We start from the raw sequence: 72,089 nt of genomic DNA on the forward strand, positions 1-72,089 counted from the left end.
AGCTAACACTTGCTTCTGCTTCTGTAAAAGCCCAAGGTTCTGTAAAAGCCCGAGCCCGCTTCTCCATTTTGATTCAAACTAACCAATGAAAAAGGTACCTATAGGCCGGAACTTTTTGACTGGAGATAAAAAGGAGAAGAATGAACCAGTCAGGGAGCTAGGCCATTTTTAGACTCTTGTCTGCCACTCCGCTAGCTGGAATAAACCCCATCCTCTTTTAAACATGGTGTTTGGGTGTTCTTTCTCTCCTTTGGGCCTGGTGTTCCTGTTACAACAGCTTCCAGCAATTCGAAATTCCCAGGTCCAAGCAGTTCTTCTTTCTTAGTCTCCTAAATATCTGGGATTACAGGTGTTCTCCATGATCTCCCACTAATTTTTCTATTTTTTTTTAAATAGAGATAGAGTCTCACTTTGTTGCCCTCAATAGAGTGCAGTGGCATTACAGATCACAGCAACCTCCATCTCTTGGGCTTAGGCAATTCTCTTGCCTCAGTCTCCCGAGTAGCTGGGATTACAGGAGCCCCGCCACAACACCCAACTATTTTCTTTTTTTTTTTTTTGAGAAAGAGCCTCAAGCTGTCACCCTGAGTAGAGTGCGGTGGCTTCACAGCTCACAGCAACCTCTAACTCCTGGGCTCATGCAATTCTCCTGCCTCAGCCTCCCAAGTAGCTGGGACTACAGGCACCTGCCACAACACCTGGCTATTTTTTAGTTGCAGCTGTCATTGTTGTTTGGCGGGCCCAGGCTGGATTTGAACCTGCCAGCTCAGGTGTATGTGGGGCTGGCACCTTAGCTGCTTGAGCCCAACTATTTGTTTGTTGCAGTTTGGCCAGGCCGGGTTTGAAAAACACTGAGCCACCAGCACCGACTTAATTTTTCTATTTTTAACTAGAGATGGATCTGGCTTTTGCTTAGGATGATCTCCAACTCCTGAGCTCAAGCAATCTACCTACCTCAGCCTCCCAGAGTGCTAGGATTGTAGGCATTGTGGTAGAGAAGACACCCCACTATCTTTTAAAGCTATTTTTGAAGTTAGAATGCACTTTAAAATGTATAAATGAATTGTTAATAACTGGTCAGGACTTTCAGGAATGCCTAAACAACACAACTTTAATCCTCACTGGTGCTATTGGGTATCAAAGTAAAAAGATCAAAGGTGAATGCAGAAAGTTAAATTTCTTGGTTTTCAGCTAAAGCCTGTGAAAGCAGCCTTTAAAAAAATAAAAAAAAATTAGTATTATATATTTGAACCCCTACAACAGCTTCAGGGAATTCTAGATATGGCAAGTTTCTCCCAAGTTTTTCTAACTATGGCTTAATTGTTAAACTCTTGTATGAGGCCTTGAAAATACAGAAAAATGCACTAAACTAAGGAGTGCGACAAAGCCCTGCAGAAACGTAAACATAGTCTCTCTAAGCCCTTTGGTCTTGGACTAATTTATTTCTATATGTGCACTAAAGAGAGGGGACAAGGGTCTGGCCTTGGAGTACTGATAACAAAAAATAAGTACCATTCCTAGACCAGATGCATATTTGTCTAAACAATTAAACTTTACAGCTACAAGATGATCTGCCTGTCTTCAAAATCTGGCTGTGACTTGTGATCTTTCAAAAGAAACTGAAAAATTCACCTTGGGACAACCAACTATGGTTAATGTTCCTCATCAAGTCTTGTTCCTACTTCAGCAAAAAAGAAACTTCTAGTTAACTGCAGGTAGGATAAGACATCAAGTTATATTACTCACTAACCCCAAAATACTGTTAGAAGTGATAGCTGGATTGAATGCTGCCATTCTACTTCTTAATCTTAATCAAGAACCAAAAGAACAGCAATGTCTAGAGGTAATTGAACAAAGTCTTTTCTAGCTAAGGAGACCCGTCAGACAATCCTTCCGAAGAGGTAAACTGGACTCCGTGTATAGATGTAAGCAATTGTATTGAAAAAGGAACACGAAGGGCAAGTTATACAGTAGTGACTGCAGAAAGGCTAGTAGAAATGAAGCCCTTCCACCAGGGACTTGGACACAAAAGCTGAACTAATTGCTCTTAACCAGGACATTAGAACTGTCAAAAAGAAAAAACAGTAAACATTTATATGGACTCCAAATTTTCTTATCTAATTCTTCATACTCACTATTCTATATTAAAAAAAAAAGTGATTACTAGCAGCTGAAAAAAAAAGATACAGAAAACAGTTCAGAGCTTTACAACTATTAGAAGTCGTCTTGCTTCTCCACAAGGGGGCGGTCATGCACTGTCCAGGACAACAGAAAAAGCTTAATTCTGTGCCAACAGAAAACCAATGGGAGAGGCTGGGTCTGGTGGCTCATGCCTGTAATTACAGCTGTATCTCACTCCAGAAGCAGCTGAGGCCCACAAAAATTAGACTGCCTCTCCTGGAGGAAACATCATGTTAAGATTGAAGAAATACAATCCCCAATCATCTTCCTTTTGAGATATACATGGCTGTGCACTCACCCCAGAACCTTTTTCCATTTTGATGAAATAAAAACATATAGACTTATTTAGCCCCAAATGTCATAAATACGTCTGATTTCTGTCTTACTAGAAGTACTTATGCAGAACAGCTATTTTCTTCATGCCTAATGGAGATGTGCACCCACTAGAATTTACCAGAAATGTCATACTTTTCCCATATATCAACAAGATTATCACATCATCAGATATTTATAGTTAAAAAACAACTGGCAGTGCCTGGCTCAAAGGAGCAGGGCTATGGCCCCATATGCCAGAGATGGTGGATTCAAACCCAGCCTGGGTCAGCTAAACAACAATAACAACAACAACAACAAAATAGCCCCATATTGTGGTGGGCACCTGTAGTCCCAGCTACTCGGGAGGCTGAGGCAAGAGAATCGCTTAAGCCCAAGAGTTTGAGGTTGCTGTGAGGTGTGACACTACCACACTCTACCAGGGTGACATAGTGAGACACTGTCTCAAACAAACAAAAAACCACAGGAACAATAAGTCAGTCAAACTGGCCTAATCAGAAATAGGAAATATAGGTAATAACCCCCCCCAAAGAATTAATGAAGTACTATAGAAAAGTTACCATCTTAGGTGGTAATTTTTTACTAGTTTTTTGTTATGTGTATTTAACTCACCTGCATGTTGTTAATCACTTTAGTATATTTTTAGTATACTTTTGAAATTATCCTCTATACAAATTATTAAAATTAGCCCCTATTTATTACATGGCCAAAACAACAATTAAAAAATTACTCTTGCTGTTCTCCGGAATTACTACCTATAGGAGAAAAGCCTTTATACAAATTAATTCTGTGAGTGTAAGTTTTAAGTTTTTGGGACCTATGAAGGAAAAGGCCTGGATAGAACTCCATAGTGGCTAGTAACCTGATCATTTAGGGGGCAGGGCCTGCAAGCAGGTTTCTGAATATCTCAGGAATTTCCTGACTACTCCCTAAAGATGGATGACTGCCTCCATATGGTCTGTTAAAGGTCAAGCATTCAATTTGTTTTCTCCCCCAGAGTTCTGTTTTGTTGTTTTGTTTTAATTAGTGGAATAGTTATCAGTTAATCAGTAGACTTGTAAGGTGCCAGGCAGTAAGAGGCCTGGGTAATGAGGTTTGAGTCACAAGCTTATTGATTAATAGTGTGTACGTGCAGTACTGCCTATATAAGCTTTGGTAAAATAAAGAAATTTTCCTATAGGCCTAAGAGAGCGGTAGCCTTCCTTATTCTCTGACATTTCAGATGTGGACTTAACCTCTGTGACATTGCCTCATGCATCCTTCACACAACATTTTGGCATAGTTTTGGCAGGACATGCTTCGCCAGGACAGCACGGGCCTGCTTCCTCAGGATTGCTTTCTTGTTCAAGAGATTATCAGTTTAAGGTAAGTCTGGTACATTGAAACCGAAAGGGAGTCCCTGGTGCTGTAAGTACGCGAGACTTTTGGCAAAAGAATAAGGAAACATTGAAACCAAAAGGGAGTTCATCGCACTGTAAGTACGTGAGACTTTCGGCAAAAGAACAAGGGAACAATGGGGAACTCTCAATCTCTAGAAGAACAATATGTAGCTTTATTAAAAACTTTGTTAAAATCTACTGGCACTACTGTTAAAACTAAGACTTTACAAGGATTGTTTCAAGTAGTAGCTAAGCATTGTTACTGGTTTACTCTGGAAAAGAAAAATCAGTTAAATTTAAACATATGAAGAAATGTAGGAAAAGCACTTAGGAGAGCACACCAGAGAGGGAAATGCATAAGCAGGGATATTGGGCTGCTTATCAGTTACTGTGGCTTTGGAACCTTTACAATCTAGTTTTGATGCAGATCACGATGTTGTTCCACCCCTGACAGGGAAGCCAAATGTAGAGGGACCTTTAGATGAAGTTCCTCTCAAAAGTCACTCAGGAAGAAGTAAAACAGAGACAGAAGATTCTAAAACAGAGAATAGTGACTCTGATAAAACTCTTACTAATGTATCAGAAGAAGAAATATCAAAACTTAAAAAGCTTTTAGCTCATTACTGTAAAATTATTGATAATTGTTTTCCAACCCGTTTGTCTTTTGTGCTGCCACTGCCACCGCCATGGCTGTTCCTGCCCCATGGCAGCTCCCTCCCCTCCTTCTGCTCTGCCACCTCCTCCAGCTGTTTCAGTTTCACAGGAGCCTTTTCCTCTTCTTCTAGATACCAGGGTAGGAACAGTTTCTAAATTTTGAAAAAATGCTAAAATGTATACTATCTACTAAAAATATAATGTTTAACATGGGCTACAATCCAACTCAGTCCAGCCCTTCTAGAGAGCCTGAAATAACTTGAATTGGCCATGATAAACAGGACTGGGGACTTCCTTCATTATCAGAGGATTTTTTTTAGGGGCCTCTGCCCAGCACTTTGCCCTTTCCTTGCAGTGGAAAACAGAGAAACCGGTTTGGGTGGAGCAGTGGCCGCTTCCTTTGATAAAATTAGAAGCACTACATCAATTAATTGATGAATAATTACAAGCTGGACATATTAAACCTTCCACCAGTCCGTGGAATTCTCCAATTTTTGTAATTAGAAAGAAATCAGGTAAATGGAGAATGTTAACAGATTTAAGAAAAATTAATTCAGTTATTTAACCAATGGGTTCCTTACAACCTGGAATTCCTAACCCTACTTTAATACCCAAACATTATCCTATAATTATTATTGACATCAGATCTAGAACAAGCTGTTGTTATGTTGGGAGACGAGGTGGTCAGTTTGAAAAAAACAGATAAAATTAAAATGTGATTGGAATATGTCATCTTTTTGCATAAACCCTGTAATGTATAATGAAACTGAATTCCCTTGGGAAAAAGTGAAAAAACATTTGTCAAATCATGAAAATTTATCACCTGATATTGTTAATTTAAAGCATGAAGTTTATTCCACTTTTCAGCATAAATTAGAAAACATAGATGGAGATTCAATTTTAAAAGGAATTGCTGATGGAATAGAACAACTGAACCCATTGCCAAAGATTAATGGTTTAATTGGAAGTTCCGTAGGGCCATTTGCATTGTTAATTTTGTGTTTGATTTAATATATAGTGTGTAGAAGAATTAATCAAGCTAAGTAAGAAAATGAAAGACATGCAGCAATTTTTGCTTTGAGGATGAGTGATGTTAATTTTAAGAACCACAACAGAGAAAGAATGGGGGAAATATAGGTGAAGTCTTTATACAGATTAATTCTGTGAGTGTAAGTTTGAAGTCTTTGGGACCTATGAAGGAAAAGGCCTGGATAGAACTCCATAGTGGTTACGTAGGAGGCAGGGCTTGCACACAGGTTTCTGTATATCTCAGGAATTTCCTGACTACTCCCTAAAGATGGGTGACTGCCTCCATATGGTCTGTTAAAGGTCAAGCATTCAATTTGTTTTCTCCCCCAGAGTTCTGTTTTGTTGTTTTGTTTTAATTAGTGGAATAGTTATCAGTTAATCAGTAGACTTGTAAGGTGCCAGGCAGTAAGAGGCCTGGGTAATGAGGTTTGAGTCACAAGCTTATTGATTAATAGTGTGTACGTGCAGTATGGCCTATATAAGCTTTGGTAAAATAAAGAAATTTTGCTACAGGCCTTGGAGAGTGGTAGTCTTCCTTATTCTCTGACATTTCAGATGCGGACCTAACCTCTGCTATATTGCCTCACACATACTTCACATGACAAGTAGCCTTTCCAATAAGAAAGTCTTTTCAGAATCAACTCCCTGTCTCCGTGTTTAACTACAATGACAAGCAACTTAGCCACTTTCGGTTCTGCAATAATGCAAGCCACTGTGCCCACCCTAAGTTTGTTTATTTACTTATTTTTGAGACAGAGTGTCACTATGTCGCCCTCGGTAGAGTGCTGTGGCATCACAGCTCACAGCAACCTCAAACTCTTGGGCTTAAGCGATTCTCTTGCCCCAGCCTCCAGAGTAGCTGGGACTACAGGCGCCCACCAGAACACCCAGCTATTTTTTTTGTTACCATTGTTCTAGCTTTTTTTGTTACCATTGTTCCGAATTGGAACCTGCCAACCTCGGTATATGTGGCTGGCATCCTACCCACTGAGCTACGGGCACGCCCTACCCTAAGTTTATTTTTAACAGGAGAATGCAGGGATTGGAGGCTCCATGAACTACAGCCCCTCCCATGAACAAGTCCCACACACCCAGTTAGGATCCATTCCTGAGGACCATTCCATTGTCATCATAGGGGAGGGACTCTAGGCACTGCAGGCACACAGTTGCTCAAAGAGACCTTCAGGCTATGGTCCAAGTAACCACTACAGGAAAGGGCCAGAGCAACAGAATCCAAGCTACCTGCCCCACTCCACCTGTTGTCCACAGGGGTATGATGGCCAAGTGGCGCCAGTGGCAAACTTCCGCCTGAAGACTCTGAAACTGAAGTGAAATTGCCTGGTCCTGCCACAGCCAGTCTGGCTCCAAACACATCACTCCCCATCTGAGGACACCGAGTCTCCTATACTCACCATTTCCCAGCTTCTGGAATGTCCAGGTGTCACCCTACAGATGACAGAGGCTGCTGCAGAGACAACTGGATTCTGTAGGAGATACAGCAATGAAGGGGATCCCAGCTCAACATCCAGTGAAAGCGACAAATGCAGCTCCGGAACTTGCTTCCTCCTTTCTGGCTGTGCATCTGATTGGAGCATCCCTGATCGGATAGGGCCTCAGGCCACACCTCTCTGGCCTTGAGTGACAGGAATGCCTCAGACAGGAGGCTGAATGAGGTCAGAATGCTGTTTTGTCACCACAGTACTCTTTTTTTTGTTAATTAAGGGCAGGGCCAATGACTTTATTCATCCCGATATTCCAGGGCCACCATGCTTGCCATGCAGTAACTGTTTAACAAATTTCGAGTAAACTCTATTTACTGAGTGTTCAGTTATGATAGGCTTGTGGACCTATTATTTAAATAGGAGTTAGACTCTGCTCTGAAGTGGTTTTCAATATACGTCATGGTGTCTAGGTAAAAACATACACAGAAATAACAAAAAAAACTTAGTAACCTGATAGACAGATGAAGGACATTATGAGTTACAAGCAAAGGCTATGGCAGTTCAGAGAGGGTGAAATTAGGTCAGATCTCCAGTGAGGGGGTTGGCATTGCAGGAGGCTTCATGCAGAAGATGGTAATTAAACTCCCAACTCACAGGCACAATGTAGGGGTACATGGTGCACCTCCCAGGTGAAGGGCTCAGCTACAACGTGGGCTTTACCTAACAAACTCTGTAGCTCTTTTTACACATGGCTTTGTGCCTTCTCTGGGATGCAGCTCTGCTTGAGGGATATTTGTATTTAACCCTGAATATAAATTATATCCATTTATCAGTTTTAATTATATACACATATGTATGTGTTTATATATACACACACAGTAAATACATGGTTTCCACATATGGAAACAACATATTAACAATTCTAAATAAATAAATAAATAAATATATATATATATTTTGTTTGTTCATTTTTTTGAGACAGAGTCTTACTTGCTCACTCTTGCTAGAGTGCTGTTGCATCTCAGCTCACAGCAACCTCAAACTCTTGGCTACAAATGATCCTCTTGCCTCAGCCTCCCAAGTGCTGGGATTACAGGCGTGAGCTACCATGCCCAGCTTTAATTGTAAACTTTCTTACATTTAATTTATTTTGATCTTATTTTATTGAAGGACTTTAAATTTAATATAGGTATTGCCATTTGTGTGATATTTGTTGTATATATTTTTCTGAGATAGAGGCTCACTCTGTCATCCTGGCTAGTGTGCTGTGGCACCATCATAGCTCATGGCAATCTCAAAAAGTTGAGCTAGAGCAATCCTCTTGCCTCAGCCTCTTGAGTAGCTACTCAGCAGGTGCACCACCAGCATTGGGTACTTTTTCTATTTTTAGCAGAGACAGGGTCTCAATCTACCTCTGGCTGGTCTAAAACTCATGCTTCCACCTCCCAGAGTACTAGAATTACAGATGGGAGCCTCTGTGCCTGGCCACATTTGTTATATTTTCTTATACATTTTTAATTGTAATTTTAAACTGGGATCACACAGTATTTCATCATACAAATATACTTAATTTTTAATTAGGAAAAATAATAGTACTTGGCTCTTTTGTACTTTGCCAAATAATTTTCATATTACAGATCATGAGATAAATCTTAATGGTTTTGAGTATTTTAAATTTTAGATAATTGTGCATTTTATCCAATAAAATTCATTTTAACTGCATGTGTGGGTTACAGGTCTGATTTCTCTTTACTTTTTCTTCATCACCAACTTGAGCCTCCCAAACCCACAGCTCTCATTGTAGATACAAGATAGCATTTTATCATTACAGTAAATGAGAACAATTTAATCACGATAAACTAGAAATCCATTTAAAAACAGAACATGTCTTCAAATACAAGCACCTACATGTGCAATAAAATTTTTAATTTACATGTTACAGTTGTGTTCAGACATGAACTATAAAAGTAAGACTTATTGAAATACAATAGAGAGCAGGCCTGAGAATTGATGAAACAGGCCTCAGTACTGATCTCGAACTGATATAAATAGACATCAATTTACTATAGCTGGGAAAACAGTGAATAAAAGAACAATACAGAATGATATAATTTATTCTTATAAAAATGTGTGTATTTATAAATTCATAGGAAGTATCCAGAAGAATAAAAACATTAACTGTTAATAGTTTCTTCTACAAATCAAATGACATTGGAGGAAAGGGGAGATTTCCTTCTCATGAATATCTACGTAACTTGACTTTTTTATGGTATGAAGATTCTGCTACATACTTCATTCCTGAATATCACTATGGTCACATTCAAAGACTCCCTTTGGGAAGCTATATACTGATGCCAGTGCCTAACCCATACTACACAGCAATTTTGGATCTCTTTTAATGTCCATCAAAGCTGTTGTTGTATTAACCTTGACATTCTGAATGTCAGTAAAATGTCTTTTTCCCAATATTTCCTTTATCTTCAGCCAACAAAAATGTCATTGGGGGCCATATCAGGAGTGTAAGGAGGGTTTCCCAATACAGTTATTTGTTAACTGGCTGAATACTCCCTCACACACAATGTTTGTAAACTGGTGTATTGTTGTGATGCTAGATCCATGTTTTGGTAGCTAAGATTTTTAAGTTAAAATTGTTCTGTTTTGCTATGGACATTTTGATGGTTTGCTATGCTTCTTACAGTGATCTGAAGATTTTTGACTGCCCTTGAATGAATGTTTGTCATGTTTTCATTAGTTCTGCTCATTACTGGCTGCCCTGACCAATCTTCATCAGTGATGCTTTCTCTCCTCTCAGAAAAATGTTCAATAAATTTGTAAACTGCCATTTTGTTTATGGACTTATGACCATAATCTTGGACTAACTTGTCCCTGATTTCACCTATGCTCTTGCCAAGGTTAACAAGAAATTTCTGAGAAAGTTTGTTCATTGGTCTGAAAGTCTCACAAAAACATACAAACCACACAAGAATAAAAACAAAAATCACCCAGCAAGACATATTGCCGGGAGCCAAAACATATCACAAAAATGCCCCTTGCTATCTTGATTTTAGGAGCAAACTACTCTCAGGAATTCAACCGTAAACAGCAACGGTACTTTCCCCTTGCATATCTCCTCAAAAATGCATCCCCCACCTTAGGGTCCTTCTCCTAGTAATTTTCCAGAAACTAGCCCCCTCCCCGCCCTGCTAGGAACAGCCCTTAGTTACTTCCTCGTTTGAATGCTTATAAGCCCAGCTGAAAAAATAAACTCTTCGGAGCTTGATCAGACTCTTGACTTGCTCTCATTCTTTCATGAGGGGACATGAAAGAATGTCCCCTCATTCAACTGACCCCTTTGTTTCCCAGGTCCCCGTTGAATTCCCCACGGGCCGGGGCAATTGGTGCCCAAACGTGGGGCAAGGGTACGGGGTTGTCATCGAATGTTGCTGCCAGTAAGGGTACCCTTATAATTGGATTGCCGCAACACCAAGGTTGTGAGTGAAAATCCACACTGTGATCGCCGCGCCACAGGAAGGACGTGAGTGAAGATCCGCACCGCGATCGCCACAGAATTGCCCACCTGCGAGTCTGATCCGCCAAGGTAAGAGAAAGCAACGAGTTTATGGGACAAACGTTAAGTAAACATGAATTGTTTATTCAGGGACTCAAGGAGTCCCTCAAGACATGAGGAATTCGGGTAAAGAAAAAAGATCTCTATAAATTTTTTGTTTTTATTGGTGATATCTGTCCTTGGTTCCCCCAAGAAGGCACTATTGATGTTCTGAGATGGACTAGAGTCGGTGATTGTCTAAAAGATTATTATAGGACATTCGGCCCCGAAAAAATCCCCGTTCAGGCATTTTCCTACTGGAACTTGATCTATGATATTTTAAAAACTTACAACCAATGGCCTGATGTCCAAAAGGTTGTTAAAGAAGGAGAAAAGGTGCTTAAAGAACATTCCAGACCACCCTCAGCCTGCCCTTCTGTTTCTGTTCCTATACCTGAGCCCGACTCCCTCTCCCCCGAAGAAACGACCACCCAGGAAGAGGAGGCCTCTAAGTATCACAATTCTGACTGGCCTCCCTTCCCTTCCGTCCTAAATCATCCCCCTTCCTATGCTTCTGCCCCTCAATTTTGTGCTCCGATTCTAGGCGAAGACACTCCAATTGAAAATGTCAAACTCAAATTATGTCAAGAGGTCTCCTCCCTTAAGGATTTACTCCAAACAAGGAAGGAACATTTAAAACTCATTCAAGAGTTACGTGCTTTAGAATTGGAGCTAAAAATCCCCCCCCTCTCACCCCAACGTTCCATAAACATAGCTCAAAACAAAAACCTTTAAAGGTGCTGCACGCCTTTCCTGTAACTAAGATAAAAGGGAATCCCCCTCCCGAATCAGAACCAAAACCTCCCTCTGATGGGGACGAACACCCCTGCCTCGGATAATGACCACGAGGCTCCGACTCAGATGCTGAAAAAGCTGAAACTGCCGAACAGCAGTATCGTCACTTGAATTTCAAGCATGTTAAAGAATTAAAAACTGCTGTGTCCCTCTATGGCCCCACAGCCCCTTTCACTATATCTATAGTTGAATCTCTGAGCAAGCGGTGGCTCACCCCAAATGACTGGCTCTTTATAACCCACGCCACCCTGCCTGGAGGTGATTATGTCCTCTGGAGAACTGAATATGCTGATAACTACAAAGAAACAGCAGCCCGTAATCTTGAAAATAAGACCTCCAAGAAATGGACTAGGGATAAACTCATGGGACGTAGTCCCTATGATAGTAACATTACACAAGCTAAATTTTCCCCCACCCTCCTGGCCCAGATACAGAATGCTGCCCTTAAAGCATGGAGAAAGCTCCCTCCCAAGGGATCGGCAACTACCTCCTTGGCCAACATTCGACAGGGCCCTGACGAGCCTTATAGTAATTTCATGGCTGCCTTACTGATGCGGCTGAGAGGCTCGTCGGCCAACAAGAAAATGAAAGCGAGTTCATTAAGCATCTCTCATTTGAAAATGCAAACCCTGCATGTCAAGCCGCCATATGGCCTCACCGCAGCGGCAAGACCATTTCTGATTATGTTAAACTTTGTGCAGATATCGGCACCGCTCACTCTATGGGACTTGCTATTCAAGCTGCCCTTAAAGAATTCGCTCAGGGAAACAACCCCAAAACTTGTTTTAGTTGTAAACAACCAGGACACTTTTCTAGAGACTGCATGGCCCTAAGGCCGAACGACAGATACCGCCCGCTCTTTGTCCACGATGCAAGCGAGGCAAACACTGGGTGTCCGAATGCCATTCGAAAACAGATGCCCAAGGCAATCCCTTACTGCAGAAGCATGGAAACTTCCTACGGGGCCAGCCCCTGGCCCCCAAACAAGCAGAAACCCCTGGGGCTATCAGGTTTGTCCCCCAAAACCCGCCCCCTCAAGTCCAAGCCTCCTCTCCCTCTCCTGAGCAACTGCCGGCAGCGCAGGACTGGACCTCTGTTCCTCCACCGGCGCAATACTAACACCTGAAATGGGCATCCAAATCCTCCCTACTGGGTTTTATGGCCCCTTGCCCCCCAACACTTTCGGACTTCTTCTTGACCATGCCAGTACCACCCTGCAAGGCCTCATTATTCCCCCCAGCATCATTGATAACGATTATGCCTGAGAAATTAAAATACTTGCTTCTGCCTCCCTCGGCCCTATAACCATTCACCCAGGCCAAAGAATAGCTCAGCTAATATTACTTCCCCTCTTACCCTCCAACCATCCTTATTCTCTAAAAACCCGGGGTACTCATAACCTCGGTTCCTCTGATGCTTATTGGGTCAGACAAATCACACAAGAAAAACCCCTCTTTAAGCTACAATTAAACGGCAAAACTTTTGAAGGATTACTTGACACTGGGGCAGATGCCACAGTAATCGCCAGTAAATACTGGCCCCCTTCCTGGCCCCTCACTACTTCCCTAACCCATCTCCGGGGTATCGGCCAAACCTCCAACCCCCAACAGAGTGCTGAAATCCTCAAATGGACAGACGAGGAAGGCAACACTGGTACTGTCCAACCTTATGTTGTGCCTGGCCTCCCAGTCAATCTCTGGGGCAGAGACATCCTTGCCCAACTAAGACTAATTATGTGCAGTCCAAACGAAACCATCACCTACCAAATGTTAAAACAAGGGTTTCGCGCTGGTCAGGGATTAGGGAAATATTCACAAGGAATAAAAGAGCCTATTCAAATAACCTCAAATCTTAACCATGCTGGACTAGGCATAGAACATTTACCCTGATGGCTATTCACCTTCCTGTACCCCCACGCTGATAAGATTACTTGGAAATCCAATGAACCGGTGTGGGTCGATCAATGGCCGTTAACTACAGAAAAATTAACTGCAGCAGCAACGTTAGTACAGGAACAGCTTGCTGCTGGCCATATTGAACCTACTACTTCCCCTTGGAATACTCCTATTTTTGTCATAAAAAAGAAATCCGGCAAATGGAGACTACTGAAAGATTTAAGAGAAATAAATAAAACAATGCTTTCCATGGGAGCTTTACAACCAGGTCTGCCTACTCCCATGGCTATCCCTGCTGGATTTTATAAGATTATAATTGACCTCAAAGATTGCTTCTTTACCATTCCCTTACATCCCGAAGACAAGGCATGCTTTGCATTTAGCTTACCAGTAACTAATTTCAAAGGACCCATGCATCGCTTCCATTGGAAAGTTCTACCTCAAGGCATGGCTAACAGCCCAACACTGTGCCAAAAGTTTATAGCCCAAATTATTGACCCTTTTCAAACATTATGGACTACTATCTATATAATTCACTACATGGATGACATCCTTTTAGCAGGAGCAGATGCTTCCCACGTACTCCTATGTAGTCAACAACTCTTACAGAAATTAATAGACCGAGGGCTCCAAATTTCCCCAGATAAAATTCAATTAAAAGACCCCTATTTTTATTTAGGATTTGAGCTCCACCATCAGGAAATCACCACACAAAAACTCCAATTAAAAACCAGCCATTTAAAAACCCTAAATGATTTTCAAAAAATTTTTGGGCAATATTAATTGGATTAGACCCTATCTCAAACTTACCACCGGAGACCTCAAGCCCCTCTTCGACATTCTTAAAGGTGATCCTAACCCCTCCTCCCCCCTCTTCTTAACCCCTGCAGCAATAACAGTCCTAAAAACTGTCGAGGTGGCCATCCAGAACCAAGGGGTCACTTTTATCTCTTATGACAAACCCTTCTCATTCATTATCTGTGCCACACCTCATACCCCTACTGGAGTATTTTGGCAACATGGTCCTCTCTTATGGACCCACCTTCCTGCTTCCCCTTTCAAGATTCTCATCCCTTATGCTACCTTACTTGCCAACCTCATCCGTTTAGGATGTGAACAAAGTCGTCAGTTCTTTGGCAAGGATCCTGACAGGTTAATATTACCCTATACAAAAGACCAGCTAAACTGGCTCTTACAAACCACAGATGAGTGGCCAATTGTCTGTTTATCTTTTTCCGGTGCGATTGACAATCATTACCCTGCCGACAAATTACTCCAATTCAGCAAAATTCACCCTTTTATTTTTTCAAGAATAACTTCCTCTCAACCACTTCCTGAGGCATGCCTTGTGTTTACTGATGGCTCCTCTAATGGTCTTGCTGCCTACACCATAGACAGACAAACCACCACTGTCCAATCTCCTTTTAAATCATCACAACTTGTAGGACTTTATGCAGTAATTCAAGTCTTCTTAACTTTAACTAACCATCCTTTTAATCTATATACTGATAGCGCTTACATTGCTCATTCAGTTCCTCTCCTTGAGACAATTCCCTATACTAAACCCTCGACTAACGCCACCCGCCTTTTTATCCACCTCCAAAAATTAATCAGCTCCAGAAATTACCCCTTTTATCTTGAACACCTTCGCGCCCATTCTGATCTGCCCGGTCCTCTCGCCAAAGGAAACGCTTGTGCTGATGCGGCCACACGCCTCACCTTCCCTATTTCTGTAGACCCTATTGCAGAAGCCCAGCGATGCCATGCCCTACATCATTTAAACGCCCAAACCCTACGGCTTGCTTTTAAAATTACCCGGGAACAAGCATGACAAATTGTTAAACAATGCCCAGCCTGTGTCACCCTACTACCCTCCCCTCATATAGGTGTTAATCCCAGAGGTCTAATTCCTAATGATATATGGCAAATGGATATTACACACATCCCTGAATTTGGCAATCTCAAGTACTTGCATGTAACTATAGAAACCTTCAGTGGATTTATATTTGCTACCCTCCATACTGGAGAAGCCTCCAAAAACGTTATCGCCCATGTCCTTAATTGTCTTTCAATCATATGCAGACCTAAAATCATCAAAACTGACAATGGCCCCAGATACACTGGAAAAAACTTTCAGGAGTTTTGCCACCAAATGCAGATTAAACATATTACTAGCACACCTTATAATCCTCAGGGACAAGGCATCGTTGAACGTGCTCATCAAATCCTTAAAAATACCTTTCACAAATTAAAAAAGGGAGAATTATACCCCACGAAAGGATCCCCAAGAAACATTCTTCATCATGCCCTATTTGTCCTTAATTTTTTAAATATGGATGCCCAGGGCAAGTCTGCCGCTGACCGCCTTTGGCACCCAGAAACAAATAACAATTATGCTACAGTCCTATGGAAGGATCCACTCACCTCAAAATGGAACGGCCCAGACCCAGTTCTTATCTGGGGCTGAGAATCCATATGCCTATTTGATACCAAAGAAAATGCAGCCAGATGGCTGCCTGAAAGATTAGTAAAACAAATTGATAACAAATCTAAAATCCAGGGAGAAGAACCTCCTTGAGATTATCTTTCTCCTTTCCCTTCCAGAAACACAGATTTCCATCCATGATGCTGCCTTATCTCCTGATCTTCTGCCTCCCGGCACTGGGCCAACCTGTTCCAGCGGTCACCAAGCCCTTTGCTTGGCGCTTCTATTTAACCGAAAACACGACTGATGAAAAAGGTTTCGGCCACCTCCTAGCCACTGCCGACTGCCCGCCTTCTGGATGCAGTTCTACCATTTTTCTTAATTTTACTGACTTTAAAATCCAAGCATGGCATCCCCGCCCACATCTATGTTTTTTGTACGATCAAACCGATTGTAATTGTAAAGATTATTGGTACATGCAAAATGTAGGCTGTCCCTACTACTACTGCAATATTCACCCAACCCAATATCCTGATTCAAGTTATTCCCTTAGTTCACTTCCTTACCATAGTCTCCATAAGCTTTTTTACTTCCAAGATCACTACACCCTTATCATTCAAGATCCATGGGACAATAGATGGACATCCCCTGTCAAAGGCGCCATGTACCCTACCTCATACAGCTCCTGGCCTTCCAGCAAGCTGTTCATATGGCGCTCCCTCGTACAAATCCAAACCACCCTTCATACCCAGATTCAAAACCAAGAAAATGCCTTGCTTAAACAACTTGCACCCCCTTCCCCAGATAGCCCTTTTTCCTGGCTTACTCTCCTACGCGAAGGTCTCCTCATTGCCAATATGAGCGGGCTAGGCAACCTCACCTCTTGCTTCCTCTGCGCCAGTCTCGGCCGCCCACCCCTTACCGCCATCCCTTTGCCATCTCCCCTGAACACTACTGCTTTAGAAGAAACATCCTTTAAACCCTTACTCAATATTTCTCTGTTCTTAAACCCCCAAGAAGACTCCTTCATCTTTTGTTATTCTAATGCTTCTACTAGACTCTGCAACACCACTTCTCCACCTACCCAAAACATCACCACCCCCCGGCTCCTTCATTTGATGCAACGGCACTCTTTCCAAAAATCTTACCCTCCCACTTCAGCCTACAGCCTTCTGCCTCCCAGTAACTCTTATTCCTCAACTGAACATCCGTACACCTACTGAATTTATTTCCCCCTTGGACAAAATTGACTCTCGTGTTTTTTCCAGAAACAAATGTGCTGTTTTCCTTCCCCTAGTTGCGGGTATCTCTCTTGCAACATCTGTCGTGTCTGCAGGACTTGCAGGAGGGGCCCTTGGGCACTCCTACATCACTGCTGCCAAGTTAACAGAACAATTCCAACTAGCAGTCGAGGCCTCTGCAGAATCCCTCACCTCCCTACAAAGACAAATAACCTCCCTCGCCCAAGTAACCCCACAAAATAGACGAGCCTTAGACCTCCTCACCGCTGAAAAAGGAGGAACATGTCTATTTCTACAAGAGGAATGTTGTTACTTTGTTAATGAATCAGGCACAGTAGAAACACAGATTGACAAACTTCATAAACTTAGCTTAGATTTACAAAAACAAAAATTTTCTTCTGAGGCAAATGAGTGGTGGAAATCCTCCATGTACTCCTTACTCATGCCCCTTGCAGGTCCCCTTATTATCTTGCTATTAATAATCACCCTTGGACCCATTATTTTTAACAAAATCATGAATTTTATCAAATCACAGATTGACTCCCTGGCATCAAAACCTATTCAAGTCCATTATCATAGACTCAACCTTGCAGACCGGGGTCTCGCCGAATCTAACAATGAAGATATTCCTCCGGGAACCGCGTAAGCACTCAGAGCTATGCATGTTGACTCACCATCATATGTGAGTACAACCTGGGTACCTTTTTACGGGGTGCAATAAAGACACTGCAAAGGGAAGGCATAAACAGCCTCTCTGAGTCCCTTGGAAGCCAGCCTGATTTGCATAGAGGTTAGCGTCGTAAAAATTTCTCCTCTCCTCCCCAAAAGACGCTCAAACTTATCATGCGGTCATTATGCCCGCGGGAGGAATCAGGTCAATACTTACCCTCAAAAGGTTAATGCCCTCTCTTGTACGCCAACAACTGACAGACCCCAACAATTTAAAAAACTAAAAGGGAGGAGATGCCGGGAGCCAAAACATATCACAAAAATGCCCCTTGCTATCTTGATTTTAGGAGCAAACTATTCTCAGGAATTCAACCGTAAACAGCAACGGTACTTTCCCCTTGCATATCTCCTCAAAAATGCACCCCCCGCCTTAGAGTCCTTCTCCTAGTAATTTTCCAGAAACTAGCTCCCTCCCCGCCCTGCTAGGAACAGCCCTTAGTTACTTCCTCGTTTGAATGCTTATAAGCCCAGCTGAAAAAATAAACTCTTCGGAGCTTGATCAGACTCTTGACTTGCTCTCATTCTTTCGTGTCTCTTGTCCCCTCATTCGACTGACCCCTTTGTTTCCCAGGTCCCCGTTGAATTCCCCATGGGCCAGGGCAACATATCAATGAAAACACAATTGTGAGACACTGATACACCAAGATTAGAAAAGCTTCCTGAGTTGTTTGTACAGTGCTGCCACTCTTAAGTGCATTATGGCAAGTTCACTTACTGAATTGTCAGATCTTAAATAAATTTCTTTATAATGAGAAAAAGATTAAAAAGTAAGGGTTGTTACCATTTGTTATTTGGGTAATAGATTGACTTTTATCTGTATTTGTAGCATTTATTATTTCATGGTACAAATTTGTGAAAGCCAAGAGAAAAAATTAACACAAAGAAATCACTGCTGCAAAACATGAGATGAATATTAGTTCTTTACAAGCTAAGAAACATTCCTGGTGAAAACATTCCTGCTGAACCACTGCTCCATCTCACTTCATAGGCTTAGCACCTGCCGAGGTAAAACCAGAGGACAGAGAATGCTTCTTTCGTCCACCAAGCTCCTATTTGTGCAAATTTCCTATCACCAAGTAGAAAATGGACTCAAAATGAAATGTGTAACCCTGGGAATACAGGCAGAGAGACACAGAGTATAACACAAAGTAACTGTACATTAAAGATACAATAATCAGGCTTGACACCTGTAGTACAGTGGTTATGGCACCAGCCATGTGCATGGAGGCTGTTGGGTTTGAGCCCCTCCTGGGCCAGCTAAACAACAATGACAATGGTAACAAGAAAATGGCCAGGTGTTGTGGCGGGTGCCTGTAGTCCCAGCTACTTGGGAGGCAGAAATGGACACTTAAGCAGGAGAATCACTTAAGCCTAAGCAGTTTGAAGTTGCTGTAAGCTGTGATGCCACGTCACGGTACCGAAGATGACATAGTGAGACTGTCTCAGAAAAAAACAAAAAACCCCCCAAAAATCAATATAAGGGTTAGGTACCATCAGATGAGTGGCCAATACTACTTCATTTACAACCCTTAGGTGTTGAACAGTAAGTATCCATCTGTTCCAGGCTTTTCACTGAAAAGAATAGGGGTGTTATATGAAGATTGGCAGGTCCTTGAAGGCCCATATCTCATAAAGTCAATCAAAGGGACTGTTAATGATTCATGTTTCAAAGGACTTTTTGTGGTGCTTGAGCTTCTGGTTTTAAGTAGACCTCAAATGGGGTGGTCCTGAGGGTTTTCCTAGGGATACCCTTTTCCCCAATAGAGAAGTTTACCTGGATGTTGATTTCTTCTGGCCATTTGTCTTCATTCTTCAGATGCCAGAGGAACACCTATCAGGTATATTCATGCAGTATCTTCATCAGAAGGCTATTGTTTTCTGGAGAAAATGTAATCTGAGTATGTTAGTTATTATTTATTTATTTATCGACAGAGTCTCACTTTATCACCCTCGGTAGAGTGCCGCAGTGTCACAGCTTACAGTAACCTCAAACTCCGGGCTAAAGTGATCCCTTTTCCCCAGCTTCCCAAGTAGCTGGAACTGTAGGCACCCTCCACAATGCCTGGCTATTTTTAGAGGCAAGGTCTTGCTCTGGCTCAGTCTGGTCTGAAACCGTGAGCTCAGGCAATCCTCCACCTTGACCTCCCAGAGTGCTAGGATTACAGATCTGAGAGAGCATGGCCTTGAGTATGTAATTTAGACAAGTCTCTCCCTGGCAAGAGAATGAGGAAATCCGGCCTCTAAAGGAACCAATGAGTCATCTTTTTTCTCCAATCCAGCATGTAAGTTTAAGAAAGAATTTGTATTCTAGCTGTCCTATCACTCTGGCTACAGAAACAGGTTGTTTAGTCATAGGAGAGAGTGCAGTATTAAGAACTGAATATGTAGCCACAATATTTTTCAGAAAGTCTTGGCCCACAGCTTTCCATAAGTAGAGAAGAGAGGGTAGACTCTCCACTGAACAGGGCATTCCTACTGACATTGGGCCAAACAATTGTCCAGAAAAGCATCATTGTCTTGAACTGAGTAATACCTGTGGACAATGCTGTGTGCATCTTAGGTGGCCAGAGTTCTTTGGGCCCTACATTTTTCCACCCAGCATCACAAGGTGAGATTCTAGGAGCAGGATGCATCTCTTACCAAGCATGAACCCACTTTCTATCCTCAGTTCCTGGGTTTCATACTTACCTGTGGTTGGGAACCTCTTTTTAGCCTTTGCCTCACCAAGTCCTCTTTTTTTTTTTTAAAACCCAAAAGATTTAAGAACATCACCAAGTCCTCTTTCTCTTATGACCTTCCTGTCTGTCCTGATTTTTACCAGGGACCACAGTGAAAGAACTTCCCATTGATTCAGCCTCAGAATAGTCTGGAGTCTCTTCCTGGATCTTTTTCAGGGAGGCTGTGAAGAGGTTTAACACAGACCATTCGCCTCCAGTTGAGGGGTGGCTAACTAGACTTTTCTTAAAGCCAAGAGCAGAGCAAGGCCGCAGGTTTATAAAAGAGCCACCAGTGATGCAGTAGGTGCAAAATCAAGGGCAAACCCCTCCTTTGACTGAGAAGGTCACAACTCAAAAAGGGCAGAGCAAGAATGGCATGGAATGCCCAGTTTGCCCCACAACCAGAAATGGTCTATTGTGGCCAGAGTCTGCACTTGTGAAAGAAAAATGTATGTTGTTCAAGCATGGCAGGAGTTATGCATACATGTTCTGTCATCTTATCAACAAAAAGCCAAGAGGTGTGAGGAATGAATTAAAGACACAGAGGAAGAAATCAAAATGTCAGGTGGTTGAGAAAAAAGGGCTAGTGTTTTAAAGGATAAAGTTGGCTTCTTTTTTTCTTTACTTAAGTTTCAAAGGAGTAACTGATGACCTTGAGTAGTGACAACTGTTTAATAATCTTGATCTCAACACCTATACCTAATCAAAGCAGGCAGGCAGAAAAAAATACAGAGGCACTTTTATTTGAACTCTCTGTTGGCATATTGATGCAGAATATTTGATGTAATTTATCAGTTTCAACATAAACACAAGTAATCTGAAGAGGTTTTAAACAAAGTCTGATAACAAAATGAACAACTTTGTCGTTTTATTTAAAGAATCTTTTTTCAGGTAGGCCAATTCGTCACATACAAAAGGTTTAAAAATTCACCTTTGCAAATATTATGCCTCACATAGACCATTTTTTCTTTCTTTTTTTTTATGTCACCCTCCGTAGAGTGCTATGGTGTCACAGCTCAGAGCAACCTCAAACTCTTGGGCTTAAGTGATTCTCTTGCCTCAGCCTCCCAAGTAACTGGGACTGCAGGCGCCTGCCACAATGCCTGGCTATTTTTTGTTGATGTTGTCATTGCTGTTTGGCAGGCCTGGGCTGGATTTGAACCCGCCAGCCCCAGTATATGTGGCCGGCACCCTTACCCCTGAGCAACAGGCGGTGAGTTCATTTTTGACATGCTGAAGCCCTATGTTTATCACAAATTTTTCTTCATAAACCATGACTTATGTTAGGACAAACATTACATTACGTCTTGTCCTATACAAAATTCTTCTTATTTTTTTTGGAGACGGAGTCTCCCTTTTTTGCCCTCAGTAGAGTGCCATGGTGTCACATCTCACAGCAACAACCAGCTCTTGGGCTTAGGCGATTCTCTTGCCTCAGTCTCCGGAGTAGCTGGGACCACAGGCGCCCACCACAATGCCTGGCTATTTTTTTGTTGCAGTTTGGTCGGGGCAGAGTTTGAACCTGACACCCTTGGTATATGGGGCCAGCACCCTACTCATTGAGCCACAGGCGCTGCCCTACAAAGTTATTTTTTTTCAACTCAGTGCCCATAGTTCAGTGGTTAGGGTGCCAGCCACATACACCAGGGCTGGTGGGTTTGAACCCGGCCCAGGCCTGCTAAATAACAATGATAACTACAGACTCAGTGCCTGTAGCACAGTGGTTATGGCACTGGCTACATACGCCGAGGGTGGCAGTGTCGAATGGGGCCTGGGCCAGCTAAATAACAATGACAACTGCAACAAAAAATAGCCAGGCGTTGTGGAGGGCCCCTGTAGTCCCAGCAACTTGGGAGGCTGAGGCAAGAGAATCACTTAAGCCCAAGAGTTTGAGGTTGCTGTGAACTGTCAACACCACGGCATTCTACCAAGGGGCAATATAGTGAGACTGTCTCAAAAAAATTAAAAAATATTTTTTTCCTTTTAATATTCTTTACCACCCATGATTCTTCATATTCATGACTTTCTTCACATCTCTCTGATGCATATTGCTTCCTTCTTACTTTAATTTTTCTATTTTGAAAAATCCCAGTTAAGTATTTTCCTTTAGGTTTTTACTATTTAAATCAAACTGAATACATCATAATTCTATGTGCCAAATAGTTGTTTTCGACAAGATGGATAGAGTACAAAGGAAAAGATTCTGTAATTCCTCGGAGTAAAGTACTGATATAGTAAATCCATAACAGAAACTTGAACTGTGAGTATACACCTTACCATCTTACGTACAGAAATCTATCTAGCAGTCCAGAAAGAAAACATTATCAGGATTAAAAACAGTGCTATAGGAGAAAGGACAGAAAACAAATTTTGCTTATTCACTTTGCTACAAATTTTCAGTTTATTAATACAAGAGAAATTCTATTGAGAATATTGGGCTGATAACCTAGTTCACCAATCTGCCTAAGCTACCCTGTATTTTAGGTGTAGGAAGAATGGTGGAGATTTTCCCCCCATCTCTGTAGGCACTGCCATCTAGTGGCAAGTTTTCACCAGTAACTTACAAGCTATTGCCTCAGCTCTGGTAAAATAATAAGACACTCAAATAAGCAAATGTATTTCCTATAAAACACCATGTCAACACCACACCGAATGGCTTTTTATCAAAAGTTTTTAAAAAACCTTATGTGTTAGCCTAACTGTACCACACAGTGAATCTCTTTAAGTTACAAATAAAACTAACAATTATAACATTCATCTTAAATTTATTAACATAACAGAAACTAAAGATCAGGAATATATTTCCTTGAGGTACAGCTTTTAGGAAATTACTGGATGTGGCCAAAAGCTAATAGGAAAATGAAACTATTATCACTTTTAGGTTCCTATCTTTTTAAGGTATATGGGTTAAAGAACTTCCCAAACTTTTTAAAGTCAGAAAATAATGGTGTCTGCATACACATTGGTTGAAAATGGCAAACGACTGCTCTCAGCTGGACCTAAGGGCTAAAGAGATCAATATTTTGTTCACTATTGATGGAAACCTGTGAAGTAAACAGCCAAATTTATAAAAGTCACAATGGAAAAGATGTTGACAAGCACTAAAACCAAGGTAAACTCCTTAGAGAGTTCTTTAAATTCCAGTACTAATACCACATAAATTACTTTGGTCTTTTACATGCCAGTATTCAGGAAAGAATATTCTTCCTGAATATTGTTCTTACTTAACATTCTTCCAGATATGTGAGACCCTGGTCCAGGAAAACGATGATTCCTGTCTTAACACAAACCAACATGGCAGGGTCAAGTTGACCTTCCTGGCTGTCCAGGGCCAAAGCCATATAATGTGCTTTAACTCTGTAGGACAACTTTCTTATCCCTGAGCACTATTTTTAAGTTATTATTTTGGCTGCCTTTCTTCTTTACAGAAAAAAGGTAAAAAGAAGTTTTCCACAAATTTCTCTTCCCAAAGTTGGGGAAACCATGCTTTAAACTTTGTGTTAGTTCAAATCACAAATTCAGAGAGTAGAAAACATAAAGCTTCTGTTCAATCCCCTGGGAAAATTTCATTCTGATATTTATGGTTCAAAAAAGTTATAATCTTATGCTTGTAACACAGACAATCAGTTAATAAATCTATTTTTACCTTTTTAAATAACAGCTCAGCCCAGGATTCTGTGACCTCTGACAGACCAAGGAAACAAGTTATTTCTCCTCTTGTGATTATACCACATTGCAAGTCACTTTTTGCCTTTTAATAAATGTCCTTGGTTCTCTAAGTTGCCCTTTCACTAATATCAATTCACTTAATATCAACAATCTATTATATCAAAAAGAGCCAATAGAGCACTTGGGAGGCCGAGGCAGGTAGATTGCCTGAGCTCACCAGTTCAAAACCAGCCTAAGCCAGATGGAGACCTTGTCTCTAAAAATAGCCGAGAGTTGTGATGGGCACCTGTAGTCCCACCTACTTGGGAGGCTGAGGCAAGTGGATCACTTGAGCACAAGAGGTGGAGGCTGCTGTGAGCTAGACACCACAGCACTCTACTGAGGGCAACAAAGTGAGACTCTGTCTCCTAAAAAAAAAAAAAAGAGCCAATAAACAAACATTGAATTACATTCTGCTGGGTTTTTTAAACCTCCAAATTCCAGGCTATAAAAACTCTTGTGTGTCTCCCATCCTGACCACACTTCTACTTTTTCACAGGCCATCCCTAGACAGAAAGCCAGGGGGTGAGGCTAACCTAATCTACTTGGAGCCAGTAGACAGGAGAGTGATGAGTCCTGATGAAGCACTTAAGAACAAAAGGTAGTTCACTGTGGGGTTGAAGTTCTTCAGTATAAAGAAAGAAGCAACAATGACCAAGACCAGAAACAGTGTTATTATAAAAGATGGAAAATGTTGCAGCTTCATAGTTGACAACTTCATTCTTCTTCCACGAGATTCTTTCATCTTTTTCCTTCTGAGACACCTTTCTATTATCAGCTTCAGAAAGTTTTCTAGTCATTTTTTTGGAAACAATTTCCTTTCTCTTTTGTCCTACTTTATGCTTGAGAACAAATTTTACATTCTTGTATGCGAAGGCTACCAAATATGTGCTCACTAGGGTCATTGCACTATACAGAACAGCAGACTGAATAAAATCCATATGGCATATTCACTAATATAAGCAGATGGGGATGGCTGACAGGATGAATGCATTCCCAAAGAAGAGCATGGAAGACTTGGAGTAGAGGTTGCGGCTGAAATCCTGCAGCAAGCATTTGAATATCAAAGTGGGAGATGAAATGCATTGCGGAGAGGAAGAAGAAAAATGGAGAAGCAGCAGAGGTAGATAAAAAGCTGCATAACCTAGAAAGTGAAGACAGTGACAGAGCTGTGGAGGTCATCAGTAACATGCAGCAGGCAGAGTGAATTCCAAACGTCTATTGTTCCAGTAGCTTATCTTGGTGAAAACGTATATTTTCTTCTCAGACTTTGACACCAAAATGTCACATTTGGGAACCAGACGTCAGGTATGTGTTCCCTGCTTTTTGGTTCCAGGTGCCAAAGAATGGTTACTGGTACCAAGACAGTGGGACAAATGAGCAGAACAAGTAGGTACAAGTGTGCAAAATGTCAAAGTTTATTAATGGACAGCACGCTTCAGAGAAGGAATGTATCTACATTTTCAAGTGGAGAAGACCCTAGTTTACTTAGATGTTTCCCCTTAAAGCTGATTTTCCAATTCTATGTTAACTGGTGTGAGGATAAAATATTTATGATTTTTCCTGGAAAAGGGGAACACTTTCTGGAATGGAGAGTCCTCCCATTTCTATTCCTGTAATCAATGTCCATAAGTTGTCATTGTATTTGTAAGTTGTGATAGACCTGGTATAAACTGTACTATGTTTTTTTTTTTTTTGTAGAGACAGAGTCTCACTTTATGGCCCTCGGGGTAGAGTGCCGTGGCCTCACACAGCTCACAGCAACCTCCAACTCCTGGGCTTAAGCGATTCTCTTGCCTCAGCCTCCCGAGTAGCTGGGACTACAGGCGCCCGCCACAACGCCCGGCTATTTTTTGGTTGCAGTTTGGCCGGGGCCGGGTTTGAACCCGCCACCCTTGGTATATGGGGCCGGCACCTTACCGACTGAGCCACAGGCGCCGCCCTAAACTGTACTATGTTAAAGAAAATGTGTCACTTCAGCTTACTGTCCCCTTACTCGTGTACATGCTCCAAAGACCCCTTATTGTGGCCTCTCTACCTCTGAGACTCATTTTTGTAGAGCAAACATCTGTTGAGTTTTTGGAAGCCTTCTTGAAATGTCACCTTTTCTACCTTGGAAGTCCCCTCTGGTCAATATCTTCCTCTCACTATGGACAAAGGATCTTCTAGTATCACCTGACCCTGTCTCTTCTCAGCCCTACCTAACAGGATAAACACAACTTTAAGGCTTTGAGACATGATTGCCATTTGTAGAGTATTGCTTCCATATGAATTAAAAGTGGAAAGTGTGAAATATTTAAAATATTGTCACACTATTCACATATATAGAATTTCTCTATGAATTCTGTTATGTACTGAAATGTGTGAGTACTGGTTATAGGATTTGACACTTTCTTCACATTTCTAGGGGGTTTCTATTACAAATTTTTCATTTATAGAATGGTTTGAGCACAAGTTAAACATTTGTCAAGTTCTTCACATTTGTAGAGTTCCTCTTCAACTTGTATTCTATTGTGTACAGAAAACTGTGACTACTGGCACAAGGCTTTGTCACATCTTCACATTGTTATGAGTTTTCTCTGGTATGATTTCTGTTTTGGTTACTAAGGGCTGAAGACAGCCGACACCTTTGCCACATTATTCACATTTGTAAGATTACTCTCTAGTATGAATTTTCTTATGTGTAGTGAGGTTTGACCTCTGGTTCATGGCTTTATCACACTGTTCATACCTGTGGGATTTGTCTCCAGCATGAATTCAGATAGGCTTAGCAACTTACCAACACCAGGTAAAGGTACCTCCACATGCTTCATATTTGGAAGGTTTCTCTCTTGTGTGATTTACTTTAAACCTCGGTTTAAACGTCAGTTAAAGGGTTTGCCACACTGTATTTATAAGGTTTCTCTCCAGAATGAATTCTTTGATGTCTAGAAAGGTTTACATACTGATTAAAGGCTTTGCCACATTGTTGACATTTGTAGGGTTTCTCTCCAGAATGAATTCTTTGATGTCCAGAAAGGGTTGAGTATTGGTTAAAGGCTTTGCCACATTCTTGACACTTGTAGGGTTTCTCTCCAGAATGAATTCTTTGATGTACAGAAAGGGTTGAGTACCAGTTAAACGCTTTTCCACATTGTTGACATTTGTAGGGTTTCTCTCCAGAATGAATTCTTTGATGTCCAGAAAGGGATGAGTACTGGTTAAAGGCTTTGCCACATTCTTGACATTTGTAGGGTTTTTCTCCAGAATGAATTCTTTGATGTCCAAAAAGGGTGGAGTACCAGTTAAAGCCTTTGCCACATTCTTGACACTTGTAGGGTTTCTCTCCAGAATGAATTTTTTGATGTACAGAAAGGGTTGAGTACCGTTTAAAGGCTTTTCCACATTCTTGACATTTGTAGGGTTTCTCTCCAGAATGAATTATTTGATGTATAGAAAGTTGTGAGTTATGTTTAAAGGCTTTGCCACATTCTTGACATTTGTAGGGTTTCTCTCCAGAATGACTTATTTGATGTATAGAAAGTTGTGAGTTATGTTTAAAGGCTTTGCCACATTCTTGACATTTGTAGGGTTTCTCTCCAGAATGGATTCTTTGATGTCTAGAAAGGTGTGAGTTCCGGGTAAAGGCTTTGCCACATTCTTGACATTTGTAGGATTTCTCTCCAGAATGAATTCTCTGATGTAGAGTAAGGGTTGAACTACAATTAAAGGCTTTGCCACATTGTTGACATTTGTATGGTTTCTCTCCAGAATGAATTTTTTTATGTCTAGAAAGGTGTGAGTACTGGCTAAAGGCTTTGCCACATTCTTGACATTTGTAGGGTTTCTCTCCAGAATGAATTCTTTTATGTCTTGAAAGGTGTGAGACCCGGTTAAAGGCTTTGCCACATTCTTGACATTTGTGGGGTTTCTCTCCAGAATGAATTCTTTGATGTTCCGTAAGGGCTGTACTAAGGTTAAAGGCTTTGCCACATTGTTGACATTTGTATGGTTTCTCTCCAGAATGAATTCTTTGATGTCTAGAAAGGTGTGAGTACAAGCTAAAGGCTTTGCCACATTCTTGACATTTGTGGGGTTTCTCTCCAGAATGAATTCTTTGATGCCTAGAAAGGATTGAGTACTGGTTAAAGGCTTTGCCACATTGCTGACATTTATAAGGTTTCTCTCCAGAATGAATTCTTTGATGCCTAGAAAGAATTGAGTACTGGTTAAAGGCTTTGCCACATTCTTGACATTTGTAGGGTTTCTCTCCAGAATAAATTCTTTTATGTCCAGAAAGGTGTGAGTACTGGTTGGTAAGTTTTTCACAGTCTGTATCATTGTAGGGTTTTACTCCTATGTTAATACTCTTATGGTTATAATATTTTGATCTGTGGCTAAGACATTTGCCATAATTTTTACACTTGTAGAGTTTTTCTCCAGTATGAAGACTCTTAGGCTTAGACAGGCTTGAGAAAGATTTGAAGACTTTGCTACCTTCTTTACCTTTGTACTGTTTTTCTCCAATATGAATTTTCTTATGTTTAGTAATGTGTGAGTTTACGTTAGAGGCTTTCCCATACTTTTTACATTTAAAAGTTTTCTCTATTGTATATATTGTCTTATGTTTATTTAGGTTTGCCAATTGTCTGAAGACTTTCAAACATTTACTACATTGAAAGAGTTTGCCATTGGTAGCTGTCAAACATTGGTTAAGTGCACTGGAACATACTTTCTGCTGCTCACACTCAGACATACTTTCCCAGCGTTTTGTTAAGTTTAAATTCTCAGGGCCACAGCTTTGATATCTTCTCAGGATCATCTCTGGTAATAAAATATTTGTGCCCAGCTCTTGCAAATGGTCTTGGGTAGAATGATTAGATATAGCTGGAAGAAAGTAAAACAATAGCAATTTTAGCCACTGACTTTTTATCAGAATTGAGTAAATATACATTACACATGTTATCTGAAAAATCATGCCAACAACATTAGGAAGATGGCAGAATACATTACACCAGCACCAATTATCTTATATAAATGTTCCTTGAATACACTGCATTTTGGGAATTCTAAAAACCAGGTAAAAATTTGCAGTGTCCTAGGTGAGCAGAAGTTATAGAGTGAACACAGGGGCTGAGTATATCGGCTCTTGTTAGAAATCTTAGAACTCTGGAAGACTGAGGTGAATGGATCATTTGAGCACAGGTGTTTCAGATCAACTTGAGCAAGAGTAAGACCACAGGCCAGGCCCAGTGGCTCACACCTGTAATCCTAGCACTCTGGGATTACAAGTGGTTGCTTGAGCACTGGAGTTCAAGATCAGCCTGAGCAAGAGTGAGACCTCCATCGCTAAAAGTGGCCAGGCATTGTGGCAGGTACCTGTAGTCCCAGTTTCTTGGGAGGCTGAGGCAAGACAAGCACTTGAGCCCAAGAGTTTGAGGGTTTTGTGAGCTCTCACACCACAGCACTCTACCAAGGGTGAGAAAGGGAGACTCTGTCTCAAAGGAAAAAAAAAAAAAAAAGTGAGACCTCATTTCTACCCCAAATAGAAAAATTAGTCAGACATGGTGGCACATGCCTGTAGTCCAAGCAGTTCTTGAGACTGAGGCAAGAATATCTCTTCGGCCCAGAAGATGGAGGATGATGTAAGCTATGACAACACAGCACTCTACCCAGGGTGACAGAAACTCATTCCTGATAAGTAAACAAATAAATAAGTTTTTTTGTGTATATATATATTTATATAATATATGTATGGTAACAAGGAAAAAAGTGGTAAATGATAATAAAAAGTGCCAAATAGAATTGAAAGAGAAGTTTGTCATATTTACCCAACACAGACGTTACCGTATCTTAAGGCAGCATGGTGCATAACCAAATAAAATGATAAATTCCTGCTTTGTCCCCAAAAGAAAAATAGTGACACCAGTCTTATTCCTTCTTATTTCAGGGCCTTTCCAAAGAAAGGTTGGTGTCTCTCATGGACGAGGGTGCTGAAAAAAATAGTGCTATAGTTTATAAGACATATCAGAGGCACTGAAACTGAAGGTAAACTACTGTTACAGCAGAGAGACTCCAATACAACACACAAATTCAGGTCTACCAAGTGATAAGAAGCTGTTGAGAGGAAAAGTGGCAAAATGCTTCACCTAAAAAATAACTACACAATTCCACAGGCAAAACACTGTTAGAATGTAATGGTCCTGGCTTTCTTAGAACAATGTGTGTCAGAGTCTTGCAGAAAAAAGCCATATCACAAAATCTGTGAAAGGTGGCTTTTCTAATTCTTAAGTATCAGTGAAAGATTATAACATGTACAAAATATGAGGGTGATATAACACAAAGCAAAAAATAATCTGGAATCAACCACAAAAAATATAGATGTCTAAATTACCTGAAAACATTATCTGAATAATGCTAAATGGGTCAAATTGGAGTCATACAGACAACTAAGTAAAATCAGAAAAATGAAGATATCAAAAATAAATAAATAAATAAAAGGATAAATAGACAACATCTTCTGAAGTTGAAGAACACAATGAAAATGACTGAGAAATCTCAAATGTAAGAAAAAAGACATAGGGTGGTGCCTGTGGCTCAGCGGGTGGGGTGCCAGCCCCATGTACTGAGGGTGGCGGGTTCAGGCCTGGCCCCAAACAGCAACAACAACAAAAAAATGGCCCAGCGTTGTGGCGGGCGCTGTAGTCCCAGCTGCTGGGAGGCTGAGGCAAGAGAACTGCTTGGGCCCAGGAATTGGAGGTTGCTGTGAGCTTTGACGCCACGGCACTCTACCGAGGGCGATGGGATGAGATTCCGTCTCTACAAAAAAATAAAAAAGAAAAAGAAAATAGATATAAAATATCCTGAAGCTCTCCATAGTTTAGCTAGGAGAAACACAAAGGGTCCCACAAGAAGACAGATGACGATCAAGGATGTGAACATCACACATAAGAGAATCTTGAAAGCAACAAGAGAAAACAGATGTGTCAAATCTAAGCATGCTCCTATGAGATTTTTTTTTCTTTTTACTTTCTTTCTTTGTTTTTTTATTGCTAAATCATAGCTGTGTACATTAGTGCAATCGAGGGGTACAATGTGCTGGTTTCATATACAATCTGAAATATTCTCATCAAACTGTTCAATGTAGCCTTCATGGCATTTTCTTAGTTATTGTATGTAGTCATTTGTATTCTGCATTTAGTAAGTTTCACCTGTACCCATTCCAAAATGCACCATAAGTGTGGTCCCACCCATTACCCTCTCTACACCGTAACCTCCCCACTCCCTTCCCCTTCCTTGGCCCTTCCCGCATAGTCTTGTGCTATAGTTGAGTTATAGCCTTCATGTGAAAGCTATAATTTAGCTTCATAGTAGGGCTGAGTACATTGGATACTTTTTCTTCCATTCCTGAGATACTTTGCTAAGAAGAATATGTTCCAGCTCCATCCATGTAAACATGAAAGAGGTAAAGTCACCATCGTTCTTTAAGGCTGCATAATATTCCATGGTATACATGTACCACAATTTGCTAGTCCATTCGTGGGTCGATGGGCACTTGGGCTTCTTCCATGACTTAGCAATTATGAATTGGGCTGCAATAAACATTCTGGTACAGATGTCTTTGTTATATTGTGAGTTTTGGTCTTCTGGGTATAAACCTAGTAAAGGAATTATAGGATCGAATGGCAGGTCTATTTTTAGGTCTCTAAGTATTCTCCAAACGTCCTTCCAGAAGGAACGTATTAGTGTGCATTCCCACCAGCAGTGTAGAAGTATGCCCTTTTCTCCACATCCACGCCAACATCTCTGGTTTTGGGATTTTGTTATGTGGGCTACTTTTACTGGGATTAGGTGATATCTCAAAGTAGTTTTGATTTGCATTTCTCTGGATGATTAAGGATGATAAGCTTTTTTTCATGTGTTTGTAGATTGTGTGTCTGTCTTCTTTAGAGAAGTTTCTCTTCAAGTCCCTGAGATGGGATCACGTGTTCTTTTCTTGCTAATACGTTTGAGTTCTCTGTGGATTCTGGTTATTAGACCTTTATTGGAGGTATAACCTGCAAATATTTTCTTCCATTCTGAGGGCTGTCTTCTTGCTTTACTTACTATGTTCTTGGCTGTGCAGAAGCTTTTTAGTTTGATCAGGTCCCAGTAGTGCATTTTTTATACTGCTTCAATTGCCTGAGGAGCCCTCCTCATAAAATATTCACCCAGGCCGATTCCCTCAAGAGTTTTCCCTGCACTTTCTTCAAGTATTTTTATAGTTTCATGTCTGAAGTTTAAATCTTTTATCCAGTGAGAGTCTATGTTAGTTAATGGTGAAAGGTGTGGATCTAGTTTCAATCTTCTACAGGTTGCCAGCCAGTTTACCCAGCACCATTTGTTAAATAGGGAATCCTTTCCCCACTGAATGTTTTTAATTGGCTTGTCAAAGATCCAATAATGGAAAGTAGCTGGATTCATCTTTGGTTCTCTATTCTGTTCCAGACATCTACTTCTCTGTTTTTGTGCCAGTACCATGCTGTTTTGATCACCATCAATTTATAGCACAGTCTCAGGTCTGGTAGCGTGATTCTTCCTGCTTTGTTTTCATTGCTGTGTAATGTTTTGGCTATTCGAGGTTTTTTTCAAATTCCATATAAAATGAAGCATTATTTTTTCAAGATCTTTAAAATATGACAATGGAGCTTTCATAGGAATTGCGTTAAAATTATATATTGCTTTGGGTAGTATAGACATTTTAACAACGTTGATTCTTCCCAGCCATGAGCATAGTAAGTTTTTCCATTTGTTAACATCTTCAGCTATTTCTTTTCTTACAGTTTCACAGTTCTTTTTGTAGAGAGCTTTCACGTCCTTTGTTAGGTATACTCCCAAATATTTCATCTTCTTTGGCATTACTGTGAAAGGAATAGAGTCCTTGACTGGTTTTTTGGCTTAGTTATTGTTGGTATATACAAAGGTTACAGATTTATGGGTATTGATTTTGTGGCCTGAGACACTGCTGTATTCCTTGATCACTTCTAAAAGTTTTGTAGTAGAGTCCCTAGTGTTTTCCAGATATATGATCATATCATCTGTGAAGAGTGAAAGTTTGATCTCTTCTGACCCTATGTGGATACCCTTGATCACCTTTTCTTCCCTAATTGCAATGGCTAAAACTTCCATTACAATGTTAAAGAACAATGGAGACAATGGGCAACCTCGCCTGGTTCCTGACCTAAGAGGAAATGATTTCAATTTAACTCCATTCAGTACGATATTGGCTGTGGGTTTGCTGTAGATGGCCTCTATCAGTTTAAGAAATGTCCCTTCTATGCCAATTTTCTTAAGTGTTCTGATCATGAAGGGATGCTGGATATTATCAAAAGCTTTTTCTGCATCAATTGAAAGAATCATATGATCCTTATTTTTTAGTTTATTTATGTGCTGAATTACATTTATAGATTTACGTATATTGAACCAGCCTTGAGACCCTGGGATAAGTACCACTTGGTCATGGTGTATAATTTTTTTGATGTGTTGTTGGATTCTGTTTGTTAGGATCTTATTGAGTATTTTAGCATCAATATTCATTAGTGATATTGGTCTATAATTTTCTTTTCTTGTTGGGTCTTTCCCCGGTTTGGGGATCAAGGTGATGTTTGCTTCATAGAATGTGTTGGGTAATATTCCTTTTTTCCCTATATTTTGGAAGAGGTTTAGTAATGTAGGTACCAGTTCTTCTTTAAAGGTTGGGTAGAATGGTGACGTAAAGCTATCTGGTCCTGGGCTTTTCTTTTTAGGGAGATTTTGTATAGTTGATGCTATTTCAGAACTTGATATAGGCCTGTTGAACATTTCCACCTCATTCTGGCTAAGTCTTGGTAGGTGGCGTACTTCTAGGTATTGGTTGATTTCTTTCAGATTTTCATATTTCTGAGATTAGAGTTTCCTGTAGTATTTGTTAAGGATTTTTTGAATTTCTGAGGGGTATGTTGTTATTTCATCGTTATCATTTCTGATTGATGAAATTAGAGAGTTTACTCTTTTTTTCCTGGTTAGGTTGGCCAAAGGTTTATCTATTTTATTGATCTTTGCAGAAAACCAACTTTTTGATTTGTTGATCTGTTGTACAATTCTTTTGTTTTCAATTTCATTTAATTCTTCTCTATTTTTGGTTATTTCTTTTCTGCTGCTGGGTTTGGGGTTGGAGTGTTCTTCCTTCTCCAGTTGCTTAATATGTCCCATTAAGTTATTAACTTCCTCTCTTTCCATTTTCTTGAGGAAGGCTTGCAGTGCTATAAATTTCCCTCTTAGAACTGCCTTTGCAGTATCCCAGAAGTTCTGGTAATTCATGTCTTCATGTCATTTTGTTCCAAAAATTTGGTGATTTCCTTCTTAATCTCGTCTATAACCCATCTATCCTTCAGCATAAGGTTGTTTACCTTCCATGTTTTTGTATGGGTATGCAGGTTTCTGTTGTTATTGAGTTCAACTTTTATTCCATAAGAAGATACAAGGAATAATTTCTATTTTTTTAAAATTTGCTGAGGTTACATTTGTGGCCTAGGATGTGGTCGATTTTGGAATATGTTTCGTGAGCTGATGAGAAGAATGTGTATTGAGTTTTGTTGGGTGTTGAATGGTTAAGTATAAATTTAAAATTTCTTTGCTTAGCTTCTTTTTGGAGGATCTATCCAGCACTGCTAAAGGGGTCTTAAAATCTCTAACTACTATGGAACTGGAGGAAATCAAGTTGCTCATGTCTGTTAGACTTTCTCTTATAAATTGAGGTGCGTTGTGGTTGGGTGCATAAATAATAATTGAGATCTCATCATATTGAGTATTACCTTAACAAATATGAAGTGTCCATCCTTATCATTCCTTATTTCAGTTGATTTAAAGCCTATTGTGTCTGTGAATATGATTCCGACACCTCCTTTTTTCTGCTTTCCATTTGCCTGGAATATAGATGACCATCCCTTCACCTCAAGTCTATATTTATCTTTTAACGTCAGATGCAATTCTTGTAAGCAGCAGATATCTGGCTTAAGTTTTTGTAACCAGTCAGCCAACCTGTGCCTCTTTAGAGGACAATTTAAGCCATTCACATTAATTGAGAATATCGATAAGCCTTTCGAGAGTCCGGTGGACATTTTTAATCCTTTTGCGACTGTGGAAGTTGAAATTTGATCAAAATATTCTGGGTGGGTTTACTTTTGTGGTGGAGGATTACGCTGGTCTTTATGGATAGGTCTGAGAATATTGTGGAGAGCTGGTTAAGTTTATGGCAAATTTCTTCAACATGTGAATGTCCCTGAAGTATTTAATTTCTCCGTCATAAATGAAATTCAGTTTAGCTGGGTACACGATCATGGGTTGAAAGTTACCCTGTTTTCCCAAAAATAAGGCAGTGACTTATATTAATTTTTGCTCCCAAGGATGTGCTAGGTCTCATTTTCAGGGGATATCTTATTTTTCCATGAAGAAGAATATGGTACACATTTATTGTTGGCCATGACCCATCCGCTCTGTTCCTCCTGTTCTTCTACATGCATCTGCGAAAGTCTCCTCCTCTCTCCCACCCCGTGCTCACCGCTCACTCTGACTTCCGCTCCGCCTCCACACAGCAGTGACGTCAGGACTCTGTGTAACATCACTGGCTGCTAGACGCCAGTCAGGGAGGCACTAGAAACCAGTTTACAATAAATTAATTTTCATTCCGAGACAGAGCCTGGGGCGGCTTATTTTTAGGGGGATGCCTTATATTTCACCCAGAAGGAAACCTGTAAGTAGGTCTTATTTTCAGAGGACGTTTTATTTTCGGGGAAACACGGTATTTTGTTTTAGGAGATTAAAAGTCAATGACCATCTTCTAGCTTGAAAGGTTTCAGCAGAGAGATCTGCAGTTATTCTAATATTCTTCCTCTTGTAGGTTATGGTTTTCTTACGTCTGGCTGCTTTCAGAACTTTCTCCTTTATATTAACTTTAGTGAAATTGATTATGATGTGTCTGGGGGATGTTTTATTTGGGTTGAGTCATGCTGGAGTTCTGAAACTGTCTGCTATCTGAATTTCAGAATCTTCTGGCATGTCTAAAAAGTTCTCCTTCATAATCTCATGTAGAAGAGACTCTGTGCCTTGTGAAGCCACATCATCGCTTTTGGAGATACTTATAAGACGAATATTGATTTTCTTCTAATTATCCCAGAGCTCTCTGAGAGAGTGATCTGTTTTTGCCCTCCATTTCTTTTCCTCTTTGAGAGTTTGGGAGCGTTCAAAAGCTTTGTCTTCAATGTCAGAAATCCTTTCTTCTGCTTGCTCCATTCTGTTACTGAGGGATTCTACTGTGTTTCTCAGATCTTTGAGGGCTGCAACTTCTTGTCTCAATGTGTCAAAATCTTGGGTTATTTGTTCTTTGAATTTGTTGAATTCTTGAGATATCTTTTGGGTTACTGCTTGGAATTCTAATTCGATCTTATTTGCTATCCAGATTCTGAATTCGATTTCTGACATCTCAGCTATTTGTTTGTGCATGGGATCCTGTGCTGTGTCTGCCTCATTTATACTTGGGGGAGTTGATCTACTCTGATTATTCATATTTCCAGAGTTTTTCTGTTGATTTCGCCTTATGATTGTTTTTCACCATTACCTCTGGCCGTCTTAGAGCTGGGGAGGTGTCTCTCCAAGATTAGACCCCAGCAGGATCACTCTGTTGTTGCTGGATCTTTGTAGTGAGTGACCCTGTGTAGTTCCTCTGGGGTTGTCCCAGCTAGGAAGTTCTGGTTGTGGAAGCAGCTCTGGAGTGTGACACACCCGGATGCAGCAACAGGCCGGGAGGTGTTGTATACAGTTCTGGGAGTGCCTGGCGCCCAGTGACTTTGGCACAGAGAGCCCAAGGCTCCAGCAGTCTCTGACCAAGAGAAGGGCTCTGCGCAGAGGCAGGGAGGGCTCCAGACGGCATGCGGCTACCAGTGCACCTGGTCAGATGAGTGGGCCAGTGTGGAGGTAGGGAGGGTAGAGGAGGGAGGATGTGGGGTTGTACACCTCCCACAGTTCCTGGTCAGGGCATGAGGAGGCCCGGCGGGCGGGGGTCGTGGGTTGGGGGTTGTGGCACAGCTCTTATGGAGTTCTGGGCAGTGCCAAGCCCAGGAGTTTGAGGTTGCTATGAGCTGTGATGCCAGGGCACTTGGAGCCCTGGAGCACTTGGGCACTTGGAGCCCGAGGCTCCAAGTGTGCCAAAACCGGTCTCACTCTGTCCCTGAGGGTTAAGGTTGTAAGGTAGCTCAGTCCCCGCCTTTAGGCTGCTCAGTCACTAGGTTACTACTTCCCGCTCAATCCTTGCTCTGCGACCCTGAGGGTGGAGCTTGCTGGGGCAGTTCTCTTACAATGGCTCCCTGCGGCCCACAGCTGAATACTATTAGCTTTGTCTGGCTCAGCGGTTCAGTCTGGGGTCCTAGACAATGCCTAAAGTTTTCTGCACTCCTGCTCAAGCTCTCCCCAAGGCAGTTCAACTGAGTGCCAAGTTCAAAAACACCGAAACAGTTCACAGGTAAGGCCTTTCTGGTTTGCAGTCTCACTGCTGCTTGTACTTACAGTTGCTGGTGGGATTAGGCTAATTGAACACATGCAACCACTTGTCAGTTTTCCACTGTTTTTGTCCTCCTCTTTGGGTCCAGAAGTCCCTTGCTGACTCCCTGTATCCTCAAAGGGATGATTATAGGCAGATCCCACTAGCCAGAGATGCCTGGAGTCTTGTCTGCCCAGACTCACCGTGCCCAGTTGCAGGGAAGCTGTTACTCGGGCGCCATCTTGCTCTACCTCCGCTACTATGAGACTACTAGTGGATTTATCAACACAAACCTTCCACATCAAAAATGAGGTGGTGACATAATCAAAGAGCTGAAAGAATAAAATCTTCAAGGCACATGTATGATACCCAGCAAAAATGCCCTTCTAATGAAGAAAAAATAAATATCTACCAAGATAAATAGATGCTGAAAGCTGACACACAAGAAATGTGAAACTGAAAATGAAATGATGCTATATAACAATACTAAATTATGTAAAAATAAATAATTCTGGAAAAAATAACTATATATATGTGAAATTCCATATTATTATTATGGTGCACAGAACACTTTTAATCATGCTTGAGAGTTCAAAGATAGAAAGCACTAAACCTCTGCTAATGGGTCTACATGTACAATATAATAAGATGTAATTGCTAACGTCAAGAACAAAATTAAGTACAGAATTAAAAAGAACTTTTAAGAATAAAAACTAATAACTGTTGTTACCAGTTTAAAATATATTTTAAAAATGTGTAATTATGGGAGGTCCCTGTGGTTCAGTGGGTAGGGCGCTGGCCCCATATACTGAGGGTGGTGGGTTCAATCCTGGCCCCGGCCAAACTACAACAAAAAAACTACAGCAAAAAAATAGCCAGGCATTGGGCAGCGCCTGTGGCTCAGTGGGTAGAGGGCTGGCCCCACATAGCAAGGGTGATGCGTTTAAACCTAGTCCTGGCCAAACTGCAACAAAAAAATAGCCGGGCATTGTAGCAGGTTCCCGTAGTCCCAGCTATTTGGGAAGCTGAGGCAAGAGAATCACCTAAGCTGAGGAGGTTGCTGTGAGCTGTGTGATGCTATGGCACTCTACCAAGGGCAATAAAGTAAGACTCTGTCTCTACATAAAAAAAAAGGTCAGGCATTGTGGCGGGCGCCTGTAGTCCCAGCTACTTGGGAGGATGAGGCAAGAGAATCGCCTAAGCCCAGGAGTCGGAGATTGCTGTGAGCTGTGTGATGCCATGGCACTCTACCGAGGGCAACAGAGTGAGAATCTGTCTCTACAAAAAAAAAAAAAAAAAGTAATTGCCAAGGTAACAGGTAATTACAATAAAAATACCTATAATCACACACTCAAATAATAAAAGAAGCAAAGCGTGTTACTACACAAATTGATGAGACACAAATGAAGATAGAAGAGGGAAAACAGATGCAAGAATCAAAGAAAACAGCTAATAAGTTGTCAGTTGTCAACAGTAAGTCCTTTTCTTCCAAAAATTATGTAAATATTGATGGACTAAACTTCAGGATCAAATGACAGACACTAAATAAAGATAGGGATTTAAGGGTGGCGCCTGTGGCTCAGTCGGTAGGGTGCCAGCCCCATATGCCGAGGGTGGCGGGTTCAAGCCCGGCCCCAGCCAAACTGCAACCAAAAAATAGCCGGGCGTTGTGGCGGGCGCCTGTAGTCCCAGCTGCTCGGGAGGCTGAGGCAAGAGAATTGCTTAAGCCCGGGAGTTGGAGGTTGCTGTGAGCTGTGTGAGGCCACCGCACTTTACAGAGGGCATAAAGTGAGACTCTGTCTCTACAAAAAAAAAAAAAAAAAAGATAGGGATTTAAAAAATAAAAAATCAAGATCCAACTATATATTATCTAAATTATATTCATTTACACGTAATGACAAAAATGGAATAAAAAATTGCAGGACTGAAAGATATTTAATTCAAATATTAATCAAATGAGAGCAAGGAAGATTATAATAAGGAGATATGTATATGTGTATATGTGTGTGTGTGTGTGTGTGTGTGTGTGTGTGTGTAAACGTGTTGAAACAGAGTCTCACCCTGTTGCCCAGGCTAGAGTACTGTGGCATCAGGCTAGTTCACAGCAATTTGAAACTCCTGGGTTTAAGCAATCCACCAGAATCAGCCTCTGAGAGTAGCTGAGACTACAGGTGCCCGCAAATGACATTCATCTTCTATTTTTATTTTTTGTTTTAACTTTTTTTTTCTTTTTTTGAGACAGAGTCTATGTTGCCCTCAGTAGAGCGCTGTGGCATCACAGCTCATAGCAACCTCAAACTCTTGGGTTTAAGCGATTCTTTTGCCTCAGCCTCCCAAGTAGCTGGGACTACAGGTGCCCGCCACAATGCCCAGCTATTTTTTGGTTGTAGTTGTCATTGTTGTTTGGGAGGCCCGGGATGGGTTTGAACCCGCCAGCTGTGGTACATGTGGCTGGCACCCTAGCCGCTGAGCTATAGGCGCAGAGCCTATCTTCTATTTTTAGTAGAGACAGGGTGTTGCTCTTACTTGGGCTGGTCTCCAACTCCTGAACTCAAGACATCTCAGCCTCCGAGATTGCTAGCATTATAGATATATGCCCCTATCCCCAGACACGACACAATATATTTTGAGACAAAACCTGTCTTGTTCATAAAAAAAATACTTCAAGTCAAAATTGGCACAAAAGGTAAAGAATATTAAATAATAACATAAGGCTTTGTCTGTTAAAAACCTATAATTTATTTTTATTTTTTTGCATATACATTAAATACATAATGAAACGAAATGTAGGACAGATACATAACCCTCACGTACATGGTCAAATAAAGAGCTATTCACACACATATTTATTGTAGCATTACTCAAATAATTCATTAGGTGAAAGAAATCCACCTCAAAGAATGCCTCAAAGAATAAATGATGAAGTATAATTTAGGATATATAAATATGAGTGTTACTCAGCTTCTAAAAATCAGAAAATCTTCTAGTATCTCTGATAAAAATTAATTTTTTTAGAAGAAAATCTTCTAATATCTCTGATAAATGTTTAAAGATAAATCTGAGCATAATGGTAAATGAAATAATACAGATTCTCCCCAAACCAGATGCATTTGAATCCAATTATATAAAATAATGAAAGTAAGACCTGTCATGGTGGCTCACGTATGATATCCTAGCACTCTAGGAGTCTGACTTGGATGGATTGCATGAGCTCAGGAATTCAAGACCAGCCTGAGCAAGAGTGAGAGATCCTGTCTCTAAAAATTGCCAGGTGTTGAGGCAGGCACCTGTAGTCCCAGCTACTTGGAAGGCTGAGACAAGAGACTTGCTTGAGCCCAAGAAACTAAAGTTGCTGTGAGCTATGATGCTACCGCACTCTACCAAGGGCGACAAAGTGAGACTCTATCAAAAACAAACCAAAAAAAAAGCCAAGAGGTATAAGCAACACAGATGTTAAAATAGGTGGCATGTACAGACACTGTAGTATTATCCAGATTAAAACAGAACATCTTGCCTCATCCAAGGATAAGGACAAACCTTAAGACTATCCTGTTAATTCAAATAAGAACAATGTGACAGTATACATGGTTACACTACATATGGATCTTAAACAGTGAAACTCACAGAAACACAAAGAAAAACAGTTTGTCAAGGACTAGACAGAGGGTAAAATGAGCACAGGTTATGGAAAAGGTATTGAGCTTTACTTTTCCAAGACGTAAAAATTACAGCGTTCTTGTAGCATAACAACACTACAGAAACACACTTAAAGAGATTGAAGGTGGTAAATTTTGTTTTTGCCATAATCATTTTTTTTGTTTTTTTGAGCCAGAGTCTCACTATGTTGCCCTCAGTAGAGTGCCATGGAGTCACAGCTCACAGCAACCTCAAACTCTTGGGCTTAAGTGATTCTCTTGCCTCAGTCTCCCAACAAAATTAAAATTTTAATGGGATAACTAAAATAGATACAAAGTTTCTCAAATATTACCTGAAAATTATAAAAGGTTTTTCCTCTCCAAAAGAGAATATAGATACATCAATAAACACATGCCAAGCTTAAGATCATTTCCATGACTATTAACATAGACAGGACAAAACAATCACTGAAAATCATCCAGGAAAAATAATATGTAAGATAAGCTATAAACAAACTTTGGGTAATATTTATAGAAAAAACATAGCGCTGTCATTAGTAGTAGCCAGACAGCTGATTCATTTTTTATTGAGCCACATATTAAAGTATATATAACAGTTGAAATTTCATCTAAAATTGTAATATACTGGTGAAACATAATACAAAATAAACTGAAGTTTAAAAACCTACCCTGATAAGATACACACTAACATGGAATTGCAAAGCAAGAATAAAAATATTAGACATAAAATTCTGTGTACAACATTGCTATACCATTTTTAAAAATTTCTAGGTCACCTGGGGTGGCTTACACCTGTAATTCTATGAATTTCAGAGGCTGACATGGGAGGACTGCTTGAGCTCAGAAGTTTGACACCAGCCTAAGCAACAGTGAAACCCCATCTCTACTAATAGAAGAAAAGTACATCAAGGAGGTGTGGTGGGCACCTGTAGTTCCAGATATTTGGAAAGCTGAGGCAGGAGGATCACTTGAACCCAGGTGTTGTAAGTAGTCTGAAGCTAGGATGATGCTACAGCTTTCTAGCCCAGGCAAGACAGTGAGACTCCAAACCTTCTCTTTTCTAGATAACTACAACGTTCCACTGTGACTGTGCACTGATACAAAGCAGATATTTTTCTTAATATTGGTTAACATTCTATTGAATGAGCACAGGGATACTGAATATTTTATGTAGCATACAGTAATAACATTTCATGGAAAATGTATAATTAATTAATGTGAGGTACTTATCAGAAAATGTTAATGAATGAACACTTAAAAACATTAAGATATGGCTCAGCACCCGAAGCACAATTGTTAAAGTGCCAGCCACATAAACTGGTTTGAACCCAGTCCGGGCTTGCTAACCAACAATGACAACTGTAACACACACACACACACACACACAAATAGCCAGGTATTGTAGTGCCTGTAGTCCCAGCTTTTTGGGAGGCTGAGGCAAGAGAATCACTTAATGGCTCAGCGGCTCAAGTGGCTAAGGCACCAGCCACATACACCTGAGCTGGCAGGTTTGAATACACCCTGGGCCCGCCAAACAAAGATAATGGCTGTAACCAAAAAATAGCCCGGTGCTATGGTGGGCGCCTGTAGTCCCAGCTACTTTGGAGGCAGAGGCAGGAGAATTGCTTGAGCCCAGGAGTTGGAGGTTGCTGTGAGCTGTGACACCACAGCACTCTACTGAGGGTGACAAAGCGAGACTCTGTCTCAATTAAAAAAAAAAGATAATTTTTATTGGCATTAAACAAATTGCTATTTTAACAAAAACTGAAGTTTTTTTTTTTTTTGAGACAGAGTCCCACTGTGTCGTACTCAGTAGAGTGATGTGGTGTCACAGCTCACAGGAACCTCAAACGCTTGGGCTTAAGCAATTCTCTTGCCTCAGCCTCCCAAGTAGCTAGGACTGCAGGTGCACGCCACAACGCCAGGCTATTTTATTGGTGAAGTTGTTTAGCTGGCCCAGGCCGGGTTTGAACCTACCACCCTTGGTGTATGTGGCTGGAGCCGTAACCACTGTGCTACAGGCACTGAGCCAAAACTGACATTTAATTCACCATTTCCAAGCAATCAAAAGCCTTACATTTATGAATAAAATAAAAATATGAACTCTGTAAAATACAGTAAGTCATGATATGTAAAATAAGCATTTAGGAAAAATTAAAATATAATTTCCATATAGGGTGAGGAAACTGATGGTAATTCTGCTGATCTCTTTTTGCCCAAAGTAAACTAGAATTTTCAAGTGAACCTTTCAATAAATATGGAACGCTTACTCATTATCCAAATTACTTGCTACATAAGTTCAAATTCTTTTTTTTTTTTTTTGTAGAGACAGAGTCTTGCTTTATCGCCCTTGGTAGAGTGCCGTGGCATCACACTGCTCACAGCAACCTCCAACTCCTGGGCTTAGGCAATTCTCTTGCCTCAGCCTCCAGAGTAGCTGGGACTACAGGTGCCTGCCACAACACCTGGCTATTTTTTTTGTTGCAGTTTGGCCGGGGCTGGACTTGAACCCGCCACCCTCGATATATGGGGCTGGTGCTCTACCCACTGAGCCATAGGTGCTGCCCATAAGTTGAAATTCTGATAGATAGTTCTGAATATTTATATCTGAAATTACAGAAAATTTAATACAGAATAAAATGGAATGCAAAAACATATATATAGAGAGAGAGTAAAATCAGCAAGATGGCAGAATAGAAGACCCATGTTCATGAATTCCTCCTGTAGTAACAAAAATTTGGGAGCCGTCTATGGGGAAAAATGCTTTAATGACATCCCAGCACAGTGACTTACACATGTCATCTCTACTTAAGAGGCTGAGGTGAGAGGATCACTTCAGTCCAGCAGTCTGACACCAGCCTAGGCAATATAGTGAGATGTAATCTCACAAAAAGTGATTTCATGAGAGCTTTAGGATCCAGGAAGGAGGTTGTGAAATCCTCCTACTTCCCTCAAGGAGGATCCTTTAGAAAAGGCAGACCCTCATTTACTTGGTAAACTAGAAGACCCCTGGTCTTAGTTCCTGAATGGAAAACGGCCTGCTCAACTTTGTCCCATGAGAGTTCTGAAGTGACCATGTGGGCCTCTTCAACTTCTCCCAGCCATGATCTGGGAGTGGTCCTAACCATCCAGAGATCTGGAGGAAGATGCACACTCATGACCATGGAGACAGGCCTGTAGATCTTTGTACTTTGTGTGTGTATGTGTTTATATAACTATTTGTGCAAATATATACATATATACACACAGTAGAACCTCCATAGTTGGCCATCTCCCTACATTGACCACCTCAAGTTGACGTGATACTCATAGACCAGACATGCACCACATGTGTGTATTGGTACAGCAGGCCTAGTTCCTTATGCTAATCACCTCTGTATGTTGACGAGTTTTTTATAGACCCTTGAGTGGTTAACTTACAGAGGTTCTGCTGCATATGTGTGTGTTATGTATGAGTAACTCAGCCTTGATAAGCATACTGTAAACCAGAAAGAATTATAAAATAAGAGTTATTTTGTAACAACAGAGACATTAATATATCCTCAGGAATATTCTAACTTCATCAATGATATATAGTCCATTTAAGAAATGTAGCTGCTGGGTGTAGGGGCTCACACCTCTAATTCTATTACTCAGGAAGGCCAAGGCAGGTAAACTGCTTGAACTCTGGAGTTCAAGACCAGTCTGAGCAAGGGGGAGACACCAACTCTACTAAAAATTTCAAAACTAGTCAATTGTAGTGGAAGGTGCCTATATTCACAGTTACTTGGGAGGCTGAGGCAAGAGGATCTCTTGAGCCCAAGAGTTTAAGGTTCTAGTGAGCTATAATGCGACAGCACATGACTCTGTCTCAAAAAAGCAAAACAAAACAAAAGGAACTATAGGGAGTAGATATTTTAACTATATTAAGATTGACAAATTTGTATATAGTATAGAGAAATTAAATTATTTGCCATAGTCCATATAAAAACACAATTTTGAAGTTAAATAACGTTAGATTTTCTTACATTGGGGGAGATTCTTAGTGTTCTGATAAAATTACTGACTATAATGTTTTCAGAATCTTATTCAAAACCTTCATAGCATAAAAAAGTATAAAGCAGAAAACATACAACTATTTGTGGTGTTCCTGGGATTTCTGAACCAAATACTAATATCACACCTTCACTCATATTTTGGATATGATGCTAAGGAAAAACAAACTTTTTTTCAGACACAGTCTCATTCAGTTGCCCAGACTAGAGTGTCATAGGGTCAGCCTAATTCAAAGCAACCTCAAACTCCTGGGTTTAAGCAATCCTCTAGTCTCATTCCCCATCTCTCTGAGTAGGTGGGACAATGGGCAACCACTACAGTTCCTAGCTAATTTTTCTATTTTTAGTAGAGACAGGGTCTCACTCTTGTTTACACTGGTCTCACAAGCCTGAGCTCAAGCAATCATCCTACCTTCCCCAGAGTGCTAGGATTCCAAATGTGAGCCACCACACCCAGCCTAAAGAATATTTAAAAAAAAAAAAAAAGAAAGAAAAAGAAAAATTCACAGAGATACTAAAAAATACACAAATATTTTATGTCCTTAAAAGAAATAGAAGAATAATCAAATTCTGCAGTCATATGTAAGCCATTGAAAGTTCTTTTATTCTCACTGTAACCTAAAAGAAATATCAATGAAAAGTAAAGTCCTTCTGGAAATTACAAGCAAGAACAAGCATAGTGACTCATAACTATAAACCTAGCACTCTGGGAAGCCAAGGTGGGAGGATTGCTTCAGCCCAGAATTTCAAGACAAGCCCCAGTAAGTGTCAGACCTGCTATCTACTAAAATAATAGAAAAACGATTAGCCAGGCATTATGGAGAAACCTATAATCCTGGCTATTAGGGAAGGTGAGACAGAAAAATCACTTGAACCCAATAGCTTAAGTTTGCTCTGTGCTAGGCTGATGCCATGGCACTCTAGAGTGAGGCAAGAGAGGGAATTCTTATTCTGACTGAATAAGAAAATAAAAATTAGAAAATAATAAAAATAAAAACAGAGGTACCCTTAAGTAAAAATAATAGAAAGAAACCTAAGCTTCTAAGATATCATTTCCACTAGAGGTGAATTTCCCTAATCACATTTTATTGTTTGGTTTTCTCCTTGAAATTTGGACCTCTGACCCGTGTTATCATGTGTGTGTGTATGTTCACTCCATTCACTCCAACCTACCTGGGTGCTTGACTACTGTCTGGTGTGTCTTCACCTTCCAGGGTTGTTTACTTTGCTCCAGACAGTTGATGAGGTCTGGCTTAGAGACAGCAAGACCTGTTTTATTAGAAAAAATGAACATGACTCTTGTTGGGATTCTCCAATTGGCAATCTAGTACCTTGCTAAAGCAGAGAAAAGAACATTTTAGAAGATCCTGAAATAATAATCCTCAAATAGAGGTTCCTAAAAGAAACTTTAGAATTTTTAAAAAGTATTTAAAGTTGGAGGATTCTTTTTTTTTTTTTTTTTCTTTCTTTTGCAGTTTCTGGCCAGGGCTGGATTTGAACCCACCACCTTTGGCATATGGGGCTGGTGCCCTACTCCTTTGAGCCACAGGTGCCACCCCAGTTGGAGGATTCTTAACTCCACTATCCAGTACTACTGAAATAAAATTTGGTGCTAAAAATCGGTCTTAAATGTATGGGTAATAATCTATACCACTAATTTCTGAAATTACAATTAATCTAGTGAAGAATATGAACTAGCTCAAAAAAGAGTAAGATAAATGTCAAAATAAAACATCTCCAATATTTTCTCTTCCATATCAAGAAATTCTTATGTTTTCCTTAGAATCAAGAATCTGACACTAATGTAGTCAAAGAAGAAGCTGAATAAAAACATTCTACAAAGAAAGAATATGAATTGCTTTGAATAGACTAGAAACTATATATTTAAGTTATCCTCACCCAGGAAGACCAGGTTTCTGTAGTTCTCTAACATGACATCCCGATACAAAGTCTGCTGAGCAGGGTCCAGGCAGGCCCACTCATCCATAGAGAATTCTATAGATACGTCTTTGAATGTCAACAGTCCCTGAAAAACAAACATATTTACCAAGAAGCCAAGGGGAGACTGAATTGCATTTTTAGTTAAATTAGTGAAGAGAACTCTTGCTGACTTATATGAGTACCGGGAATTATATGATAAATTAAGTACAGTAGAAATATATTTCCTCATGCATTTTCTAACTGAAGAAAGGGGATGGCACAACATCCACAAAACCAGTGTACACACTATACTTTTTTGGGTGACACAGGAGAAATAAAAGGCCACCAATACAGGCACGTATATTTTTGTGCCTTATTTACATGATACAAGTATAAGTTGTGTATATTTTTATATGCAAATGTCATGGTGAGTTAAATGGTACCTATAAAGTTTTAATGTGTAAAAGAAAGAACTGGAGGATGGCACCTGTGGCTCAGTTGGTAAGGCGCCAGCCCCATATACCGAGGGTGGCGGGATCAAACCCGGCCCCGGCCAAATTGAACCAAAAAATAGCCGGGTGTTGTGGTGGGCGCCTGTAGTCCCAGCTACTCGGGAGGCTGAGGCAAGAGAATCGCTTAAGCCCAGGAGTTGGAGGTTGCTGTGAGCTGTGTGATGCCACGGCACTCTACCGAGGGCCATAAAGTGAGACTCTGTCTCTACAAAAAAAAAAAAAAAAGAGAGAAACGTTTAAAAAAAAAAAAAAAAAGGAAGAATTGGAGATCTTGATAAAAATGAGATTTTTATCCAGAAGATATGAGGCGAACATTAAATTTCTAAATTATAAACAAGCTCAATAGGAATGCCAAAGCTTCTGTCCCACGACAATATTTGTCAAACATGTAGTGAACTGTAGACACTGGATTTATCCCAGTTGATTTCTGAAACAGTAAACAAAGATGACAACCTTTTCTTTCCAAAGAGAATCTGAGAAGGAGCACTTCCTCAATAATATTTTGGTTTGTGCACATTAGTCAATAATCTCCCCCAAAGTACTTATTAATAAGAGAAACATACTGAATTCCATAATGAAATATGTGTCAAAGAACACCATAACTGAGTGAATAAATTTAACATCAACTGTAACAGGACAAATTTGTATTGGGGCCGATTCACAAATGCAAACACAACATCACTGCTGTGATAGCACTGGCCAGAAAAAAGTAAGTCATAATCTGATAAATACTAATTTAAAAAAAAAATAGGGTTTTGGAAAGTCCAAAGTACAAATATCTGCCATGTTTTCTAATCTCTAATCCTATCTTTAAATAGTCATTTTTAGGGTGTCACTTGTGGCTCAAGGAGTAGGGCGCCGCCCCCAAATACCAGAGGTGGTGGGTTCAAACTCACCCCTGGCCAAAAACTGCAAAAAAAAAGAAAAAAGTCATTTTTAGCATCCTAGAAAGCAAGTCTTTTCTAATTATTCTGGTATGCAGAACTTTGAGTTACTTTAGGAAGTTAATGCCGTGTTCTTTAAAAGTGCATGTACTTTATCTTATCCTTCATAGAGCTGATGGAACTTTCAGATGGAACCTAAACAGTACATATTCCCCTTCTTTGCTAATATCCAATGACTCAACCTCATCCACAAAGGGTATCTTAGGCATCCACACTTTTCCATTTTCAAAAGGCACAAAAGGAACATTTTCAGTATTGCAGAACATATTGTTTTTTGTAGAACATAAATTTACAGTGCGAATTTTGCAGGGCATATGGGAAGCCTGGATGGAGAGAAGACTCTGCTGTACAGGGAGGGGAGAAGGATTTTTCAGAGCCTCTTGACTATTATAAGAAAAGGGCAAAAGAGTATTTGAAACAAACTCCTTAGGCAGGAACATAACAAGTAGAGATGTAAAGGTTTGCAAATTGTAAGAACCTGATACTGCAGGAGAAAAAGTAGGCACAGCCCTGGACCTTGGACACATTTCCCTGAACATGAATTTACAGTGGAAATTTTGCAGGGCATATGGGAAGCCTGGATGGAGAGAAGACTCTCCTATATAAGTAAGGGAGACAGTGACAGGTGGCCAGACCCTGTTTTTCCAATAACAGTCTTACTAATGCAGAGGCCAAGGGAAAACCTTCCCCTTAATTCTTTGAAGGTTCCCTGGATACCAACTCACACATGGCAAATTAATAAGAGGAAAAGCATATGAACTTATTAATGTACTACATATGTGGAGAAATCATAAAGAGGTTACCCAACCTCCCACTGGAGTAATGAAGCTTAAATGTTCTGTTTCACAAAACAAGAAATACATAAGAATGTAGACCATTCTCTTGAAAGACAAAAAATGATTAGAGAGAATGAATGAAACAGGGAGAAAGAAATGATGTTGTAAATGATTCTTTTAAGAATTTAAATAAGGGGCGGTGCCTGTGGCTCAGTCAGTAAGGCACCGGCCCCATATACCGAGTGTGGTGGGTTCAAACCCGGCCCGGCCAAACTGCAACCAAAAAATAGCCAGGCATTGTGGTGGGCGCCTGTAGTCCCAGCTACTCGGGAGGCTGAGGCAAGAGAATCGCTTAAGCCCAGGAGTTGGAGGTTGCTGTGAGCTGTGTGAGGCCACGGCACTCTACCAAGGGCCATAAAGTGAGACTCTGTCTCTACAAAAAAAAAAGAATTTAAATAAACCTGAGAGGCAGAAATTATATTGAAGAAAAAGCCATTCTCCAAGAGCAGTTGAATTTTCTAGCTGCAGCAAATAAAGAGGTAGCAGGAAAATTATAAAAGGCAACTTTTTATTTGGGGAAGAAGCTTTGTTTGTTACATAAGCAAGACTAGGTTCTAAGGGACTTAATATTCAGGCTTATTTCCAAAAAGCTTTCCATTTTCAAAAGCACTAAGCATGCCTGTGTTACAATTTGTTTTTACAATTATTAGTTTTTACAATTTTTCCAATAAATTAAACTTTTTAACCTTTTAATAACACCTAAGTTTATTTTTATTTATTTTATTTTATTTTTGGAGACAGAGTCTCACTGTGTTGCCCTAGGGTAGAGTGCCATGGGTGTCATAGCCCTCAGCAATTTCAAACCCCTGTGCTCAAGCAGTTCTCTCTTAGCCTCTCAAGTAGCGAAGATTACATGTGTCCTCCATGATTTCTCACTAATTTTTCTATTTTTAACTGGAGATGGGTCTTGCTCTTGCTCAGGCTGGTCTCTAACTCCTGAGCTCAAGCAATCTATGCATCATAGCTTCTCAGAATGCTAGGTTTATAGGCACTGTGGTAGAGACAGACACCCCCCCCCCCACTCGTTTTTATGTTTGTGAACTTAGAATGCACTTTAAGACGGGTAAATGAATTGTTATGTAAATGAATTGTTAATCACTAGTCAGGACTTTCAGGATTGCCTAAACAACACAACAGTAACAGTGAACCATTTGGGTGAATGGGGCTATGGGGTATCAAAGTAAAAAGATCAAAAGTGAATGCAGAAAGTGAAATTTCTGGCTCAGTGCCTGTAGCTCAAGTGGATAAGGATCCAGACACATACACCAGAGCTGGCAGACTTGAATCCAGCCTGGGCCTGCCAAATAACAAGTACAACCAAAAAATAGCCGGGCATTGTGGCGAGTGGCTATAGTTCCAGCTACTTGGGAGACTGAGGCAAGAGGTAAGAGAATTGCTTAAGCCTAGGAGGTGGAGGTTGCTGTAAGCTGTGATGTCACGCATTCTACCCAGGGAGACAGCTTGAGGCTCTGTCTCAAAAAAAAAAAAAAAAAAGTGAAATTTCTTGGTTTTAGCTAGAGGCTGGATAGGGCAGCCTATTAAAAAAATTTAATATTATATTAATATTATACCTGCAACACCTTGGGGATTTCTAGATATGGCAAGTTTCTGCCAGGTATGGATTCCTAACCATGAGGAATCTTGAACAATTGTATGAGGCCTTGAAAATATAGGAAAATGCACCTCTGTATTAAATTAAGAGGTGCGACAAAGCCCTGCAAGAACTTAAAGTCTCTCTAAAGCCTCTGCTCTTGGCCTGCTTAAGATAACAAAACACTTTCTGTCTAGGTGTGCCTGAAGGACAGAGGTCAGGGTTTGGCCTTGGAGTACTGATAAAAAAAAAAAATCGGCACTGTTCCCAGAAAACACACTTATTTGTCTAAACAATTAGACTTTCCAGCTACCAGGTGGCTTGCCTGTCTTTGAAATCTGGCCGTGACTTGTGATCTTTCAAAAGAAACTGAAAAACTCACTTTGGGACAACTGACTATGGTTAATGTCCCTCATCAAGTTTTGTTCCCCATTTCAGCAAAAAAACAACAACAAAACTTTTAGTTAACTATAGAAGGAATGAGAAGATATTAAGCTACATTGCTTACTAACCCTAAAATACTGTTAGAAGTGATAGCTGGACTGAATGCAGCCACTCTACTTCCTAATCTTAATCAAAAACCAAAAGAACAGCAATGTCTAGAGGTAATTGAACAAAGTCTTTTCTAGCTAAGGAGACCCGTCAGACAACCCTTCCGAAGAGGTAGACTGGACTCCATGTATAGATGTAAGCAACTGTATTGAAAAAGGAACACGAAAGAGCAAGTTATACAGTAGTTACTGCAGAGAGACTGGTAGAAATGAAAGCCCTTCCACCAGGGACTTTGGCACAAAAGCTGAACTAATTGTCCTAACCAGGATATTAGAACTGTCAAAAAGAAAAACACAAGAAGGAGGGAGGGGTGGGGAAAGGAAGAGCAGAAAGAGGGAAAGAGGGAGGGGGTGGGGTCTTGGTGTGTGACACACCTTTTGGGGGCAAGACACAATTGTAAGAGGGACTTTACTTAACAAGTGCAATCAGTGTAACCTGGTTTCTTGTACCTTCAAATAAAAAAAATAAAAATAAATAAATAAATAGGGCAACGCCTGTGGCTCAGTGAGTAGGGTGCCAGCCCCATGTACTGAGGATGGCTGGTTCAAACCTGACCTTGGCCAAACCGCAACAAAAAATAGCGGGGTGTTGTGGCGGGCGCCTGTAGTCCTAGCTACTCGGGAGGCTGAGGCAAGAGAATCACCTAAGTGCAAGAGATGGAGGCTGCTGTGAGCTGCTGTGATACCACAGCACTCTACCAAGGGTGATAAAATGAGGGAAAAGAAAGAAAGAAAGAAAAGAAAGAAAAGAAAGAAAAGAAAGAAAGAAAGAAAGAAAGAAAGAAAGAAAGACGCTAAACATTTATATGGACTCCAAATTTTCTTATCTAATTCTTCATACTCAAAATGCCATATTAAAAAAAAGAGATTACAAGTAGTACAAAAAAAACAACAAAACTATTGGGTGGCGCCTGTGGCTCAGTGAGTAGGGTGCCAGCCCCATATACTGAGAGTGGCAGGTTCAAACCCGGCCCCGGCCAAACTGCAACAAAAAAATAGCCGGGCATTGTGGCGGGCACTTATAGTCCCAGCTACTTGGGAAGCTGAGGCAAGAGGATCGCCTAAGCCTAAGAGCTAGAGGTTGCTATGAGCTGTGATGCCACGGCACTCTACTAAGGGTGACAAAGTGAGACTCTGTCTCTAAAAAAAAAAAACATTAAAAACAGTTCTGAAGTTTACAGTTTCATAAGCTATTAGAAGCTGTCTTGCTTCCCCATAAGGTGGCAGTCATGCACCACCCAGGATACCAGAAAAGACTTAATCTTGTGCCAACAGAAAACCAGAGGGTGACACTGTGGCAAAGCAAGCTGCAGGAGTGACAGTAATGGTCCCTAAACCTATCTGATTTTAATGCTGCCCCTAAACCTATCTGATTTTATTTTATTTTATTTTTTGAGACAGAGTTTCACTTTGTCGACCTTAGTAGACTGCCATGGTGTCACAGGTCACAGTAACCTCCAACTCCTGGGTTTAGGTGATTCTCTTGTCTCAGTCTCCCAAGTAGCTGGGACTACAGGCGCCCGCCACACTGCCCAGCTATTTGTTGCAGTTTGGCTGGGGCCGGGTTTGAATCTGCCACTCTTGGTATATGGGGCCAGCACCCTACCCACTGAGCCACAGGTGCCACCCTAAACCTATCTGATTTTAATCCCATCTATAAGAAAAAAATATATAGAGTGGTGCTGGTGGCTCAGTGAGTAGGGTGCCAGCCCCATATACCAAGGGTGGCAGGTTCAAACCCGGCCCTGGCTAAACTGCAACAAAAAATAGCCGGGCACCTATAGCCCCAGCTACTTGGGAGGCTGAGGCAAGAGAATCACCTAAGCCCAAGATCTGGAGGTTGCTGTGAGCTGTGTTGCCGCAGCACTCTACTGAGGGCAATAAAGTGAGACTCTGTCTCTAAAAAAAAAATAAAATAAAAATAAATACAGAAAAATTTAACAGTTTAATTAGAATATTTCAGATTGTATATGAAACCAGCACATTGTACCCCTTGATTGCACTAATGTACACAGCTATGATTTAACAAAAAAAAAAAAAAAAAAGAATAAAAGTATGAGCACATTGCAAAGAACAAAAAAACAGAAAAATTTCATGATAAAATAATAGTTGACTCAGGTGGTACCTGTGGCTCAAAGGAGTAGGGCACCGGCCCCATATACTGGAGGTGGTGGGTTCAAACCCAGCCCCGGCCAAAAAACTGCAGAAAAAGAAAAAAATAGTTGACTCATCAACAGCTAAGGACGGATCATGTTACCCAGAAGTCTAATCTCAGGTAATCAAGACTTCATAACATGACACATTCCTGCAAAAAAGACTCAAGTTGGGTGGTGGTGCCTGTGGCTCAAAGGAGTAGGGCGCCAGTCCCATACACCAGAGGTGGTGGGTTCAAATCCAGCCCTGGCCAAAAACTGCAAGAAAAAAAGAAGACTCAAGTGAGTTCCTTCGGCCATAAGTTGTCAATAGGCAACTAACCCAGATAATCAAAAATAAATACTCAGTGTTTACTTTGTATAAGAAACAATCCCAAAGCAGAGAACAGGTCTAAAAAGCCAGTCCAACCACACCATAAGATAATAACATTTGAAAACTAGTTGATAGAATTCACTCCAATACCCTCATCCAAAAATCTGAAATATTTACTAGTATTAATGGATACTTTTACATGATAAGTAAAAGCCTTCCCACACAAACAAAGAAAACTATGAAATAAAGGTCCGTCTGAAAAACATTATTCCCTGTTATGAGGTCCATAGATGCCTTGAAAGTAATAATGGTCTGTCTTTTAGGGCAGAAGTTACACAGTCAGTAAGCAATGTTTTGAAAATTCACTAGAAATTACATACAGCCTGGAGATCTCAATCATCAGGAAAAGTAAAAAAGAAAATAAATCATATGCTAAAAGAAAATATTGCCAAACTCTGCCAACAGATTCATTTACATTAAAAGCAGATATTGTGGCTCAATGCCCATACCTCAGTGGTTAGGGTGCCAGCCACATATGATGAGCATGGTGGGTTCGAACCCAGCCTGGGCCAGCTAAAATCAGCAATGACAACTGCAACAACAAAACAGCTGGGCATTGTGGGGGCGCCTGTAGTCCCAGCTACTTGGGAGGCTGAGGCAAGAAAACTGTGTAAGCCTGAGAGTTGGAGGTTGCTCTGAGCTGTTATGAAACGGCACTCTACGGAGGGTAACATAGACTCTGTCTCAAAAAAAAAAAAAAAAAAAAAATGCAGATATTGCCCCTCCGATTTATGTGAATAAAGTTAGCCCCTTAGAAGCAGGTTCAAATTAAATCCTTACAAAGTTGTTTATAAGAAACCCTTCCAGGCAGTCTCAATTCAAATGTCAGGGCAAAATGAATACAATCTTAAAAGCATAAAAGTATAAGAAATGCAGCAAGTGGTATCTCTTATCCATAAATTCTCTCTTCCCAGACCCCAGTCAACCCCTACAGACAATTTATATCCCTTTTATCCTGGTAACCAAGTCCAGCTCAAAATCTGGAAAGACTGGTCTGAGAAAAACAGCTGAAAGAAAAGTAGACTAGTCCAGAAGATGTTCTGCTGAAGACACCACAGCAGTGAAATTTGCAGGACTAGAAGTCTGTGCCCACCATACTCCACTCAAGTCGTATCTCACTCCAGAAGCAGCTGAAGCCCACAAAAACTAGACGGCCTCTCCTGGAGGAAGCACCATGTTAAGACTGAAAAAATACAAACCCCAGTCATCTTCTTCTTGAGACTATACACGGTTGTGCACTCACCCCAGAGCCTTTTCCCATTTTGATGAAATAAAAACATATAGACCAGCTCAGCACCCATAGCTCAGTGAGTAGGGCTCTGGCCACATACACCAAAGCTGGTGGGTGGGTTGGAGCTCAGCCCGGGCCTGCTAAACGACAATGACAACTTCAACAAGAAGATAGCCGGGTGTTGTGGTGGGCACCTGTAGTCCCAGCTACTTGGGAAGCTGAAGCAAGAGAATTTCTTAAGCCCAAGAGTTTGAAGTTGCTGTGGGCTGTGACGCCACAGCACTCTACCAAAGGTGACAGCTTTTTTCTCAAAAACAAAACAAAACAAAACTAGTTTAGCCCCAAATGTCATAAATAAGTCTGATTTCTGTCTTACTAGAAGTACTTATGTAGAACAGCTATTTACTTCATGCCTAATGGAGATGTGTACCTGCTAGAACTAATCAGAAATGTCACACTTTTCCCATATATCCACAAGATTATCACATACTCAGATATTTATAGTAAAAAAATAACTACTACTGTCAAGAAAAAAGATATATTTGCTATACAGCTGAAAACAACTATTGGTCATAAATACATTAATGTTGAAAGGTGCCTGTTGTGATATACTAACCTTAATAATTCCTTACATAAACGTTACTTAACCGCCTTTGTACCTATGCCAATAGACACACCAAGTTACCCTGAAGATAGTTCTTATTATATGGCTTTTTCATATACCCCTGCTACAACACAGGGAAACCGTGTTTGCTAAGATTAACCCCTTTTCTTTTTTTTTTTTTTATTTTTTTTGTAGAGACAGAGTCTCACTTTATGGCCCTCGGTAGAGTGCCATGGCCTCACACAGCTCACAGCAACCTCCAACTCCTGGGCTTAAGCGATTCTCTTGCCTCAGCCTCCCGAGCAGCTGGGACTACAGGTGCCCGCCACAACGCCCGGCTATTTTTTGGTTGCAGTTTGGCCGGGGCCGGGTTTGAACCTGCCACCCTCGGTATGTGGGGCCGGCGCCTTACCGACTGAGCCACAGGGGCCGCCCAGATTAACCCCTTTTCTACCCTGGGTGTAAAATTTAAGTCCAACCTATCTAAAGTTACTTAAGATATTACACTCCCTGAAAACTATCATAGCCAACTACACCTTTTGAGCCCTACTAAATGCACCACTTTACCCATTTGTGTCATCCAACAATAGCTATGGGACTCAATCTGAAAATTAGCCCATTGGCCTGTTCCATGGTCAATGCCCTTAATACAACTCAAGCCAAAAGACTCTGAATGTTGAATTAAAACAAGTATGAGAAGCTGTACCATTAGTCATTATGTAAACACAATCACAGATATAAAATCTTAAAAAAAATATACTGCTTCAATTTACCTAACAGTTCCCAAGTCATTAAAAACAAGTTAAAATGTATAAAGATATAGTCCAATGAATACAACAACAAACAAGATTTTTCAGAATATACAACACTTCCTATCTCAAATACTGTCATAATTACCCAACATTACCTAAGTCCGAACTTTTGTATTTATTTTTATTTTATACATTATAAGCTTCTTAATATGTTACAAAATAAAATGTATACCATTCATATTTACCTGCTGTTTCACAAATTAAACAGCACAGCCAGCATGTCAATTTAACTAACCATATCAATTATTTCCATTTCATAACTCGGCACCCAGGGCACAGTGGTTATGGCGCCGGCCACATTGCACCGAGGATGGTAGATTTGAACGCAGCCCAGGCCTGCTAACCAATAATGACAACTGCAACAAAAAAATAGCAGGGCCTTGTGGTGGGCGCCTGGTCCCAGCTACTTGGGAGTCTGAGGCAAGAGAAACAGTTAAGCCCAAGAGTTTGAGGTTGCTGTGACACTACAGCACTCAACCGAGGGCAACATAGTGAGACTCTGCCTCAAAAAAAAAAAAAAAATTCCATTGGAAATCAATTTCACAGATATGAAAATAAACTAGAGAATGTGGTAGACGCAGACACCCCCACACCTTTCTTAGCTATTTGTGAACTGAGAATGCACTTTAAAACATAGAGTAAGTCCTTCAATCAGGCCAAACCAGAAATACAGAGTAAAAATAATAATCTTGAAAAAACACTGAGGAAGTAATGAGGCACTACAGAACAAGTTAATAGCATGTTTAATGTTTTTTTGATGATGATTTTGATTAGCTTTTTAATTGTCATATGTATTTAACTTGCCTACGTGTTGTTAATCACATAAGCATAATATAGTTTTAGTATACTTCTGAAATTATCCCCTATATAAATTATTAAAATTTGTTACATAGCCAAAACAACATTTAAAAAATTACTCTTGCTGTTCTCCGGAATTACTCGCCTTTCCGATAAAAAAGGCTTTTTAGGAATAATCTCCCTGTAGTTGTTTAACTACAACGACAGGCAACCAGCCACTTACGGTTCCGCAACAACAGAGTGACCCACCGCGCCCGGCCTTAAGTTTATTTTTAACAGAAGAGTGGAGGGACTGGGGGCCCCACAGACTACAGCCCCTCCCAGGAACAAGCCCCACACACCCAGTTGGGATTCTTCCAAAGCACCTTTCCATTGTCACCACGTGGGAGGGACGCCGGGCGCTGCAGCCACACAGCTGCTCAAAGAGACCTTTGGGCCTTGGTCCAAGTAACCGCTTCAGGAAGGGGCCGCAGCAACAGAGTCCCAGCTGCCTGCCCCACTCCACCGTTTGCCCACAGGGGTCTGAGGGCCAAGCGGTCCCTGTGGCAAACTTGGGTCTGAAGACTCTAAAACTGAAGTGAAATTGCCGCGTCGCACCACAGCCGCTTCTGGCTCCAACCACGCCCCTCCCCCTCTCCGGACACCCAGTCTTCTAGACTCACCATTTCTCTGCTTCTGGGATCTCTCGATATCCTCCCTACAGATCTCCCAGTACCTGTAGGTCCCAGGGTAACAGAAGCTGCTGCAGAGACACCTGGAATCTCCAGGAGATGCAACAGCTGAAGAGGGGACCCCAGATCATAATAGCCCAGCACCGGAGACAAATGCTCCCTGATGCAGGGAGCCGCCTCCTTTTTTCTGGCTGTGCATCTGATTGGACAGTTTATATTGAAGCATCCCTGATTGGACAGGGTCTCAGGGCCCACCTCTGACCTTGAGTGACAGGAATGCCGTCAGACAAGAAGCTGAATGAGGCCGAAATGCTAACAATTTCTTGACCGCAGCACTTTTTATTTTTTCTTTTCCTGTTTTTGATTTAGAGCAGGGACCATGACTTTATTCATCTCAATATTCCAGGATCACCGTGCTTGCCAAAGAGTAGCTGTTTAACAAATTTCGCTAAAGGAATGAAAATCTATTTACTGGATGTTTATTCTGTGCTAGGCTTGAGGACCTATTATTTAAATAGGAGTTAGACTCTCCTTTGAAGGCGTTTTTAATATACATCTTGATGTCTAGGTAAAAATATGCACAAAAATACTTAGTAACCTGATAGATGAACGACATTGGGAATTACAAGTAAAGGCTATGGCAGTTTAGAGAAGGTTGAAATTACTTCTAGTCTCCAGTGAGGGGGTTAGCATTGCAGGGGGCTTCATGCAGGAGGTGGTATTTAAGCTCCCAACTACCAGGCACTAGATAGGGGTATGGTACACCTCCTGGGTGAAGGGTTCAGCTACCACGTGGACTTTACCTAACAAACTCTGGAGCTCTGCCTGAGGTATTCTTTTTTTTTTTTTGAGACAGAATCTCACCGTGCTGCCCTCAGTAGAGTGCCATGGCGTCAGCTCACAGCAACCTCGAACTCTTGGGTTTAAGTAATTCTTTTGCCTCACCTCTCAAATAGCTGGGACTACAGGTGCGGGCCACAACACCTGGCTATTTTTTTCTTTGTAGTTGTCATTGTTCTTTGGCAGGCCAGGGCCAGGTTCAAACTCACCAACCTGGTGCATGTGGCTGGCACCCTAGCAGCTGAGCTACAGGCACTCAGCCAATGCCCAGTTGTTTTTTGCTGTAGTTGTCATTGTTGTTTAACAGACCCAGGCTGGGTTTGAACCTGTCAGCTTCGGTGTATGTGGCCAGCGCCCCAATCACTGAGCTATGGGTGCCGAGCTGTATATTTGTATTTAACCCTGAATACAAATTATATCCATTAATCAATTTTAATTATATACACATATGTATGTTTACACATATACACACAGTAAATACATGTTTCCATTTATGGAAACAACATATTAACAATTATACATATGTTTTTTACAGTGAAAAGTTATATACAAGGTGGATATAAAGTTCATGTACAATTTAAAATACTTTACTATTTTAACTTAAAACTTCACTATTTTAATTTAAATTTAAATAAAGTTAATACTTAAATAAATTTACTAAATAAGTTGCACACGAGCTTTATGTCCACCCTTTATTTAAAACCATCCAGCTGGACATGGTTTAGATGATCCCAATTTTGTGGGCAACTTCCTGAGAATCATAATAAGGAGCCAATGGAACATATGTCTTCTTCTCGCCATCAGACCTGGTCAGGGTGTTGACTTTGCCCACAATGAATGTCATCAATGTAGAGCTTCTTTACAGCCTGTTTGACCTGGTGCTTGTTGGCTTTGACATCCACAATGAACCCAAGTGTGTTGTTTTTTCCTATCTTCTTCATGGCAGACTGAGTGGTCAGGGAGAACTGGATGATGGCACGTCGCATACCGGCATTAGAGAGGGACCTCTCTCCACCAGCACAAAGAGGGAGAGTTGACCTGAGGGGAAATGGGGGGCAATTAAGAAAATACAAAGTCATGAAAGACAGGAAGGGGTACGCAAAGAAAGAGGGCTAGGCTGGTGTCGGGAGGGCTGATGCGGCTGATGACTGCAGCCAGCCCCTGAACCCTGGAAACAGCTTTATTTATACAATATCTTAACAAGATTGCATAAATCTTAACACATAGGGTAGAGATCCACTGTAAAGAGAAAAAAACGTGCTTGTCCATAACAAGGAAAGTATACATGGGCTATGTGACTTCTGGCAGCTGGAAAGAATGTTGTTACAGGAGGAGAAGTGGTTGGGGTTCACTCCCTGAGCATTTCCCAGGCTGTGGGGGTCCTGCTAGCCACAGCCCCCTCTCCACAATAGCACAGTGATCAAGCTTGTTTCTCCTGGGGGAGCTCTTCCTGGGGCTTTTGGGCTGCCTCTAGAGGAGCCACAGTGTCTTCGGCCACCGAAATATGGGTGATGTATAAATAATATTTTTGTGGCTATGGTTTCCTTTTTTTTTGGCTGGGGCTGGGTTTGAACCCACCTCCCCCAGTATATGGGCTCAGTGCCCTACTCCTTGAGCCACAGGTGCCACACCTGTGGTTGTATTTTAGCACAGGCTTCTTGGCCTTCAATGCCTTTGCTTTAGCTTTGGCTTTGGGAGGGGCAGGAGCTTACTTCTGTGACTTCAGCACCATCTTGTAAAAAGCAACTATTATTTTAAAGTTGAGACTTTTCTTTAATTTTCCTAGACTCTTGTCTTTTGAGGAGGCAGCCTGAGCTTAGAAAGGTGAGGCAGCCCTCTAAGGGACCCTGTCTAATAGAAATAAAATGAGAGCCATGTGTGTCATTTCAAATTTTCTAGTAGCCACAGAAAGAAAAGATAAAGTAAGAAAGGTTAAATTGGTTGTTGTTGTTTACTTAATCTTACATATCAAAAAATATTTTTGCTCTCATAATTGATCAATAAACAATATTAATGAGGGCGGTGCCTGTGGTTCAGTGAGTAGGGCACTGGCCCCATATGCTGAGGGTGGCAGGTTCAAACCCAGCCCTGGCAAAATTGCAACAAAAAAATAGCTGGGCATTGTGGTGGGTACCTGTAATCCCAGCTACTTGGGAGGCTGAGGCAAGAGAATCGCCTAAGCCCAAGAGCTGGAAGTTGCTGTGAGCTGTGATGCCACAGCACTCTACCAAGGATGACAAAGTGAAACTCTATCTCTAAAAAAAAAAAAAAATAGCTGGGTGTTGTGGTGGGCACCTGTGCTCCCAGCTACTTGGGAAGCTGAGGCAAGAGAATCGCTTAAGCCCAGGAGTTGGAGGTTGCTGTGAGCTGTGATGCCATAGCACTCTACCCAGGGCAACAGCTTGAGGCTCTGTCTCAAAAAAAAAAAAATATATATATATATACACATATACATAGACATATACATATATATATATAAAAATGAATTACTGTGGTTCTGTATCTTTAAAATTTATTCTATTTGTAAAGTGTAGCGAACAGCTGTATTCAGAACAGCATGTGGCCAGTTGCTGCCACATTGAGGTGCAGCTCTGAGGGCTCTGAGTCTACTAACCTCAGAGTTGTAACTGGCCTGAACCACAGTTTTTTGTTATCAGAAGTAAGAGAACATTCTACTTCCTTTTTTTTTTTTTTTTTAGAGATAGAGTCTCACTTAATGGCCCTTGGTAGAGTGCCGTGGCCTCACATAGCTCACAGCAACCTCCAACTCCTGGGCTTAAGTGATTCTCTTGCCTCAGCCTCCCGAGTAGCTGGGACTACAGGCGCCTGCCACAATGCCCGGCTATTTTTTGGTTGCAGTTTGGCCGGGGCCGGGTTTGAACCCACCACCCTCAGTATATGGGGCCGGCGCCTTACCGACTGAGCCACAGGCACCGCCCCATTCTACTTCCTATCATCATCTCTCCTCAAGGTCTGAGGGTGGGAGACACAGTGCTCCGCCCGAGAGCAGGGTCCTGTGTGCATAAAGGGTTTACCAGTAGACACACACTTCACCCCCTTCTGGGTGGATGCCTAACCTATCTTCCAGAAATCATACAGTGAACAAAAATTAGTGGAGCTCCAAGAAGGAACCTCAATATTTTAGTTACATTACTCTCAAACACACTAAAAAGCATAGGATCTACACATAAGACATGTGATCATTGTGACTGGACAGGGCAGTTTGGGTGTGAGGTCTTGGTTTCTGAGAGGTACCTGAAGTCTGAAAAGTAGATCCACAACCTGCAGGAATTAGGGACTCCCCCTAATTAATCCAACCTTCCAGGCTCGCGTCTCCAAATTGAATATGGGTAGGCACAGCTCCAGCTTCTTCTCCTCATCCTCTTGCCTACACCAAGAAGAAAAGCCCTTGGGGCTGAGCTGGGTAACCAGGAATGTGGAGACAGTAAAATTAGCAGGTCTGGGCTGGCCCTGCAGGACATTAGCACCTAATGGGTGTGGGCCTGGCACATCACAGGGCTCCTTCTACTTTAACTTCTAGAAGACAAACTACTCTAACTCATACACTGTTTGAAAATATAAGGGTGTCACTGAAGTAAGAATGACATTTCTCAGTAACACTGACAGAGACAATCTTGCACAAATATTTTTGGAAACTTCACTCTCCACAGTCGAAGGGACCTTTACCATGTCCTCTTCCCAATGCTAATGCCAAACTGTCAGCTACTCATTTATCTGCAATTGTCACACCTAGATCTGGTGACAAACCTCAAAATTTACTATTACAATGTGAAGGATAACATTTTTTATTGGAAAAGGTATAATGAGTAGTACGTTACACATTTTTATTAAACACTTTTTTCTTTATTTAAGCATTATGATAGACATGCACACATCTGCACAACAGTGGATTTATATAATAAAACCCATCACAACAACCACCAGTCAAGATGCCTCCAAAATTTTTATCATCTTGCCTTTATTTGGGAAAACCAACTTCAGTCACCCCAGTCACATTTTAAAGTAAATATAACAGATCACATAATTTAGTTTGTATTTCACTAACTATATCTAATGATTTCAAAAAGTCTTAAGGAAAACACTGTCATCACACCAAACAAAAACAAATGATTTGTTTTTCTTCTTTTTGAGAATTAGTGTGTTACCCTTGGTAGAGTGCTATGGTCTTATAGCTCCCAGAAACCTCAAACCCTTGGCCTCGAGCTATCCTACTACCTCAGCTTCCTTAGTAGCTGTGACTAGAGGTGTGCACCACTACTCATGGCAAGTTTTTTTTTTTTTTTGAGACAGAGTCTCACAATGTCGCTCTCAGAAGAGTGCCATGGAGTCACAGTTCAGAGCAACCTCAAACTCTTGAGCTTAACCAATTGTCTTGCCTCAGCCTCCCAAGTAGCTGGGACTACAGGTGCCTGCCACAATGCCCAGCTATTGTTTTGTTGTAGTTGTCACTGTTGTTTAGCAGGCCCAGGCCAGGTTCAAACCTACCAGCTCTGGTGTATATGGCCAGCGGCCTAAGTACTGAGCTGCAGGGGCTGAGCTGACAGAGTCTCACTTTCTCATCCTTAGTAGAGTGTCATGTGTGATAGCTCACAGCAACCTCAAACTCTTGGGCACAAGTAATCCTCTTGCCTCAGCTTTCCAAATAGCTGGTAGTACAGGTGCCCACTACAATGCCTGGCTATTTTTAGAGACAGGGTCTCCCTCTGGCTCAGGATGGTCTTGAACTGCTGAGCTCAGTCAATCCTCCCAGCTTGGCCTCCCAGAGTGCTGAAATTACAGGTGAAAGCCACCGCACCCTGCCTAGGTTTTTCTATGTTTAGTAGAGACAGTGTCTCACTCTTGCTTAGGCTGGCCTTGAACTTCTAAGCTCAGGCATTCACCAGTCTTAGCCTCCCAGAGTGCTAGAATTACAGGCAGGAGCCACTGTTCCTAGTCTAAATAATTTCTTTTTGTGAAATAAAGAAATGCTTTCATTAATTTTTGTGATTGAAATTCTATAGAAGTTACATGATCCACCTAATGATTACACTAAAACAGTATTTAGCCTAGAAATTTCAAATGAGAAAATTAAAGATATTTTTTGGAGATAAATGTTCATAGACCAATATTATTTATAAAAATACTATAGGAACACACAGATACTCCAAAGCATATGTTATGAAAACCACAAGATAGGAAAAAGTACATAGAATTTAAAATAACGCAAATAACAGGAGAATGATTATTTTGCTCAGTTTTCACAGGGAGAGGAAGAGATTGCAATGTCTAACTAAAATTTTTGCTTTACTGGAGAGACAATTAATTAAAAATATAAAAAGGAGTGTTAGGCTTGTTAGGCCTAGGCTAAAGTAGAAAAATGCCAGTTAACTCCTGGCAAATTCCTGGGCTATAAGCTGTCAACAAAATGGAGTAAGTCTGGTTCACTCCCAAGATAGATGGGAAAGTACTCACTAACTTCTTGCTTGACTAACTCCCTGGGAAATGAACTGACTGTCCCCAGACTGACCTTTAAACAATGCCAAGTGGAGAGAATACTGAAACAAAGATGTATGGAGGAAAAGTACTGGAACTAAGATGTATGGGAAAATATTAAAACAAAGATGTATGACGTATAAGCTAACTAACTGCAAAGTTCTGCTTCTGTACAATGCTTGCTTGCTACCCCACCCAAATACACGTATACAGCCTGTGTGCAAACCAGGATGCAGACCAAGCCTTAAAAACCCAACTCCTTAAGCACTTGGGGCTGCTCTCAGAAACCCCATATTGGGACACTGAGGCAGTCGCCGGTCGGCTCTTCAATAAAAGGACTCAATAAAAGGACTCTGCTGTAAATTTGGCTTGTTTGGCAGTGTGGTCTCTGGGGAACTCCTGGGCACAACATCAGATCTCACTTATGAAGTGTGATTCCTACAGAGAGAAGAGCCTCAAATTTTAAAATGTTAGAACATTGGGGACAAGTCCCAGCAACTCCATGGTTCTCTGCTTGGTGTCATAGAAGGAAAATAAAGACGCAGAGACAATGTGTAGATTTAAAGAGTGGGTCCAGGGGAGCTGACACTACCAAATGCTAGAAACAACACCAGTCCCAAACTCCTGATACACTTTTTTTTCCACTCAGTTTTTTAAAAATTTCATTATCTCTTTACCAGCAACTTGGTATTTGTAACAACAGTAGTATAAGTCATTCTTGTGGTTTCTCAATCTCTAATTCTCCATTATCCACCCAATCTCCCTTTAGCCATTTTCATTACTTTTACTTCTTAAAATACTTATCAATCACTAACAGAATTACAGAAACCAAAGAAAAGGGAAAATGGACCTGGAAATTAGATGTAACCCAGTTACTCCTCTGTGTTCCTTTGGGGCAGATTTGTTGGTGCCCTGCCCACTTCTGGAGTTGGGTAAGAAGCTGATTCTTCTTAGCTCAACCCGTAAGAACTAGTTTTTTGGTTAGGTGAGGTGACTCACACCTGTAATCCTAGCACTCTGGGAGGCCTAGGTGGGTGGATTGCCTGAGCTCACAGTTCGAGACCAGCCTGAGCCAGTTTGAGACCTCATCTCTAAAAAAAAGCTGGGCATTGTGGTGGGCTATTTGGGAGGCTGATGCAAGAGAATCATTTGAGGCCAAGAGTTTGATGTTTCTATGAGCTATGATTCTGTTTCAAAAAAAAAAAAAAAAAGGAACTAGTTTTTCTTGCTCAATGAGTCAGCTATATGTGGCATTCTAGTTAATCTCAGAAGGACTCACTGCCTTCAAAGACCTTGGTACAGAGTCTTGGTATGGCCAGGACCTAATGGACCTTTTTCCTGGGGTCCTTTCTGGCTTCAGTCAGGCCCTTGCAGGCCTTTTTCCTGAAGCCCTCCCTGATTTTAGACAGGCCCTTTCTGTTTCTTTTTTTTTTTTTGTGGGTTTTTTTTTGTAGAGACAGAGCCACAGTAGAGTGCCCTCACTTTATTGCCCTCAGTAGAGTGCCATGGCGTCACACACCTCACAGCAACCTCCAACTCCTGGGCTTAGGTGATTCTCTTGCCTCAGCCTCCTTAGTAGCTGGGACTACAGGTACCACCACAACACTGAGCTATTTTTTTGTTGCAGTTTGGCCGGGGCTGGATTTGAACCCGCCACCCTCCGTATATGGGGCCAGGGTCCTACCCACTGAGCCACAGGCGCCGCTCTAGACAGGCCCTTTTAGGCCTTTTTTCTTAAGTTTTTTAATGTTCATGTCAAGCGGTCTCACGAAGCCCCCCAACATGGTATGTTTGTATATCTGTCTGGGGGGGTGTTGAGACAGAGCCTCAAGCTGTGGCATCACAGCTCATAGCAACCTCCAAATCCTGGGCTTAGGCGATTCTTTTACCTCAGCCTCCCAGGTAGCTGGAACTACAAGTGCCCGCCACAACACCCAGCTATTTTTTGGTTGTAGTCATTGTTGTTTGGCAGGGCCGGGCTGGATTCAAACCTGCCAGCTCTGGTGTATGTGCCTGGTGCCTTAGCCGCTTGAGCTACAGGCACCACGCCTGTATATCTGTTTTCACCAGTCTATTTCTTTTTCTTTTTTTTTTTCCCCCGCAGTTTTTTGGCCAGGGCTGGGTTTGAATCTGCCACCTCCGGCATATGGGGCCAGTGCCCTATTCCTTTGAGCCACAGGCGCCACCCTCACCAATCTATTTCTTTGTGGAGGCTCATGTCTTCAAGTATTATCTGCGTACCTGACCCTGATCACAAAACTTTCATACAATTATTTTATTATTATATTATTCTAACTCTATTATCATAATCCTGACTTTCCTAAGGTTCATTTACATTAGAAAGAAGTAGAATATGACATTTTAGGAATTGATGGCCAGTGTCCTCTGACTGTATAACAAAGAACACTTAGGTTGATGAACAAGAGAATACAACACCTAATGGAGAATATAGAAATAAACAAAGCATTGAAAAAAGCTGTCTTTTCATTTACCTCAGAAGTCCTTTAAAAATGTGCAAATAGGTAGGGCAGCGCCTGTGGCTCAGTGGGTAGGGCACCAACCCTATATACCAAGGGTGGCAGGTATGAACCTGGCCCCGGCCAACTATAAAAAAAAAAATTAGACGGGCTAGTTGTAGGGGGCACCTGTAGTCCCAGCTACTTGGGAGGCTGAGGCAAGAGAATCACCTAATCCCAGGAGTTTGAGGTTGCTGTGAGCTGGGACATCACAGCACTCTACTGAGGGCGACAAAGTGAAACATGGTCTCTAAAAAAAAAAAAAGAAAGAAAAAGTGCAAATAGAGCCAGGTGCGGTGGCTCATGCCTGCAATCCCAGTACTTGGGAGATGGAGGTGGGGGGATTGCCTGAGCTCACAGGTTCAAGACCAGCCTGAGCCAGAGTGAGACCTCATCTCTAAAAAATAGCCAGGTGTTGTGGCAGGCGCCTGTAGTCCTAGCTACTTGGGAGGCTGAGGCAAGAGAATTGCTTGAGCCCAAGAGTTTGAGTTTGCCATGAGCTATAATGCTATGGCACTCCATTGAGGGTGACAAAGTGAGACTGTCTCAAAAAAAAAATAAATAAATAAAATAAGGGCAGAGCCTGTGGCTCAAAGGTGTAGGGTGCTGGCCTCATATGCCGGTGACGGGTTCAAATCCAGCCCTGGCCAAAAACAAAAACAAGGCCAGGCACCTAGACTCATGCCTGTAATCCTAGCTCTCTGGGAGGCTGAGGCAGGTGGATTGCCTGAGTTCAGGAGTCTGAGACCAGCCTGAGCAAGGGCAAGAGCCTGTCCCTAGAAACAGGTGGATATTGTGCCAGGTGCCGATAGTCTCAGCTATTTGGGAGGCTGAGGCAAGAAGATTGCTTGAGCCCAAGAGTTTGAAGTTGCTGAGAGCTATGATGCCATGACACTCAACCCAGGGTGATAGAGACTCTGTCTCCAAAAATAAAATAAATAAACAAACAAACAAACAACTCAGGTGTGGTGGTTCATGCCTGTAATCCAAGCTACTCGGGAGGCTGTGGCAAGAGGACTGCTTGAGCCCAAGAATTTGAGTTTTCTCAGAGCACTGAAGCCACAGCATTCTACCCATTCTGACAGAGTGAGATGCTATCTCTAAATAAATAAATAAAATTGCAATGTAGAATTTTTCTAACTTAAATGCTTGAAGAAAAAGAAGGTTTCAAAATCTCTTCCCTCATTTCCAATTTTCAGAATTAATTCTCAGATTCTAAAACCTGCATTTGCTCTTACATTAGCCACCTCTTGGGCTATGGCATTGAACTTATAGACATTTGAATTCCAAGAGGTGAATTCAGGCACTAGAGGGGTGGCCTTTGGCACACGAAGTGGACAAAAAGAGGACTCGGAGAAAATCAAAACAGAGAAGGTGCTATCAAGAACCTATGCGGGAAGGGCAGTATGATATTGGTTGATGGATTGGTTTTTGCTACAGATACAAGTTCAGGTGGGGTATGTCTTATTCTTGGGTCCAGGAAGGAGGGGAGTTTATGATTGGGTAATCCAGAGCCTCGGAATCATACGGTGGAGGGACCAGGTCCCTGCTGCAGATTCAGTTTTGGGGATGAGAATAATCCAAAAATTATCTAGGTACTAGTATAGGGTTTTGCTGGGAAATGTTAGGAGCAAATGTGCTGTGGGTAGAATTCCTGAGCTTGGACCCTTGTCCTGAAAGGCTAATTTCATGTCATTATCTAGTGCATATGTGTATGAGTGGCCAGGACTCACAGGGTGGCAGTAGAAAACACATTTCTTCTCTGTCCTGAGGAAAAATATCTTACAGCTTTCTGAGAAATAGGAGATATGCAAAATTGATTAATCCCAGAGTACATGACTATGTGACTTATGCCAATCTCCTAACCCATGCCTGGGGGGTAATTTTTTTTTTTTTGCAGATTTTGGCCAGGGCCAGGTTTGAACCTGCGACCTCTGGTATATGGGACCAGCACCCTACTCACTGAGCCACAGGTGCTGCCCCAGGTAATTGTTTAAAGACATGTTGTTCCGGACTAGCTGCCCCAGCTATTATTTTTATGTTCCTGAAATTTGTGATGCAACTAAGTATAGCCAATCAATAGCTATGCAGTGTAATGTACTTCTTGGTGAACAACTTAGAAACTGTGTCTTCCCTTTACCCTTAAAAAACTCACTTGTAGGCCAGGTGTGGTGGCTCACACTTATAATCCTTCACTCTGGGAGGCCAAGGCAGGTGGATTGCTTGTGCTCAGGAGTTTGAGATAAGAATGAGACCTGAGCAAGAGTGAGACTCCCATCTCTACTGAAAATAGAGAAACTAGCCTGGCATTGCGGCATGCACCTGTTGTCCCAGCTACTGAGGAGGCTGAGGCAAGAGGATTGCTTGAACCCAGGAGTTGTGGTTGCTATAAGCTATGACACCATGGCACTCTACCTAGGGTGAAAAAGTGAGACTCTATCTCAAAAAAAGAAAAAAGAAAAGAATGACAAAATTTATAATTTTCATATTTATATATTAGCTGAGCAAGGAGGTATATATATGGTGGCAACTACTCTTGCTGTGCATACATAAATAGTTCCTATGATGGAAAAACTCATCTAGAGTTGGAAATCAGTTGGTTATAAGTCTTTACAGAATAATGTGGATTGGTGGATTTAATTTTCTTCGTGGTATTTCAGTTGGCTCCTTAACTAAATAAGGGTTTTGTTGTTGTTGTTTTAGGACACTCACTCCCTTTTTACAATCCTTACATGTATTATATTTCTTCTAGTCCAATTATTTTTTTTAATTATTTTTTTTATTTTTAATTTTAGTTTGCTTGTTCATTCTTCTTTGTTTGAAGTACTCCTTTTTTGTTGATTTTCTTCTTCCTCTGGCGGTGCTGGCTGTTTTTGATGTTGTTAGTAGAGACGGGGTCTTACTCTGGTTCACTGCTGTTCATACTGGTCTTGAACCTCTGAGCTCAGACAATCCACCCGCTTCAGCCTCCCACAGTGCTGGGACTACAGGCGTGAACCACCACGCCTGGCCTTCTAGTCCAACTATTAAGGTTATGTGCCTCTCATTGTTTTACTTCTCCCAAGAAAATTGAAGTCATTGTATTCTAAAGACTGGAGATAATAAAACAAGTGACAGCACACTCTGAAAGGCCGAGGAGGGTGGATTGTTTGAGCTCAAGAGTTCGAGACCAGCCTGAGCAAAAAAACAAGACCCCTGTCTCTACTAAAAATAGAAAAACTGAGGCAAGATGATTGCTTGACCAGAGTTGGAGGTTGCTGTGAGCTATGACACCAATGGCACTCTCCCCAGGGTGATAGCTTGAGATTCTGTCTCGAAAAAAAAAAAAGGAAAAAAAGTGATAGCAGCTATATACATAAATGACTTAATAGAAGTATAATGTTTGCCACTCTGTGATGTCCCATGTCAATTTGGTTTGGGGACATTCATAAAATTCCTCATTGAGAGAAATAATTTTCTCCTACATCACAAATACTACAGGTATTGGTAAGATCAACAGTTATATCAACACTCAGCAATTCTCACCAAAAAGGGAAAAGTATGTGGGTATGAGGTACTCTGGGTAATCAATTGACCGATAGAGAAGGACAAAGGTGCCTGGAGATTGACCAATGAAAGAGTCACACAGACAATTTCAAAGGGAGAGATAGAGGGTATTTATACCTTACATTGCCTTTGTATCTGTCTCTTCTCACTCATGAGTGGAACCCATTACCAACTCTCTTTGGAAGTACTCTAAGCTTTCTCTCTCTCTTTTTTCTTTTTTATTAAATCATAGCAGTGTACATTAATTAATTAATTTACACTTAATAAATTTAACATGTACCCTTGTAAAATGCACCATAGGGGTGGTCCCACCAATTACCCTCCCTCCACCTATCCTCCCCCTTCCCCTTCCCACCCTCTCTTCTTTCCCCTTCTTCTTGGGCTATAGTTGGGTTATATCTTTCATCTATTTTTTCTTGAATAATCCCTTTTTTGTTTTTGTACTAAAGGCTGTGCAAAGTTACTTTTACTTTCCATGCACACTGCCCATGTTGCTCCTTTCTTTTCTACTCACTTTCACTTTTTATTCAAGTAGAGCCTCAGTTGACATTGATAATTCCACTAAGTAATTAAAACAGGTCAGCTGGGTTCAGGAAACCAGGACTCTGTACCCCTAACACCTAATATGAGACCATACTATCTGGGAATGAGTCATTCCAGAGGTGAGGGACAACTTGACACAGTTTGATCCCCAATGCTTTTAGAAAGAAGAATTTTAATTAAAATGGGAAAATGAGAATGAAAAGAAATTTCTTTAAATTTGAACAACGCAAGCCTCCTCTAAATATCTGGTCCAGTCACTGGAATGAGTCAGCAGTCCTGTCTCACTTGACTTCTTGACCCTTGAGTTAAGTAATAATCTTTTGAATCTGCTTCCTATGTGGACTCTAAACTTACAAACACCCAAAGTAGCTATAAATTAACAATCCTGCATCCTCAACACTGTAACTTACAACCTTTATAGTTCAGTGATGTACAGCTAACACTAATCAATGCTTAAGTAAACCAATGAGAATTCTTGACAAACAACTTTAAACTTTTGGGCTCAAGTGATTCTCTCTCTCTCCTTTTTTTTGAGACAGAGTTTCACTTTGTCGCAGGAATGCTGTGGTGTCATAGCTCACAGCAACCTCAAACTCTTGGGCTCAAGCGATTCCCTTGCCTCAGCCTCTTGAGTAGCTGGGACTACAGACCCCCACCACAATGCCCAGCTGTTTTTAGAGATGGGTTTCGCTCTAGCCCAGAGCTGGTATGGAACTCATGAGCTCAGGCTATCCACACACCTCAGCCTCCCAGAGTGCTGGGATTACAGGCGTGAGTCACTGCACCCTCAAGTGATTCT

General features: G+C 41.1%; 1 protein-coding gene and 1 pseudogene across 1 annotated transcript; both read right to left on the minus strand.

The window, feature by feature from the left end:
- Positions 1 to 24,673: 24,673 nt before the first annotated feature.
- LOC128572568 (zinc finger protein 724-like) lies at positions 24,674 to 60,178 on the minus strand. Its single transcript, XM_053572574.1, has 5 exons — positions 60,021 to 60,178; positions 58,344 to 58,614; positions 47,256 to 47,382; positions 46,530 to 46,625; positions 24,674 to 29,001 (listed from the first exon to the last, which is right to left on the minus strand). Exons 1-5 carry the CDS (start codon positions 60,176 to 60,178, stop codon positions 26,993 to 26,995), a joined length of 2,661 nt encoding a protein of 886 aa, XP_053428549.1. The 3' UTR covers positions 24,674 to 26,992.
- Positions 24,677 to 25,076, minus strand: LOC128572959 (translocon-associated protein subunit gamma-like; annotated as a pseudogene).
- Positions 60,179 to 72,089: the final 11,911 nt, after the last annotated feature.

Source organism: Nycticebus coucang, chromosome 20 (genome assembly GCF_027406575.1).
Source record: "Nycticebus coucang isolate mNycCou1 chromosome 20, mNycCou1.pri, whole genome shotgun sequence".
Classification (NCBI taxonomy): domain Eukaryota; kingdom Metazoa; phylum Chordata; class Mammalia; order Primates; family Lorisidae; genus Nycticebus; species Nycticebus coucang.

Coding starts and splice junctions, on each gene's coding strand:
- LOC128572568 (XM_053572574.1), bottom strand. CDS start 60,178: ATGCGACGTGCCATCATCCAGTTCTCCCTGACCACTCAGTCTGCCATG. Junction 47,383..58,343: donor ATCCCAGAAGCAGAGAAATG/GTGAGTCTAGAA, acceptor TTTGTTTTTCAG/GGACTGTTGACATTCAAAGA. Junction 29,002..46,529: donor GACAGTAGTCAAGCACCCAG/GTAGGTTGGAGT, acceptor ACTTTCTTCCAG/CTATATCTAATCATTCTACC.